This window comes from Eschrichtius robustus, chromosome 6, assembly GCF_028021215.1.
Source record: "Eschrichtius robustus isolate mEscRob2 chromosome 6, mEscRob2.pri, whole genome shotgun sequence".
Classification (NCBI taxonomy): Eukaryota; Metazoa; Chordata; class Mammalia; order Artiodactyla; family Eschrichtiidae; genus Eschrichtius; species Eschrichtius robustus.
This window is the reverse complement of record NC_090829.1, coordinates 27,407,926-27,480,014: the sequence shown is the minus strand read 5'-3', so window position 1 is coordinate 27,480,014 and position 72,089 is coordinate 27,407,926. Positions and strand designations below refer to the sequence as shown.

General features: G+C 37.6%; 1 long non-coding RNA gene and 1 pseudogene across 1 annotated transcript; both read left to right on the top strand.

Annotated features, from left to right (window-relative positions):
* The first annotated feature begins 21,618 nt into the window (after positions 1 to 21,618).
* Positions 21,619 to 27,010, top strand: LOC137766760 (uncharacterized). Its single transcript, XR_011074366.1, has 3 exons — positions 21,619 to 21,784; positions 22,136 to 22,225; positions 26,787 to 27,010. It is a non-coding gene; the product is annotated as an uncharacterized lncRNA (long non-coding RNA).
* Positions 27,011 to 27,704: 694 nt separating this feature from the next.
* LOC137765834 (phospholipid scramblase 4-like) lies at positions 27,705 to 61,017 on the top strand (annotated as a pseudogene).
* The last annotated feature ends 11,072 nt before the right edge of the window (positions 61,018 to 72,089 follow it).

Below are 72,089 nucleotides of genomic sequence, written 5' to 3'. Positions count from 1 at the left end.
ATGAGAGAGCAATACATGTTTTTCTAGGTGGGAAACAAAGTCTACTGACAGTGTTATAGCCTTTCTCTCTTTCTCTTTCTTTCTTTCTTTCTTTTTCTTTCTTTCTTTCCTCTCTTTCTTCCTTCCTTTCTTTCTTCCTCCCTTCCTTCCCTTCTTTTTCTTTTTCCCTTTCTTTTTTCTTTCTTTCTTTTCTTTCTTTCTTTCTTTCTTTCTTTCTTTCTTTCTTTCTTTCTTTCTTTCTTTCTTTCTTTCTTTCTTTTCTCTTTCTTTCTTTCTTTTTCTTTCTCCATCTCTCTCTCCCTCTCTCTTCCCCCCTTCCTCCCTCCCTCTCCCCTCTCCTAGATTTAGCATTTTGAAGATCAATTTGAAAAACTGCCTAAGTATCCCTTCAGTAAACCAGAGGAAGTCGCTTTTATTCTAAGTCCTGTGGTTTGCTAAAAGGTTTGCTCAACGCAAAGGAAGAGGAATTCACTCCCAGAAGCATCAGCATGGGCACAGAGCCATTCAGCAAAAATGAGCACATTTAGGGTTAATGAGTACCATTCTCATAGGAAGAGAAATCTGATATCTGAGAGGTTCAGAAGTTTTATTAATGATGAAAAGAAATGGATCAGTCACAGACCTGTCTAGGAACAATTTTGCTTGTTGATTAGGATAGCTTTTATCACACCTTTAAACACGAAGACTGTTAAAAGAGTTGTTGAGATATCTCCCAAAAGCAGGACCAACATTTTAATTTGCATAAAAATGCAGTGCCACTTGTTCAAATGCCACTAAACTTTCAAGATGGCAATAGCAGCACAAACTAAGCGTGGGGCTCTATATGACTGCACAGTTCCCAGGCCCATGAAGCCAGCCCTGACCAGAGGGCAGTATCACTTTATATATTGAAGCAAGCTAAATCTTTCTCATTTGGTCTAGAATGGAAAATCGTTATCTCTGAACTATAGCAAATACAGGTCTGAATCCTACCTCCATCGCATATTACTGACTGACTGTTGGACAAGTTATGAAATTTTCCATTTCCTCACTGAAATGTGGCCATACAAATTAAAACTTCCATTGCAAGTTCCAATAATGTATATGAATGCACATATGAATTTTCTTCTGGTGAATTTACAAATAATATTGTAAAAAAATTGTGCAAATTAGTGGCTTTACAATATTGCTGTTAGTTTTACAAATATAATTATGTTAAATTGAAACAGTCTTTTAATTTCTTTTTAAAAAATTTCATTTTCCACTGATGACATCCCTCATCTCAGTTGTGAGTTATCAATCACATAAATTCACTATAAAGATCATTTTAAGATCAGATTCTTAGATATTTAAATAAAAGTTATATATTTAGATTTAAGAACATAATATCATGTGCATTATGTATTCCACATATTATGTTCTTCATTGTAATATTTCATCATTACTTTGGGGTATTCATAGATAAATTCATTTAATTTACATTGTGTTTAACAATTTAAAAAATCATTTACTAAAGTGGTTAGCATCTTAGCATAAAAACAGACTCATAAATCAACAGAACAGAATAGAGAGCCCAGAAATAAATCCACATATATATGGTCAATAATTTACAAAGGAGACAAGGATATACAGTGGGGAAAGGACAGTCTCTTCAATAAATGCTATTGGGAAAACTGGGCAGCTACATGCAAGAAACTGGACCACTATCTGAAACCACACACAAAAATTAACTCAAGATGGACTTGAATATAAGGCCTGAAACTGTAAAACTCCTATTAGAAAACATAGGCAATAAGCTCTTTGTCATCAGTCCTGGTGATGATGTTTTGGATTTGACACCAAAAAGCAAAGACAACAAAACCAAAAATCAACAAGTGGGATGATATCAAACTAAAAAGCTTCTGTACAGAAAAAGAAAACATCAACAAAATGAAAATGCAACCTACTGAATGAGAGAAAATATTTGCAAATCATATATCCAATAAGGAGATATGTATATACATAAAGAACTTTATATATATATATATATAGAACTCATACAACTCAGTAGTTAAAAAACAAGCAATCTATTTTAAAAATTGACAGAGGGTCTGAATAGACATTTTTCCAAAGACATACAGATGGCCAACAAGCATATGAAAAGATGCTTAACATCACTTATCATCAGGGAAATATGAATCAAAACCACAATGAGGTATTACCTCACACCTGTTAGGATGGCTATGATTTAAAAAAAAAGACACACACACACAAGAAATAACAAGTGTTGGCAAGGATGTGAAGAAAACAGAACTCTTGTGCACTGTTGGTGGGAACGTAAATTGATGCAGCCACTATGGAAAACAGTATGAAGTTTCCTCAAAAAACTAAAAATAGAACTACCATATGATCCAGCAATTTCATTTCTGGGCATTTATCCAAGGAACAGGAAAACACTAATTTAAAAAGATACAGGCACACCTATGTTCATCACAACATTATTTACCATAGCCAAGATATGGAAACAACCTAAGTGTCCATTGATAGATGAATGGATAAAAAAGATGTCATATATATATGCAAAAGAATACTACTGAGCCATAAGAAGAATGAAATCTTGCCATTTGCAACAACATGGATGGTCTCTGAGGGGATTATACTATGTGAAATAAGTCAGACTGAGAAAGACAAATACTATATGATTTCATTTACATGTGGAATTTAAAAGAAAAAACAAACTAAACGAAAGTAACAGATATAGAGAAGAGATTGAAGAGTGGGTGAAATGGGCAAAGGGGGTCAGAGTTACAAACTTTAGATATAAAATAAATAAGTCACGGGGATGTAATCTACAGCATGGTGACTATAGTCAATAATCCTGTATCGCATGTTTGAAAATTGCTAAGACAGCAGATCTTAGAAGTTCTCACCACAAGAAAAAAAAATTTTGTTACTATGTATGGTGACTGATGCTCACTAGACTGTGGTGATCATTTTGCAATATATACAAATATCCAATTGGTATGCTGTACACCTGAAACTAATATAATGTTATATACCAACTATTCCTTAACTTTTAAAAAAGTAAGAATAAAAATAAATTACTTATATTTTGTATTTCATTCTTATGCAGAAAAGCAGGAGTGCTGGTTCTTGACTGTGGACCTCTCTCTCTGGGTTGCCTGGAAACTTTCTTTTTTGTCTCCAGGTAGGTTTTAGAGAGCTGGTTTTTTCATCACATCATTAAAAACTGGAACCACAGTTTCAATTATCTAACTTCCTGAGTAAGATCACTGTTATGCTCTCCCCATTAAAAAGAGAAAGCAGCAGGGTGCAGAATGCCTCTGTCAACACCCAGCCCCATGGTCCAAGCACATCTCCCTAGGAAATTGCAAAAACAAGAACTCATGCTCCTATTGACACTGCCTGTGAATTCCCACCTACATTATGTGATGTTTGCTGCTGTGTGCCCTGTGCCCCAAGCCTTTGTAAGATAACTCTTATTTAAGTCATTGTGGGATAACAAGGGCAGGAATTACTCATCTTACTAGTGAGAAATATAGTCAGATGAATGAAGTGAAATACCCAAGGTCACAAATCTAATGGTCAGAATTAATGTGGCATTTGACCTTCCTATTCCAGGATAAATCATCGGTGATGTAGGCTTCTCAATAATAATAGTTAACATATTACTTACTCTATACCAGATCCTCTTACAAACACTTTACATTTATTGACATATTTAATCCTACAACAAATCTCTAGGATAGGTACTAATATCACCTCTTTTTACAGTGAAAGAAACTAAGGCAAAAGAAAATTTAGTGTTTTCCTAAAAGTCATTTTTCTACTAGTAAGTTGCAAAGCTGGAGTTCGAATCCAGGTGGTCTGGGTCTAGAGTCCATGTTGTTACTTTCAAGCAGTATTTGGAATGACATGTTGGCTCAGGAGCCCTTTCCCAGTGGTGGGACAGCTGTCCAACTGTGCCTGTTCCTGGGTCACACAACCAGTTTATCCTGAAGAAAGGGAACAGAAGGTCAGGTTGTTATGCAGGGCAACCAAGGATGCCTATATCCCAGGGAGTTTTTGTATTTCTGAGATTCTTTTTGGAATTAGCTGAGAGATAGACTATATACATAAAACAAATATTTCAGCTGTAAAACCGACCATGGCACTCTGAAATCCTTAAATGTTAACACAGCATCTTTTTGGATATATAGAACTGACAGTACAGTAGCATCTCGCAGCCATGGATGCTAGCACAGCCAGAACTCGGAGATATAGGCCTAACAGATCTGAGAGAGGGCAGAAGGATTACACAAGTTTTCTTGATCTGAAAATCATGATGCAACCACCTCTGGCTTCTGAATGTAAGGAGTTTATATTCTAATCTGATGTATTCAAAGTCATGAGGAATACAAAAGATATAGTCTAAAAATTCACATTTTTATGAATTTAATGATAAGATTGTTACAAAATATTTCCTTTAAATAATTATCTATAAATGTTCTTCATTTGCAATTATTTTTGAAGACATATGTTTTATAGCATTAAAATACTTCTCCACTATTTTCTTGCTAGCATGAAGCTCAGTCACCTCGATTTACCCAAACAAATCATTTAAGCCTTGGTCAGACTTTGCAGAATAAAGTAAACATTCAAAAGGAATACAAATACCATGTATCAGATACTGTCAGGTCATGGCTGAGAAACTCAGTCTAATTTTGTGGTAGATGCAATAAAATTTCTCATATTTTTTTCTATGTCCAAGAACATTCATATTCTGTTGAAGCCCCCTTGAAGTTAAATGAAAAGGAACCTTATCTTTGAATGGTTATTGTGGCAATGGAGAGGAAATTACCCCACCAATTGACATAGAAACATTTAACGGAGATATATGCAATGTGTTGTGAGTCTTCAGAATGAATCTTAAACTGTTCTTCATCTTAATATAATTAACACAAAGTGAAAATCAGAGAAATGGAACAAACAATATGTCTTTAGCCCCAGGGCCTGTGCCATTCCATCAGCCCTTCCCTGGGCCTCCAGCCTGCTGGCCTACCACAAAAGTGACATTAAAACAAAAAAGTTTGTTGGACAAAGTTTGTTTGGACAAAGTCCAAACAAAATAGACCAGGATCAGCTTGCTAAATCTAAACATGGTATCTGCTAAACATAAAATATTTAAATAGGACTCAGAGTTGCACACACTTCATTCAGCAACTTAGAGAATTACTATGCAGAAAATCTGCAAGGATGTAGATGATCTGAAGAACACAACCAAAAGGCAGTAATTGACATATAAAGAACACTCTAGCAATCAACAGCAAAATACACGTTCTTTAACCAAGGTAGACCATATCCTTGATCATAAATAAATCTCAACAAATTAAAAAGAGTTGAAATCTTGAAGAATGTGTTTCTGATTATAATGGAAACAAACTAGAAATCAGAAACAGAAAAACAAGAGAAAAACCTCTAAACACTTAGAAAATAAATAACACACTTCTAAATAATCCATGGGTAAGAAGACATAAAAAGGATACATAGAACTGAATGAAAATAAAAATGCAATATATCAAAATGTGGCATGCACCTAAAGCAGTGCTGAGGGGAAATTTTATAGCATTACATTTTTACATTACAAAAGAGGAAAGATCTCAAGTCAATAATATAAATTTCTACCTCAAGAAATCAGATAAAGAGAGGCAAAACAAGCCCAATGCAGAAGGAAGGGTATGAAAAGACAAGCTACCGAAAGGGAGAAAATATTTACAAACTACATATCCAACAAAGAACCATAGAATAGATAAAGAACTCTCAAAACTCAACAGTAAAAAAAAAAAATACAATTAGAAAATGGTAAAAGACATGAACAGATATTTCACAGAAGATATACAGACAGCAAATAAGCTTATGAAAAGATGTTCAGCATCATTAGCCATTAGGGAAATGTAAATTGAAACCACCATGAGATATCACTATCTACCCATCAGAATGGCTAAAATAAAAATGGTTACCACACAAAATGTTGGCAAGAATCCAGAGAAAACACATCACTCATATGCTGCTGGTGGGAATGTAAAATGATGTACTAGACCCTTTGGAAAAGTTTGGCAATTTCTTATAAAACAAAACATGCAACTATCATATAACCCAGAAATTTCCAGCTCAGGCATTTATCCCAAAGAAATAGAAATGTATTTTCACACAAAAGTCATAGCAGCTTTATTCATAACAGCCAAAAACTGAAAAGAGCCTAGCTCCTAGCTGTCCTTTAATTGATGAATAGTTTAACTGTGGTACATTCATAATACGTAATACTACTCAGCAATAAAAAGAACAAACTATTGATACATGTACCTTGTGTGGATCTCCAGAGAATTATACCAAGTGAAAAAAGCCAGTCCCCAAAGGTCATATACTGTATGATTCCATTTATCCAACGTTTTTCAAATTTCAGAAATGGAGGTCAGATTCCTGGTTTCCAGAGTTAGCCCTGGGGGAGAAGATGTACGGAGCAACTGGAGGAAGGTGGGCATGGTTCTGCAAGGGCAGCATTATGGGTCCTTGTGACACGGAATTTTCAGTATCATAACTGTGGTGCTGGATACACAAACCTACAATTGTGATAAAATTACATACAGCTAAACTCCCCACACACACATATGTGTATACACACACATGCATATGTAAAGCTGGAAAAACCTAAGTAAATTCAATTATATCAATGTCAATACCCTGGATGTGATACTATACTAGGTTTACAAAATGTAACTAGGGGGGAACCAGGTAAAGTGTTTAAGGGATTTCTCTGTATTATTTTTAAACAACTGCACGTAAGTCTACAATTATCTCAATAAAATTCAATTAAAAATGATTCATGTAAATATTTCTCCCAGAGACTACACACAGGAACTCTAAGTTCAGATTAGGCATCAGATTGCTGCCAGAGAAATACTGTATAAAAACTCCCCAAGCCCAGTGCTGCCTCCTGACCATATTCACCAACTCATCTGAACTATTAAACAATCTTATGAGAAACTATATCATCACTTATAGATGTAAGAATTGAGATGCAGAAATGTTATGTAACTTTCCCAATGTTGCAGTGATGGAGTGGAAATCTGAACCCAGCACCATCTCAACATAAAGTCTACATTATCAGCTATACAACACTGCACCCCTATAGGGACAGCATTAACATCATTCTGAATTTCATAGGGATAAACACTGTTTGTTATTCTCATATCATTTTCTTAGTTAATTTTAATCTTCGTAGAGGATGACTGTGGGCAAAAATGTGTGCCTGATATTTTAAACAGAAATGCTTCAAATATAGTTAATCCTTCTTAAATAAGGAGATATATGTGTCAGTGGGGTGGTAGTGGTAGTGGTAATTCTCTTAGTTTAACAGTTGCTTAAAATTATGATAATTAGGCCTATGGGTCAAGGTAGCCAGGCTCCCAAAAGGTCTGAGAGCCTTGAAGTTGTCTCTAAATAGCTGCAGTTTTCTAACCAGTATGCACTGCTTGTCATAGCAAAACCCAGTGCTTTTGAGAAGTTGGGACTTGATGGGGAGGGCTAATCTCCTGTGACATGATGACTTCTATTATGAGTCAGCACAGACCAAACTGAGGTCAAAATGAGAAGCTCTTTTCCAACGTTTTTGAAAGAGATACTGACGAAGCCCTCCTTTCTTTTGACAAAGCTTATTACCCAAGTGATAAATGCAGAGATACAGAGGATAAAGCACCTATGGTAGCAAAAACAAAAACAAAAGCAGATTATATTTGTTTGTTTGTTTCCTAACTGGACAATTTTTAGCTTCAGAAGCTTTGAAAAACCAAACGTGAATACATTTTTGATGATGGGGAAAAGGTAGGAAAAGACTAGTTTCAAGAACAGAAGGCAGGAGGGGATTATACATTAAGTCTGAGACACATCAACAATAACAAAAGTGATGAAGTTCTTCCTTAAAGATTAGGAGGTCTAGTCTTAGAGAAGTTCTGTTGCTCTTGTAGAGCTCTACCAGGTAGTTGGAAAAGAAAATCACGTCCCTTCACCATCACCTAACACTTTCACATCTCTTCCCTATCCCTCCACCCCTCACCACCCTCTCCATCAGATAAACTAAGGTTCAGAAACATGACACCTGCCACTGTCAGATACATCTGCAACAGCAGAAGAAAAAAGCCTGTTCAGGAAAACTAATAAACACAGAATTGAGTCATTTTTAAAGAAATATGATGTCATTATTAAAAATTCATGTTACCTATCAAAGTGAAAGTATTTCAATCAAGAATATTCTAAGAAAATGTAGTTAGAGATGTTTTGTTTTGAAATGTCCTATTTCAAATGTCAGCATGGGAAAGAGAGGTTAAAAACCCTAGGTAACCCCTCTATAACTGGACACTATTATATTACCTGCTCTGGGCCCCTTTTTCTGGAAACTGGACATCTGCCATCCATCTACACTTTATTTAGAGGCAACCAAGCTTTTATAAGATGATCACCCACCTCTCTCCATCGTTGCTTGGTTCAAGGACCATTCTCTGCTATGTGAAGTCAGAAGCAGAAAAGGCCAGCCTATAATTAAGAAATGTAATATAGAGAAGCAGAGGAAAATTATGGAGAGAGAAGATATATTTATTGGTTTCACCAAAATACTATAGTTATAAGCAGTACTTAATTTCTGGGCCCTACATCAGAATAATTAAGTCAGGGTCTCTGGGTAGAGTCTGGATTTTAATAAATTTCTCCAGACTAAGGTGCAGACAGGTTTGCAAATCATGGTTCTAGACAGATGCAAGGCTCAAATGTATCTCCCATGTGGAGCTTAGAAGATACTCCAGTATCCACCCAGAAAATTACTGGGTGTACTTATCTAACATAGTTTCTCTACCAGAATTTTAGAACACATCATGAGTGCTGCAGAGAGATAGCAAACAGCAAATATAATGCAATGTTACATTTTTATAAGTTGGTTCAAAAATAAATTTTTCCTATACCTACAGTGTGATTCTTTTGACCAGGGGTTTAAAAAAAAAAAAAAAAAAAAGAGAAAAGAGCTGTAGTCCTATATGAGTACACCAAATCTATATAACTGAATTGGTTTAGTAGGAGTCTGAGTTTCAGGTCAAAGGCATGCTAAACCTCATTCTATAAAAATCTTGCTTGAGTTCAGAATGTAAGTTAATGGCAAAATCCTAACAAAAACGCTTTTTAACTATACTTGGCTATTGTAGCAAGTAAGTAGTTGGGGGGAAGTGTTATATTTTTAGTCTACATTTTATCTGCTTTTTTATTCACTGTCCACATTATCTTAGAGATACTGTTAAATGAGGGGAGAGCGAACCAAGAGGTAAATAAAAGGAGAAAATAAACATTTTCTTTGGTCTTTATTAGTTCAACAGAGGATTCAGCTTCAGATTATTCTGTGAGAAGTCCAAATTTGTCTACGTTCAATATACTTCCAAAATATATTCACATATTATATTTCATCTGATTCAAATGCAAAGTGTTTGTATACCTCTTTGTTTAAACATATTTGGTATATATGGGATCCTTAATCTATTCTTCCTTCTATCCTCCATTCTTTGCATCATCCTTGTCTAGTTGTTATTTTTCAGTTTTGAATATTTTTATTCTCCTTCCTTCAGAACATTCCTGTGCAATTTCAACATAGATGAGAGAATTCAAGACTCTTCCCCCAACAATTTACTTCTACTTTCTCCACAAGTATAAGACAATACAATATTTCCCAGGTTTCTTCCAGAGACCAATGCCAACAGTGCTTATGTGCCCTCTATATGGGAACCACACACACTCTCATAGAGTGCACTCTAGGGGAAAATGAACATCAGAAATTTATTTTTAAATTTACCTTTTTTTTTTTTTAATTATGAAAAAAACCACCTTCCAAGTGTTGATTTTGTTAGATTTGCTTGAAAACTTCTTTTTGCTTCTTTTTTCCCTTTCAAGATTTAGGCCAAATTTAGGCCATTTTTATCTATTTCATTATTTGATGAGCCTTTCACATTTTTCTTCTGGCATTTGCTCTAACTTTGTGATACACGTACACTAGAGGATTTTACCAGTTTTGACACAATTTCTTTTTATCTTATTTTTATAAATTCCTTCTATTTAATTTGTTCCAGAATTCTCTACATCGAAAGTAGAAAGGAATAGTATTGTTTCACCCAGCTTTGTTACCATTCTTCTTCCCCTGCGGAGGAAGGAAGTTATACGTGTGAAGGGCATCTTCACATAGTTCAGATTGTGTCTAGGTCCATCAATTTTCTTGGTCATAAAGATAATCATACTGGTATAGTCCGTCAGTCCAACATTTTCTTAATCCAAACAATTAAAAAAACACCATGCCTCCATTCTTTAATGAGTTTGTTCATTTTTCTCATGTTAACACAGACACCAGGTACTTCTTCAAGGTGCTCTCTGACCTGCATTTGTCCATCTGCATAACTTAACAACTTTCACCACAAACAGGTTATACCTCAAAATCAGTATCACTGTTAACAGTTCTTTCTTGAAATATGGTTGCTGTACATTTTGTTTAGTTGGTTGTTGACAGTATATTTCAATTCTCTTGAATCTGCCATAAAAAAAACAACAAAGGAAATTTGTTCTCTCAGTTCTCAAGATTGTTTAGAACTCAACAGTGGGGTCATGCACCATTTTACTTTTCTCCTGAAATTCTTTAGCATAAACACCTTAGCTTTTTGGTTTTGGTATTATTTTGTTTTATTGCCTCCTTCTAATGCTTTATACCCCAGAATTAATCTCATTTTTCCTCCTCTCTTAGCTCTGACCTGATTTTTTCAGGAGCTGAAATTTCTCTTTTGATGTAATTTTAATGCATCAGAAACTTTATGGGTTTCTGCAAACCTGTATTTGTTTACAATACAATTGTTCTAAGAGCTAGGGAAGTAAGCATTGACGATGAAGAAGTCTTTAGTCTTCTTATAGATGGACAGATTAACTGTTTTCATAGCCTAGAACATGTCCAAAATTTGTAGACAAGAAAGATTTTAATGTACTCTTCCACTGGAGGAAAAATATTGTGTTCAAAAATTTTGCAGAAATTGTTGATTCTATCAGAAATGATGACCAGGTAATCAAAACAAGTAAGACACAGAAATAATGAAGCTGGCAAGCTAGAAAGATCCAAAACACAAGTGTTCTTTCCAATGTTACTTTAAAAAGCTTTCATTTAAATAACTATTCTATTTTGAAATATTCAGCAAGTACTTATTAATCACCTACTATGCTGGACTGTATTAATCCCTGGACACAGATTTGAAGAAGCTGCCCTCATAGGACTTGCAGACTTTGCTCTTTTAATCTTCACAAAGATTGTTTGAAACATGAGGGTTGGCATAATTATGCCAATAGTAGATAAGAATAAAGATTCAGTGTCTTGCCCAGGGTAAAACTGGAACTTAAATCTCTATATTTGGGAGGGGGGCTTTTTCAATATATAAAAATGCAATTTTATTGTCATTAAAAAATACATCAATATCAAGAATAAACCAAGAAAGAAAATAAAAGAAATGAAACAACTTGTTTTGGTTCTTTTTACTTGGATAATTTATACTCTGAATTAATGTGACTTGGTTGTTTATTTTGCAGCAACTTCTTCTCCAAGCAAGATATCCATTACTTCCTACTTGGAGTCATTCTTTCATTCTACAAATAATTTAGAGCCAGATATGTATCATACACTATGTTTCACTTCACTCAAATATCTTCCAAAATAGTGAAAGAACCAGCACAGACTTTCTGGAACCCAACTGGATATTCTTTCCACTAAATCCTTCTTCCCCTGTTTTCATGTCTTGGTGTATCTGACAGTTACATTTCATCCTAACTAGGCTGAATGTCATAAGCTCTGTTGGGTTTACCTTTATGGAGATGTGGTGTTCCTGCTTCTGTGGAATTATCAGACATTAGGTGGTATCTCCATTTTATTTGGCCCAATATAAATACATTATCTCCCCTCCAATGTAAACTAGTTACCCATCAATTCCAACTTTTTTTCATACAATGTAATGAACACATCAAATGCTAACTTGAGACTTGTTTTCATGATATTGAGTTCCATGTTTATATTTTTATGAACTACATTAGATTTTCACTTCCAAGACATTTTAAGATTCATAAAGGACTAGATATCCTCACTAGAATGCTTTCTAAGCACCTACTACATGTCTCTGGGTTCTGTAGACACAAAACAACTATATATTTCCAGATGAAGTTTAATATTTTCAGGCTATCCTTACATTGCTTCTCCATTCTGTGACCTTCCTCCTTTCTTCTCTAACCCCAATGTGTGGCAAGATTGAGGTGTGGTTGAAAAATAGAAGGTAACAATGATCACAATTCTTGTATTTTTCTTTTCATACATCAAAAATATTTCTAACAGCTCAAGACCATATCCCTAGGATGGCCCTAACCACCCCCCCCTTAGAGTGCCTGCCTGAGAAAACTCAAGGCTGTCAAAAAATGGCCTGTTTGTTCCAGCCAACACTTGAAGATGGGGCCCTGACTTCCAGTGTCTGTGGGAGGGTAGGAGCCTAGCTTCAAAAAGCATGGGTTACCAAACCCAGAGAGGTTTCACATGGACCAATCCCCCCTTCCCAGTTTTTGTGATTTTTCTCTTCCCTGACTCTACTGAGTCCCCACTCGCCCCCTTCCTACTCCCTCATACTCCCTTTAAAACACCCAGTCACCTCTATACAAATTAACCTTAAGGTCATGCTGAACTTTTTTCCCTATTGCAATAGTATATTACTAACTAATATCTGATCTTACCATTTTAACTACTGTCTGGCTTTATCTTTAAGAATGGGAACAGGTGGTGGCTATCGGGGAGATGGGCAGCAATTATTCGAATGTTATGCAAGAGAAGATTCACTTAATGCAAAAGAAAACAGTAATGGAGAACAGAGGAACAAAGAAGATGTAAGGCAAACAGAAAACAAAATAAAGTGGCAAAAAATATTCAACTATGTCGATAATAACATTAAATGTGAATGGATTAAACAATCACTCAAAAGGCAGAGGTAGTCACACTCAAAAAACAAGATCCAACCACACACTGTCTAAAGGGGACACTGTAGACTCCAAGATATAAAGCACTGAATGTAAAAATATAGCATAGAAACAACAATAAGAAAGATGGAGTGGCAATAATACTATCAGACAAAATAAACTTTAAAACACAAAATGTTAACAGATAAAGAGGGGAAATTTTATAACGATATAAGTGTCAACCCATCAAGTGGATATAACAGTTACAAACAGTTATGCACCTAACAAGAGACCCAAAATATACAAAGCGAAGTTGAAAGAATCAAAGGGAAATAGAGACATCAACAACAATAACTTATAGCACATGTATCACTTATACCCAGCCCAGAGCCTCCATAACTTGGATCTTCACAGGTGTAAGACAGAGACCACATGCTACTGAGTCAGTTTTTGCTATTCATGTTTTTTTCACAGATTGAGAAAAATATTCTAAGTTTGTGCTTTCAAAAGGAGGCACTGTTTTACTATTCATCCTCACTTTAATGTCTAAGAAATCCAAATATATGGCTCAGAGTAGACACTAAAGATTGATCTCTGGTGAATGAAATTACATCAGAATAGATATTTGATGTGCTTCAATTTCCTTGTTCCATTAGAGCTCTGAAGGCTGAATTTATTAATTTTCCCACTTCTGAGATCTAGCTGACACTTTTAGCTGTGTAAATTCAGCTCTGAGCCTTCTACAACTTTGTTAGTTTTCTAGTTCTAGATTCTTCCTCTTTGCAAAATACCATGCACACTCAGTTGAAACAACTGTTATCTTGTTCCCTCCTGTACAGTAACATGTTTATATTTTATGCAGTGTATTTCTGAGCACACATAGATGAAATAACAATGTGTATGAAATAAAGCATTCCAGGCTCTATTTAAAATCTAAATATAAAGACCATATTTAGAAACACAATCTGCAGAACAGAATATCATTTTAGGAATATCTAAGCCTATGCTTTATTCTGAGAGTAAACACTAGATTAGGAGAGGGCTAGCCGGGAAGTTGTCTGGGGAAAGCCTATACATGGAATGGATTTGTCAAACTTAGGGTAAGGTGGTGTAAAAGTTGACCACAATTATAGTGAAATATAGCATTTCCTTTTGCTGACTTATCATCAATAAATTTCTATTATTAGATATAGTTATGGTCTAGCTGAAATACAAAACCAAATAAGACATGGTGCACACTTTAAAAGGAGTAAGTGATTTACTATATCATTCAAGTTGTAAAACTTCTAACACGACTCTGAAGAAAATTTCTGGTTCAAGAAACGGAAAGGAAAATAACAATTATGAAGCAGTGAAAAAAATGTTTCTATAATTTTCTTCAAACTAGACTTAGTTTTAACAAACTGTTCAGAAGGTAAGTTAGAAGTGATTTAAGGGCTTCCCTGGTGGCGCAGCGGTTGGGCATCTGCCTGCCAATGCGGGGGACACGGGTTCGAGCCCTGGTCTGGGAAGATCCCACATGCCGCGGAGCAACTGGGCCCGTGAGCCACAATTACTGAGCCTGCGCATCTGGAGCCTGTGCTCCGCAACAAGAGAGGCCGCGATGGTGAGAGGCCTGCGCACCGCGATGAAGAGCGGCCCCCACTTGCCGCAACTAGAGAAAGCCCTCCCACAAAAACGAAGACCCAACACAGCCATAAATAAATAAATAAATAAATAAATAAATAAAAATTTCTAAAAAAAAAAAATATAAAAAAAAAAAGAAGTGATTTAAAATCAGTTTCTACCCAAGCCCACTAAAAAGTGCTGGAAAATATTTGAAGCATATTACTTTGAAGAAAGGTCAAATTTTTGCCTGCTCAGGGCAACTTATTGGGCTGTCTTCATTTCTGCCCCTAGAGGAATAAGTAATGATAAAACTGTCTTAAGCTAATAGAGATAGGTGTTGAAACTCACTTCTGATATATGTAGTTGTCATTATGTGCATATATGAATGAATAAAAGATGAAATGAATTAAATTATAAGTCAATACAATTTCATTTCACTCAACTTATCCTACATATCAGAAACTTATCCCATAAATATTTTATTAGTCAGGGTTCTCTAGAAAAAGAACCAACAGTATGTGTGTTCAGTATGTGAAAGAGAGAGAGAAATAGAGACTGACTTATTATGAGTCACATGATTATGGAAGCTGAGAAATCCCACGATTTTCTGTGTGCAAGGTAAAGACACAGGGAAAGCTGGGAGTGTAATTTAGTCTGAGCCCAAAGGCTTGAGAACCAGGGAGACGATGCTATAAAACCTAGTCTAAGGGCAGGACAAGATGAGACATCCTTGCTTAAGTAGTGAGGCAGGAAAGAAAGGGCACATTCTTCCTTCCTCCATCTTTTATTCTATTCAGGCCCTCAATGGATTAGATGATGCCCATCCACACTGAAGAGGGCAATTTATTTTGCTGAGTTCATCAATTCAAGTGCTAATCTCATCTGGAAACACTCTCACAAAACACACCCAGAAATAATGTTTAATCTGGGCACCCCATTGCCAATCAAGATGACACATAAAATTAACCATTACACTTAGACTCACACATTTGATAAAAGGTATGTGTATCTAAATACTCATTGCAGCATTCAGCTTTTAATATTTAAAAGCTTGTAAACTTCCATATATTAGCAATTTACTCATTGATTATTGACTTAAAAATATAATTACAAAAGCCATCACACTATTTGGGTTTCAATAGTATTTTTTTGAAAGATAATACATGCAAGTGGTAGAAAAAAATTAAGTCCATGAATTTATGAATGAATAAATAAATGTGATATAGGCATACAGTGGAATATTTGACAATAAAAAGAAATGAAGTACTGAACATGACCTTGAAATCATATTAAGTGAAAGAAGCCAGTCACAAAGGACCACATACTGTTTGATCCCATTTATATAAAAAGTCCAGACTAGGCAAATCCATAGAGACAGAAAGTAGATTAGCAGTTGCCTAGGAGTGGGGGAGTGGAGGAAGGGGGGAATGGTTGTGGGGTGAAAGGTAAGGAGTGTAGAGTTTCTTTTGAGGGTAATGAAATGTTATAAAATTGCTTGTGGTGATGGGTTGTACAACACTGCAGATGTATTAAAAGCAATTGAATTGTTCACTTTAAATGAATGAGTTATATCTAAATAAAGCTGTTAAAAATACATAAGGATGTGTGTTAAGAAAAGATAGTTTTTTAGTGAGGGCTGAAGTCTGAAGCATTTCTAGTCTGGAAACCGTGTGTGTGTGTGTGTGTGTGTGTGTGTGTTTGGCTGGCTGTGGTGTTACAAGTTGATTTCTGCAATTAAAGTCCTTCTGTAGAAGGTGTGGTCATTTAAAAATACTAATGTATACTGTCATTCTGTAGCCTTTCCTATTTCCCAACATTTACTGAACACAGTAAACAGCCAAGCATTCTATTTATTAGAGGCTAGCGGTAGGGCAGGCGACACAAAGATGAATCACATAATCTCTCAAGGAGTGTCTAGCCTAAAAGAATTGTATTGCTAGACAGTTTGAAGCATGTAATCCCAGGCAAACTGACTGAGGCACAGTGCCATCACCCTAGGAGTTAATAGGCTCCTTATCTGGTTTCTCTTTTTTGTCTAACAAAGTCTTTTTCTGGCATATGTGGTGATCCTTAGTCTCTTAATCATTGTTACTTGACAAGATTCTTAGATCTGGAGAGACTGGGTGCAGTGCCTTATAAGGAAAATGCATTCATTTGAAATCATATTCAGGGATATAAGGTCAGGTACGAATTTTTACCCACCTGTAAAATGTAAGGCAGATTCCCAATCTGCCTTAAAAGTTTTTAAATTAAAAACCTTAAAGTCTTCCTGTAAAATTTTTACCTACCTGTAAAAATGTAAGGCAGATTCCTAATTTGTCATAAAACGGCTCCCATCTTCCCCTAGAGTTTTGGAAAGCTGCAATTTTAGGCAGCATGGACCAACTGGATTTTCTTTCTCCTTTGAGCACAGGTTTTGTAGCTTTTGTTAGTTTGTCAGAACATTCTTTGGCTTGTGTGTACTAGAGAAATTATCAAATTTTGGTGAGAACAAATCTTCCTGATAAAGTTGAGAGCTGTACATTTAAGAAGAAACTTGAGTATTTATGCTTGGTTCTATGTCTCTCCCCTTTTCTCTTCATTGCTCCCATTGATAAAACTAAATACATAGAAACAAATGTTGACAGCCACACAAATACTTAGGTTAAGTACTTTTAAACTGATGGTACAGTATGAAAGAAACTTCCTGTCAAATTTCTGTTGCAGAGAATTAATTAGGACTGGCCTGAAAGGTGGTTGGATTTATATCCAACCACCTTTCAAAATCCCTTTTCCTCCTCTTGCCCACACTCCTAGCACAATGTATGGAACACAGTAGACTCTTAATAAATGCTTGTTGAATGCTGCATTCTGCATCTTCCTGAAATAACAGAACTGTCAATAGTTACTTAATAGTTAAATGTTTTGAAAACTTATTTGGAAATTAAAATGTAAGAGACTACTGAACCAAAAGCAAATCTCATCTCTTAATTGCTTAAAATTTCTTATTTCAAATAATCTTCTTTAATTGAAACTATTCTGAAGGCTGGAGTTTTAAATTATACCCTTTGTTCAAACCAGCCTCTGAGAACAAGAACATTTAAGGCAATTAAGATAGCATTAAATTTTTGATGAAAAGTTGGCATTTTCTGTATATTAAGATTAGATATTAGCTACTGAAGTTTCTGGGGGTAGGACTTAACTAAAGCTTCCAACATTAATGATACAAAACTGTTATGAATTTGCAATATAATTTTCTTGGACATTTTTTTCATTGAGGTGAAAAAGGCCACGTAGCCATGCCTCAAGCCAGTTTACTCACCTAGTACCTCCTTAATAATCCACTGGTAGTTGTGAAGCAGTTTAACATTTAAGTTTAATTTTTTTCACTAGTTTTCTGATTTATAAATACTAATTTCTTGGAAAATTTGAAAATTTCCAAAAAGTAAAAAATTCAGTATCTTGTTATCCCACTATACAGAGATAACTGCAGTTAAATATTTGGTGCATTTTCTTCCAGTCTTTTTTATTCAATGTATAAATATTAAAAGTATTTCATAGTTGAGATCATACTGAAAAAAAAATACATAAGGACATAGAGTGAAAATTATCTCTCTATTCCCAGTGATCTCCTTAGAATCAATCACCTATTTTATTGTACTATGTTCTGGTAAATGTTTCAGTGCATAGATAAGTATTTATTGATCTATCAATTATCTATGTACCTATCTATCTACTTTCCCTATTCCTTTTCTCTGCCTCCTGGTTTTCTTCCCTTTTATTTGGTGGGGGGGCGGGGTGGAGGGTGTTGGCAGCAAGAGGGAAGGTACTTAAAATTGTTCCATAACAGTACATATAAACTTTCTTTAGTGCCAAACAGTATTTCATCATGCAGATGAGTCAATTATACCTCATAAGTTACAGGAAATTATGACCGTTTGTCTAAAAAAATAAAAAGAATCCATAGAAATAGACTCAAGATGAATCAGATATAGAATAAACAGATAAGGATTGTACAAGTTTTCATAAATGTTCGAGAACTTAAAAAGATGGCTGTAATGAAGAAACATATGGGGAATCTCAACAGAGCCACAGAAGATGCAATAAAGAACCAAACAGAAAGAACAGAACTGAAAAGTGTAACACCTGAAATGGAAAAATCACTGGAGAGGCTTAACAGAAGATTGAAATACAGGTCAAAGCTTGAAGAGAGATTCAAAGAAAATATTCAGTTCTAAGAAAAGAATAAAAGAAAGAAAATACAAACAAATCCTCAGTGATCTGTGGGACACTATCTAGAGTTCTGGCATATATTCAGTTGGATTCCTGGAAATAAGGGAAAGAATGGAACAGAGAAGAAGTTTAAAAGAAAACTGGCTGAAATGTAACCATATTTTGGGGAAAAAATCAGCTGACATAGCCACAAAGCTCAGAGAACCCCAAGCAGGAAAGGCACAAAGAAAACCACATATTTTAGACTAACTGCAAGAAAGCCAAAGATATAAAGATGTCTTAAAAACAATGACAGCCTACTCCACATCAGATAAAAACGGAAATCAGAGGGATACTATCTTTAAAATGTGCGGAAATAAAATAAAACACTGTCAATCCACAATTCTATATTTAGTAAAGATGAATCTCAAAAATGAAAGCAAAATAAATATATTTTCAGATTAATAAAAGCTGAGAGAATTTACTGCAAGCAGATCTGCACTTTAAGATATCCAAAAGGAAATTCTTTAGCCCAAGGAGAGGTGACCCTATATAAAAACTCCAACGTCTAAGAAAGAATAAAATGCACATGATCTTGTGTATATGTGGGTAAGTATAAGATCTATCTTCTTTTTTCCCTTCTCTTAATACCTATAAAAGAGAACTGACTTTATGCCAAAGTTATAACAATGTACATGAAATTTATATCATATGTCCACGTAAAATATGTGACAACAATGACATAAAGGATTGAGAAACTGAAACATACTGTTGCAAATTTTTAAATTTTGTACGAAGTGACATAATATTAACTCTAAGTGGACCGTGACAACATAAGAGCAACTGGTTAAAAATAACAACACACAACACAAAAAGATGCAGCTAAAAACATCAAGAGGGAAGAGATATGGGAACATATGTATATGTATAACTGATTCACTTTGTTATAAAGCAGAAACTAACACACCATTGTAAAGCAATTATACTCCAATAAAGATGTTAAAAAAATAAAATAAAATAAATGAACATAAAAAAAGAAATCAAGACAAGTGGAAACAAATACTTAAAAAAAAAAAGATGCAGTTGTTACCACGTGACTTATTCAAGTTGGAACATCATTAGATCCTGACTTTGAGAAAGACTTGAATTTAACTGGTCATAGTTTTGGTGCCTGTTTCTTTGTTTTATATTTTAACACACTATTTCTACATTTGAAAAACGTCCTGTTCAATAAAAAAAATTTTTTTAAAGAAAAAGGAAAATGTCCTGTGCAATTTCTAAGGAAAAATACAGTATGATTTTTAAAATTTATTCTCACACACATACTGACAAATAGCATGCATACAAAGGAAGATGGAAAATTGCAGAACTCCACTCCCATATGCTTTCCCCTATCCAGACTTCTCCCATACTGGGGCACTGCGAAGTACTCTTCAGAGCTTCATCTATTTTTGTCCAGTTTTGACTGCTTAATCTAGAGGTCTGGGACCTCTAGAGTCTCCCAGTTCCTGTCCTGGTCCTTCCAGTGAGTAACCAAGCCGGACTCTATGGGGCCTTCCTGGGACAGACCTCCCCCACCCAAAGTTCTCCACCTGACTCTTGTCTGTAGAAAAACTTTAGCCTCCTAGGTCTTCACTGAGTTCCAAAGAATAAATTTAATCAGAGAAGTGAGAAAATGCAGAAAGAAAGGAAAACAGTCAAGCAAGACAAAATAATCCTATAATAGTTTAGCCATTAAACAAAGTCAAGGACCTTTAGTTCCTCCTCAAGGGCCATACATAATATTCTGAGCCATATCCTTTGAGCTGTGTTTGCAGATACTGAAGCCGCCACCAGGGGGAAGAAATTAACTGTATGCTGCCCACAAACACTCAGGCCCCAGACTGATGGTAAGCAGAAGGTTGATGATGTTGACTCCCGATTACCTCACAACCAACCAATCAGAAGAATGTCCACCAGCTGATGGCTCAGGCCACAACCTGCCTCCTTCACCCTGGCTTCAAAAACCTTTGCCTGAAAGCCATCAGGGAGTTCAGGTCTTTTAAGCACTAGCTGCCTAGACTGCTTGCTTGGCGCCCGGCAATAAACACTGCACCTTCCTTCACCACGACCCCAGATCGGTAGATAGGCTTTACTACACTCAGGGCACGCTGACCCAACAGCGACAAGTGAATTATGTTCCTCCCCACGGACCACAAACCTGAACCTCAGTAGTCTGAAAACAATACTTGTGCCTAACAACAGTAATTAACACATGGCATTTTTCTCCCAATGCCAGAAAACATAGGCAACCCAGCTCCCCCACTCCTCTTTCCTGGCACCCCTTCCTCCCTCCCTCCAACATCAAACTGACCTCCTCCAATCCTGTGGAAAGGAAAATAAATGCCCAGGGCCCCGCGCCCCAGTGTTTCCAGCCAACATTGCATCGCCAAGGCCAATTCTCCAAGCCAAGGGTCTGAGGGACTGACAGGTGCAAATTAACAGGGCTCTTACGAAAAGTGTCTTCTTCTTTTCCTTTCTGGGCTCTTTAATCTCTGCCACGAAGCCCTGCCTCACAGGCTCTAGAAAGTGCCTTTAGGATTAGAGGGAACCGTCGACTTGCTCTTATCTTTTTCTTCACCTCACATGTGAGCGGTGACAACTAGCTTTCCCTCTTTTCCTGTCCGCTGTGTTTTTTACTTGAAAGCCGGCTTCAGCGGCGGCCCGCGCTTCCAGAGGGCAGCTGACCCGCGGCGGCGGAGCACCCAGCGCGGGGGCGGGGCAGGGCGGGGCGGGGCCACGCCCGCGTGGCCACGACCCCCGACCCCCGACCCCCGGCCCCCGGCCCCCGGCCGGCGGGGCTCTATTTGGTTTTAATTTGAAAATCCTCCTCTTCCTTCTCCCTTTCCCGGCACCGTCCCTTTCTCTTTCCTCCCTGGATAAATTCAGACCCCCCACTCCTGGCGTCGCGGGTGCCGAGCGGACGGCGGGCCGGGAGGTGAGTAGGGCCGGGCGGGCGGAGAGCTGGGTCACGGGAGCCGCGAGGAGAGGCCGAGGCCGGAGGCCGCCCCGCGCCACATCCTCAGGTGGTTCTCGAAGTTTCGGGGCTCCCGGGAGGGAGCGGTCTCTGGCGCTGAGTAGGGGTCGGGGTCCCTTGGATTTGAAGTCGGCGGCCGTGATCCCCAGATGGAGTCTGTGTTGGGGAGACCGTTGTGCCCGCGCAGAAGCGCGCCTCGGAGAGCGGGCTGCGCTGCCTGGCCGTGCTGCGCCCCTTTCTCGCGTCTCCTGGCGCGCCTCCCGCCGCCCGGGGCCGCCCGCCACCCGCCTCCCGCGCGTTTCTGTTCCGCAGGCCGGGTCTCGCCGGATGCGACTCAGCTGGGGTCTCTGGCGGGTGCTCCCTCCGCGTAGCTCTGGGGAACCGGGTCAGGTCGACGCGCAGGTAAAAGGGTTTGTAATCACTTCTTGACGGGCCTGACGGGCGGGGGTTACAGGAAGAACCCATCTATTACTTTAGCATTCAGGCAAACTGGAGAGATGTAATTATATCGGGATGCACTTACATGTAAAATGAAACATATTTCTAAACTTAGGTTTTCTCTTAATTTTATATTCTCTCCCTTTGTTTACCTTTACTGAGAACCTGCATTGAGTTTTAAATTTTATATCACATATTTAAAATTGGAGCCACCTAAACAGGTCCAGGTGAAGAAAGTATGTGTGTACTAGGTTCATTTCTCACCTACTTAAAGGGTTTTAAATCATTATTTTAAGTTGCACGTCTCTCTGATAGGAACATACAGATAATCTGTTGTTCTGACATCATGTTTAATGGTAAAACACTACTATCATCTCCATCAAATTTGAAAAGGACAAGAATGTTCACCATCACACAATCAATGTGATAATATTGTGAATTGTACTGCCAAGCAAATTAGGTAGAACACGTTACTCTGATTGGAAAAAGAAGATGCAAATGACCTTCTTTATGCATAATATGGTTGTATTCCTTGAATATCCAAAGGAAACAACTGAAAAGCTATTTGAAAAACTAAGAAAATTTAGTAAACTGGATAACTACCTTTAATCTTAATCTACAGAAAACATTACATTTCCTGTATATAAACACCTAGAAAATAAAAAAAAAAACTTTTCAGGTTATCAACAAGGAACACAAAATATACAGGACCTATTTTCAAAAGATATAAAACTATAAGGGAAAATACTCTTAGGGATATTTATAAAAATACATGATGTTTATATACAGATATATCTATGAAAGTATGTAGCTTTTTTCCTCCCAAAGAAATGTATAAGTTAAATATAATCTTAGAATTTTTTTGGTTTGTTTTTCTAATTCCATTGTTTAGTTCATGTGGAAAAACAAATACTTGAGAATAGCCAGGATATTTTCAAAAATGAATCTATAAATAGCATTACACAGCTATAGTGATTAAAAGACAGTGGCATAAATTAGTCAACGTATTGGAACCCTTTAGAAGGAGAAGATATTTGTCTCAGAGTTACTGCTGGTAGGATTTAAACTTAGAGTTGCTGAATGCCACTTTTATTACCACATGTGTGGAGAGTCTGCATGAAAGTGAATCCTAGAGGGAAGGGAGACAAACCGAAGGATGGAGGGAGGCAGAATCCTGATAGCATCATCTGAGTCTTGGAATCTAGCCATGCTTGGGCTTTTCAGTTATGTGTATCAGTCAGTACTAATCCTTTTTCTTGATACATTATTAGTTCTTGATTATTATTTTCATTATTATATATCATTATTAATTCTTAATAAATAACAGTTGTTCTTCAGCCTATTTTTTTAGGGTTTTTTTGAGTTTTCTAATTAAAGTATAGTTGCTCTACAATGTTGTGTTGGCTTCAGGTGTACAGCAAAGTGATATATACATGTTATTACAAAATATTGAGTATAGTTCCCTGTGCTACATTATAGGTCCGTGTTAGTTATCTATTTTATGTGTAGTAGTGTGTATATGTTCCAGCCTATTTGAATTGAGTTGTAATTAATGACTGAAGAAGTCTGACTAGAACTTGTTTGCAGAGCAGAGGTAGAGTCACAGATGTGGAGGGCAAACTTGTGGTTGCTGGCGAGGGGGGTGGGGGGGGCTGTCGGAGGGGATGGGTTGGGAGATTGGGATTGACATATACATACTGCTATGTGTAAGGGTAGATGACTGGTAGGGACCTGCTGTGTAGCTCGGGGAGCTCTTCTCAGTACTCTAGAATGACCTGTGTGGGAGGGGAATGTAAAAAAGAGTGGATATATATGTATGTGTGGCCAATTCACTTCTCTGTACAGTAGAAACTAACACAACATTGTAGATGAACTATACTCCAATAAAAATTTTTTAAAAAAATAAAAAAAAAGAAGCCTGACTAATACAATGGCATATAAAGTCATCAATTCTAGAACTTGGAATTTCAGGTCATTCTGATCTTACCCCAGTGTCTTTCCAAACTGAATATTGGCTAAGACTGGGCCATACTAATGAATAACACTTTCTCTTTATCCAGAAGTGAGCTGTAACAACCAGTGCAATTGTGCTGTTCCATCCACATGCATGCTTATCCCACAGTTCCCGCACAATATTTTTTTTTCCAAAGACGTGGAGAATGTTGTAGTGTAATAGAGGAAATAAACAGAGCATTCTCAAGTGACCAGTTTATTCATTTTAGGAGAGAGTATGTATAATGAAATGCACTTTTGCTCAGAAATGAAAAGGGTCCTCTCTTCTATTGTCAAACTTGTTTTTATAAACTCCTATTTTATATTTTATTTTGGTACATCAGTCTTGAGTACTTTATTGTCAGGTCTTCATTGGTAAACCCCTTCCCTATGACAGTACAGTGTGTACTCAATTTTAGAGCATGGAAAATACATGTACTTGTTTTGTACCTGTAGTTTAGATATATAATTGACATCTTTGTGCTTTGGTGTTCCAAAAATGTTAAGGCTGTAATGAGTCACATTTACAATCATCAGTGTATTCTCTACAATGAATATGCTCCCTTAATTAAATCATGATGCTGGAAAAACACACACACACACACACACACACGCACACACACACAAAAAGACAATGGCATAGACCCAGGACCAGACAGGTTAATGAAAGAATAAAAGGGAAGCTGGCATTTTAAATCAGAGAGTGGCGATAAGGAGGAACATTTAATAGATCATACTTGGACAACAAGATACTTATTTGGGAAAATTAATAATAAAGCTGGAATTTTTCTTCAATCTTAACTCCCAAATATAGTCTACGTGACTTACTGATTTAAATCTAACCAGAAGTACTAGAAGAAAACCTGGGTGAATATGTGTACACAAGGGAATTAGGAAGGTGTTTATAAGCATGATATAAAAGCTAGAGCCCATTAAGTAAATACATGTTTGTTTTTAAACCTTTGCATGTGGGAGGAAAAACAGATACAAATGGGATGAAGAAAATTGCTAATATACCTACAAATTCATAAATGATTTTCAAAATCAACAACCCAGTTTGAGAATAAAGAGTGTGAATGCACAGCAAGAAAAATGCAAATGATAAGCCAAATAAAGATGCTAACCACACTAATTATCAGAGAAATTCAAATTAAAATAGGACATTTTATCTGTTGTTCTAATTTTGAAAGTCTGATGATACTAGGTGGTATTGATGATGTGACCAAGAAAATATATCCTTACACATTCTAAGTGGAAATAAGAATTGGTAACATGATTTTATGATAATGTGTATTAACATTTTTTCTAGTTTTGAGATATAATTGATATACAGCATCGTATAAGTTTAATGTGTGCAGCATAATGATTTGATTTACATACATCATGAAATGATGACCACAGTAAATTTAGTGAACATCCATCATCTCATATAGATACAAAACTGAAGAAATAGAAAAAAAATGTTTTTTACTTGTGATAAGAACTCAAGATTTATTCTTAGCAACTTTCCTATATGATGTACAGCAGTGTTAATTATGTTTGTCATGCTGTACGTTATATCTCTAGTACTTATTGTTTTATAAGTGGAAGTTTGTACCTTTTTATTTCCTTCATCCAATTCCCCCTCTTCTTACTCCCCACCCTCCCCACGTGTGGTGATCACAAGTCTGATCTTTCTCTGAGTTTGTTTGCTTGTTTTTGAAGTATAATTGACCTACAAGACTTAAGTTAGTTCCTCGTACACAACATAGTGATTCGATATTTCTATACATTTCAAAATGATCACCATGATAAGTCTAGTTACTATCTATTGACATTTTTAAATGTTCACTTTTTTATTGGAATTTATCCTACAAAACATGCTTCCAAGCGGGCAAAAAAAAATCTGTGTTCCAAGTTGTTCACAGTAGGATTTTTTGTAATATTAAAAAATTGGAAACAATTTTATATCCATTGAATAGGATTTGGTCACATAATATGTGGTATATCCACACATGAAATATTATGCAGTTAAAACTATTAGGTAGCTCTAAATGTTTTAACATAGACATGTCCAAAGTACATTATAAATTAAAACTAAAACAAATAAAAATATCAATTTTTACTTTGCTTCAATTTGTTCTTTTGTTTCCACTCTCTACTGTATGGTATATACAGTTTTTGTATATATAGGACATATCATTTGTGTTTCAGTAATATATGTTATAGGATACCATTTTTATAAATAACAACCATAAATACTAATATATACAAAGATAAGGCTCTATCTTTATGTATTATATATAAATTTTATTTTTATTATTTTTTATGAGTATTTGTATTCTTTTACATGTTTCTATAATGTATGCATGTTTATAAAGAAAAAAATGTTTCTGTTGTAATTGGAAAAACTAAAAGATCATGAGAGTTTTTGGTCACTATTTTGTACAAAATGATTTCTTCCTGGATATTTTAGTCATCATTCTCTATTAAGAAAGTATATTCTGGGGCTTCCCTGGTGGCGCAGTGGTTAAGAATCTGCCTGCCAATGCAGGGGACACGGGTTTGAGCCCTGGTCCAGGAAGATCCCACATGCTGCGAAGCAGCTAAGCCCGTACGCCACAACTACTGAGCCTCCGCTCTAGAGCCCGTGCTCTGCAAGAACAGAAGCCACCGCAATGAGAAGCCTGCACACCACAATAAGAAGAGTAGACCCCGCTCGCTGCAGCCAGAGAAGGCCCACGCGCAGCAACGAAGACGCAACGGAGCCAAAAATAAAAAACAAACAAATAAATTTATTTTAAAAAAAAGTATATTCTCTTACATAAGGCTTTCCTTTTACTGCCTATACAGTCATTGCTCGGTGGGGGGTGCGGGCTGCAGGATGGTTCCACAACACCCCACAGATAGAAAAACCCTGCATGCTCAGGTCCCTTATATAAAAGGTTATAGTACAATCGGCCCTCTCTATCTCTGGGTTTCTTATATGGAGGGCCAACTGTATACACACACACCCAACACATTTTCTGTTAAATATTTATCTTCTTCTGGCTTCTTCTTAAACATAATATTTCCCAGTTTGAACTTTTGATTCCTGCCCTCCCCAGTCCCCAACATTTTCCCACCATCTTCCTCTCTAGTTCAGCTAATGGCATCACCATCAGCTCCGGTACCCTGGCTTAAAAAGTGAGACTCATCCTTGACTCCTCTCTATACTTCGTCCATCAGCAACTCCTGTGGGTTCTGCTTCCAAATGTTGTTAAGCATCTGACCACATCTGACCCTCTCTCGTGTCACCTCCCCAGTCTAAGCCAGCATCAGCTCCCACCTGGATTACTGCTGCTACTCCTCCTCCACTGCTTCTACTTCCGCCCCCTCAAGACAAAGTTTAAATCAGATTTGATCACTCCACTGATTAAAGCCCCCCGAAGACTCTCCAGCTGCAATTACAACAGATTCCAAACATTTTGCCATGAATTTCAGGTATGATCAGACCTCTGTCTCCACCTCTGACCTTGGTTCTCTTCTTTCCTTGTGTCCCAGTCACACGTGACCTTTTTCTCTCCTTTGAGAATCCCAAGCTCATTGCCATCTCAGGGCCTTTGCACTTACTTTCCTGTCTTTCTGGAACTCGCTTCCCACATTTTTAGTGTAATGCTTCCTTTCACAGTTCAGGTAGCTGAAAGGTCACCCGTAAGAGAGGCTTTCCTTTACCCTCCTGGAGCTCCCCATCCATGTTTTTCTTAAACCTTTTATTCTGTTTCCTTCATAACTGTTCTATCTAAATTTAATCTTAAATATTTGTTGACATGTTTTTTAATCTCACTCCACTAGAATATGCTCTCCAGCAGAGTGTCCATCTGGTTTACTGCTGTATTTTCAACACCTGTAGTAGTGCCTGGTACATAATAGGTAATCAGTAAATATTTGTTGAATTAATGAAGGAATGACTGAAAAGTAACTGGGGACAAAAAAATCATAGAACTTGTTACATATGTTACTAAGTAATAATATATATGTTTGTGTAAACATAGTAAACTATTAAAACACTTTATTTTTCAGTATTAGAATTCTTCAAAAATGTCAGCAGTTGGGTCTTTTGTGAACAAATTTTATTATGCTTTATTTCAAATGTGAATTATGTGATTGTTTTCTTAGTACAGGAATACCTTGAGTTCATTTCATTTTGAAATTGATTTTATGGTTTAACATTTGGATACTATGTCTATTCATTTACAAATATGAACATTACTATCTTCCTGTATTTGGTACAGAAAGGGTTAAAGGAGATTTATATTGGTCATATCTAAAGAAATATACATAAAACACATGAGGAAAACAAAGTAAAGAAAAATAAGAATAGGAAAGTAAGCCTGACAGAAGAGTTGATAGTAATAAAAAGCTCACCTTGATAGAGGAGGTCTGAAATGTGGGCCCTGAGTGTTCTAGCAACAGATATAAGGAGAGAAACACATTCATGGGACTTGGGTTTTCTATGAGATAAAAGTCAACCAGTTCTTTCAGAAATGCTGAGTTATTCCTGATACTGAGGCCAGGAGAAAATGTCTGCAATCTCAGTGAAAGGACAGGGTGTAACATGAAATGTGACCTCAACACCTTCCTTTCAGTAATTATAGTGACCTATGTTGTTTTAGGAAGAATAAGTCAAAATAGAGTCGCTAGTAAATTAAATCACCTCTAAGTGAATTATGTTAAGTATTTCTGTTGCTTTGTTTTGAACTTACTTAGAGCCACTTTCCAAAAAGGATATGGGGGAAAAAAAATCAGATTCACATCATATATGCCATGTTCTCCATACTGCATAATAGGACAAAGAATTTTCACTATCTTGGAAGGAATTTATCTATGTAAATAAGAGCGGTATCAGGTCAGCTGAACCACCAGCCTGAGAACTCAGTGCTTAAATCACAAGCACAGTATCATTGCTCAGTTTTATTTTTTTCATCTATGTTCAGGCTAAGAACTTACCATATGTATAGATTGATGCCTAGTATGTCATACATTATGTATCATGTGTTATAGTAAATATAGTTTTGTATTTTGTAGTGATTACATGCACTGATGTTTTAGCATACCAAAAAATTCAGTTATCAAATTATTTTATTTCTCCATTGTGGTCCACCTCTCCCTCTAAGGCCTAGTACCCACAAACTTGATCAACCTATAGATGAAATTGAAGATAAAACAGAGTCCCTGGATTTAATACCTGATGCTCCTCCTGACTACAACTGCCACTTAAATTCATCAGATACAAATCCTGATGCCCCTCCAGAATACAATTCCTGTTTTGTACTTGGTAAGTTAAATAATCACCCCAACAGAAAGTGACACTGAGAGTTAAGGTTGCTCTTTTAATTAACTAATTCATTTCTTGATTCAATAAATAAATATTGAGCACCTACTGGATGCCAAGTAGTTTATTAGATGTCAAGTGGAACAGATTCCTGCCCTTAAAGAATTTACAGTCTCCTGGGGAAGGAAGTTGTAAAAACATTGATGGCATTCTCCACATTGTTAGGGAACTATGAAGCGAATATTGTAGGGGCACAGAAGACAGAGTAACTGATTGCCAGAGATGAGGAAAGCCCTGAGGAAGTAAAGTTCTGTTGGCACCATAAGGATTTTCTCAATCAAAAAATAAAGGTGGGAGAGGACCAAACCTGAGAGAAAGAAAAACATGTCCAAAAGCACAAGGTCATGAAGACCTGATGGTCTCTTGGGGACATGAGGAAGGCCTGTTTGGGTCAAATGGCAGAACCACAGAGAAATGGAGGTGAAGGGTCTTGAGTGCAGATAAGGAGCTGGCATCTTATCCTAGAGACCATGGAGAGCCTGCAGATGCTAATTAACAGGCCATCAAGACTGTAAAGTATATATTTGAGTTTGTTTTCTCATCACCTCTCCAGCTTCTGGCACAGGGTTCAATGCATAATGGGTGCTCAATGAATGTTCAGTGAACAGCTGGTTGATAGCTAATAAGACGGCTCTAGGGACCAGTGTGAAGGGATCACTGGAACAAAGAAAACAAGAAAAGGGAGACTAGTTAACAAGAGTCCCAACTGGATGAGGCTTAGTAACAGTATCAAGAAGAGAGGCAAAAACTTACAGTTTGAAAAAAAATCCTCTATGAGACGATGCAAAGATATTATGTCTTTCTAGAAATAAGATCCTGTAGCTCAGGCAGCCTTTGCTTCTGCAGTGTTTTCTGAAAACGGCAGAGCTTCCTTTTCCCCATTGCCTCGTGTATGTATGTTGTCTGGATCTGATCCAGTATAACCCCAAATTATTGGGTCAACACCTAAATCCAAGGTCTCGACAATCTGACATTATATAGTCAATATCATTTCTCAATACCTCAGTGTCTTTCAACATGATTTATCTTTCTTTTTTTAATGAAGATATAGTTCACATACATAAAATTCACCATTTGAAAGTATGCAAGCCAGTGGTTTTTAGTATGTTCACAAGGTTGTACAACCATCACCACTGTTTAAATCCAGAACATTTTCATCACCTCCCATTAACAGTCACTCCACATTTTGTCCTTCCCCTGGCAACCAATGATCTACTTGTATCTGTATAGTTTTGCCTATTCTGGATATTTCATATAGGTGGAATCATAACACAGGTGGCCTTTTATGCCTGCTTCTTTCAGCATATTTTTGTCAAGGTTTATCCATGTTGCAGCATGTGTCTGTACATTATTCCTTTTTATGTTGAATTGTATTCCATTGCATAAATACCTTGATTCTTCATTGATCATTTCATGAACATTTGGGTTCTTTCCACTTTTTGGCTACTATGAATAATGTTGCTATGGCCATTCACTTTTAATGGCAGATTATATTTTAAGTTTTAGGAAAAAAATTCTAATTGTTTTTTAAAGTGTAGTTTAATACTAAGTGCATCAAAATAGTGTGAATTTCATTTGATAATATAAAAATGTAGATTTCTGGCCATCTATTTAATCAGAATCTCCAAGGCAGATCTTACAAAAGAAAAACATCCTATCTTGTTGATTCTTATCAACAGCTAAATTTGAGAAACACTGTTCTAACATCGTGTTTCCCAACCTATACATCCATGAGTAGATGGTGAAACTAATTTAGTAATTTTCAATCAATAATTTCTTGAAACAAAAAATGGTGAGCATATTCAAAGTTAGTAAAAAAACACAAATGTCATCAAGGCTTCAGCCAGTTTTATAGGTCAGATCTCAGCTAGAATCTCCTGCTAACTTGGAGTTTGTTTTATTTACTTTTAGCTAAAATAGATCTGTAATAAAATCTGAGAATGAAATATTCATCCTTGTTTCATTTATTTTGTTTTCAACTATGATACTTTTTAAAAAACATCTCTGTTAAAATTTTTTTTAAAAAAATTAAAAAACTTTACTTGTCCACAAGCCCCCATTTACAAAAATAAATAAAAATTAGAAAACATCTCTGTTGGCTGGGATTGAGAGGAGAGGATGTTTTTTGTCGTGGATCTGCCTTTCTTTTACATTTTGTTCTGGCCTTTCCTAGAAGGTCAGAGAAAGGCAACTGTGGTTCTCCCTCTCCCAGAGCTTCAGGTAAGGCTCTGCAATGTTAGGAATAACTTAGAGTTTATTAAGTACCCCTTTGTAGTCGACCAGAGCCCAGTTACCTACGTAAATAAGCCAATTATTTTAAATCCAAGAAAGTAAATCAAATTTCGAGATAAAAGTATTCAGATCTTATTTTTTAAGAACTATAGATACTTCCCAGCAGTATGGATAGTCTCATGTCTAAATGCTGGTAATTCTTCAAATTTTAAGCAGCCCTTATGAAATGTTTGTAGAGAATTACCCATTCTTCTCCAGTAAGTGTCCAGGGATCCTGCTTCTTGACAAGGCTTCCTCTCACACGGAGGGGGTAAAATGTTCCTTGTTATTGCTGGCAGGAGTTCAAGGCTCCTTACTAGGCCTGCACGGATACCATCCTGGCTGGGAGAGGGGAGAGCAGAAAGGAGATGGCATCACTGCTGCTTTTTAGAGACATTTAATAAAAGAAAAACAAAATCTGAAGTTATACATTAGCGGTACCCTCATACTAATTCATGATTTTGAGTGCTTGTCTTAAGCGTTGTGTCTGTTTCAGGAAAACTGGTTTCCTTGACTGTGATCTTTCTTATATTGACAAAGTTAAAATTTAGCTAATCCCTGGTTGGAGGAGAGCTGTGTGAGAACCAGACGATGAGGGTATAAACAAGTGACTGAGTCAGAGACGGTACAGCATAGTCTGTAAATCATCACTTTGAAGTTAAAATGTGACTTCAAATCCCAGTGTTACCACTTAATATCTATGTGAACTTGAACAATAATGATAGAGGATATAAAAATAGAAATTTGCATAGTGCTAATTTTATGCCAGACCCTGTGCTAACCCTGCAGCAGCTTTATTTGATAGGCACAGAGAGGCTAACAAGTTACTTAATCTCCTTAACCTTAGTTTTTGCACTTATGAAATGGGCATAATTATCTCACAAGGTTTAAGAAGATTAAATGAGTTAATAATCTGGAAATCCTCCAACTACATTTTTGGTACACAGCCCTTCGCTTGGAAAATGGAACTTCTTGTTATTTTTAAGAACCTGTCATGTGACCCGTGTAATCTCCACATAAAAATTCATGCTAAGTTTCAGTGTATTATAGTTTTAACCATATATAATTCTTTCATTTGTTTTTGACTGCAGGGCCCCCAGACCAGCTGTCCCTCCACCTGCATGCTACCCAGGAGGCTTGCCAGCTGGTGGCACCCATCCTATACAGTACCAGCCTGGCAGGTATCCTTCACCAATCAGTCTGCTCCAACAACGTGGAGCCAGCTCCTATGCCAAACTGCCCTTCTGGTCTGGTCTGGAATACTTAGGTACTCCACACAAATCCAAATTGTTTTCTTATGAAATATGACCTTAGGGATCCAGCAAGAAGAAATAAAAAGCTGAAGAGAGTGGATAAAGGTGATGGGTCAGTGATGACAGGTGTCTAGTTTCTGAGACTGTAAAAGTGGTGGTACTAATTTCAGAAATGTAAAGGAGGATAGGGATATTTTAGTGGGAAGAGTGTGGATTTCGTAAAGAATGCAGGTTGAGTTGTAAGATATTCAAGATGTCTTCTTGAAGGAAATTAGAAAAATAGGAGTAGGAATAGAAAAATGCTATGGTAGGTGCTAGTTGGGGTGTCATTTACCAGGAAGTAAGAGTGAACATGAAGAAAGGTGACATGAAAGAAACAGAACACTTAGTGGCCAAACCATCAAGTGCCTTGGCCCCTTGCTTTCCCTCACCACCCATAATTTCATTAGCCACTCCAGCCCCCACAAATACCTGATACCTTAGGAAAAATGAGGTGACTACCAAGCACATGTAGCTTCAAGCCAAGTCCATGAGACCCCCTCCCACAAAGTGGTGATCCCCTAAATCCCTTCTATATAAAAATTACAGAACCACCCTGAAACCTTGGTCAGAAACTTGGGGGATAGGCAGGTTTGGTGAACAAAATGGTATAAATTCAAAAACTGTACCCTAAGATAAAGCTATTATTGGAAACTCCTGTGTAATCTTGACCCCTTTGGTTTTGGAAACAGGAGGTTTTGAAGTTCACTGTGAGCAAGAGACTCTAATTCAATACTTGTCTCCCAATATAGTCAATAAAATATTCCTTGAGGTTGACAAGTTCCTCTTTGCAATTCAATATATTATTAATCTTGTGCATTACAAACTATTGATACTATAGAAATGATGTGTGAAATGGAATACAGTTGGATCAGGAAATTGGAATTTCCAGAAGGCAAAAATTTTATTAAACTATCTCTTTGTTAAATAACTATAAAATACACATAAAAGTCATTAAATTGCTGGAGTAAACCCCTTTATTACATCAGAAGCTTATAGAATATTTATAGTAAATACGTTTTAGAAAATCTTTTTTATACGTGCACAATGATACAGGAATTTGTCCTTGCAAGCCTAGGGTCTCCTAGACCATTTCCCTTGTTTCTTAAAATTGTATAACTTTAAATTTGTTTATTTAAGTTAAAAAAAAAAGTTGTTTAACTTTTTCTATTACCCTGACAGAGGTTAAATGATAGATATGATGGGTTCACTTTTCCCTTTCAGAAATGGTTTGAGTTAAAAAAAAACAAAACCAGAAATAAACAGAAGATAAAACAGGCTTTGGAGCCAGACAATATGGTTTTTAATTCTGACTTTATCCCCTACTAGTTCTGCAATCTTGAACACATTTCTTAACCTATTGGTACTTCAATTTCTTCATTTATAAAATAGTATCAGTACTAACTATCCCTACCCTGTTAGGCATTATGAGAATTGTTGACATGTAATATAATTCCTGGCACATAGGAACCACTGAATGGATGAGAACTGTATTGATGCTGTTTAGGTAAAATGCTTCCTTGAGTGTGAATGGAAGGCACACACCCAATCATTTTTCTCGATCTTCCCTAGACTTCTGAGATCTCATATGGAGGATATGTAGAGCCTTATCAGGACCCGTGAGTGGAATTCTGTCCAACATAGCAGGATTATGTGGTTTCTGAGGCTTGAGTTTGTCAGGGACTCCATTACCTCCTCAAATAACTACTCCTTAAATAGCCACAGTTTGTTATGGGGTAAATTCCTTCCATATTGAAGAGCTTCATATCTTTAGGATATTTTGCCCAGCAGTGGACATTTTACCAAGTCTGAATATGTTTTATCTTTCAATCCTAGATTTTAAGATCCTAGAATATTTTTAAAGAGATGATAAACCATTTTAGTGGCCACTTTTGAAAAATTATAAGGCATGTTCAGACCCCCCCTCCCATCTGGTTGTGTTTTCATAGAGGAAAAAGTCTTGAATTAAGCATGGATTGTGTTCTCTCTACCTTCCTGTAATCAACGACATGACTAAACATTCATGCTCAGTTAAGTCACTTTCAATTTTATTCACTTCAAAACCTATTCATTAAGTTATTCACCAAATTCATTAACTTGTTCATTAACTTATACAACAGATATTTAAGGAAATATGGCATTTCAGTCAATATTCTGTGTTCACAAATTAGAAACGATGTAAAATTGTATAAGGTATGATCAGTCTGTCCTCAAGGAGATTTCTTTCCTTTTGCTAGAAGGACTCAAGTGTAATAGATAATGGGCCTGTCAAATGTCCCTCTTGGGAGTAATTCGGAAGTAAAACTAAGATAAAAAGTTTATTTAATGGTATTCCCAACCTCTCTTTCCTCTCTTGTGCCCTAATCCTAGTCGTGTTTCCTGCCCTCTCCAACCTTTTCCTAATTAAAGTGTGCGCTAAGGGAAGATGTTGGTGTTTAGTAACTCAAGTGAATGGCAATCATTATGTTACTCTACCAGCAGTACCTGTGAAATGATATAAAATTGGACATTCCTATATAAGGTCCACTAGCTGATTCACTCTCCCAAAGCCACTGAGAAAATTGGCTTCTCTTTGGCTGGTCCATGTTAAACTGTCCTGAACTTCCTGACAAGTCCAGTCTGTGGAAGACATGTCAAAGGTATCAGTGAGTATGGACTGAGGAGACTGAGCTAGGAGCAATCTATGTCAACACAGCTTCTTCTCAATGCGGTTACTGTAGCAGGAAGGTGATTTTCTGATATTTTAGATAAATGTTTCAATCTTTTACTGTAGAACTGGAGGAAAGTGTTTTTCCTATCTGGACGGCTCTGCTAATAACCATCTGATCAGGTGCAGATAGGCTGATTTCACTTGAAAAAATATATATTTAATTAACTCTATTCATATTAAAGATACTTTAAAAATCAGTTAACATGCTGTAATACATCTATCTTCAATTTCTTTTCTAATGCTAACTTGTTTTAATTCTATTATTTCTCTCTCTCCTAATTGCTTTTTTCTGTCCCAATAGTTGGACAGCATACACGTTCTTCAGCGTTTTGAGCCTCTGGAGAGTATGTATAATCCAGTAATGTTCAGCAATATTTGAATCAGGTTTGAATCAGCAACATTTGAATCAGAATTATCTAATATCCACTTTCTTCTTTAGATTAATCAATTTTTAGTGGTTCAAAGAGGAAAGATTGTCCTTTAGAAACTAAGGGAATTATTTTGTATAATTTTATTTATTTGTAAATCAGGTAATCATCAGATCTTATATATTATTTGGTCCTACACTTAGCCCTTCTCTCTACCCCCATCATTCACCTTTTATAGATGAGGGGGAAAAAAGAACAGAAAAACTAAATGACTTAGCAAGAGAAAAGCAGAATCTAGATTTACTGAATTCCAGTCCATGGTCCTTGCTTTGGAAGTAGGAGAAATGAGGACAGTCAACATGAAGCCTGTCCTTTATCAGTAAAGCATTCCTGACCCTTAAAGCAACAACTCTACACATTAGTTGGGCTACAGCATAAAGCTTTTAACTCTTCTTGGTCCTTTTTCTATTTGCAAGTTGCAATGATATTGATCATCTTACTGCAGTTCACAAGCTGACTATTTCATGATGCAAAGTAAAATCTCATTAAAATATTTTTATAAGTTTTCTGAATACAGGTATTATATAAAACATAATCAGTCTTATTCAATATGGTTCCCATCTTTGTTGTTATGTGAAAAAAACATTTTTAAACCATTTTGCCCTGAGCTTAAAATAAATGTTTTAAATTCTAAAGGACTTATATACTTATAAGGGTTATAAAATATTTTGATGTTTGAATCAATTGTGTATGTTTCAAATAAAAATTTTAAAAAGCTGTTTTTCTTTATACCCTAAGAAATGCTGCACAAATACTTCTTGAGGACAATTTTCACTACTAATTTAAGATGGCTCTCTCATTTTGTTTTTTAATGACAGCAGGTTTTGAAACTAATTATAGATGCCATGCTAAAAACAACCTGGAAGAGATAGTTTACATTGTAACTTACATTGTAGGACAGTCACAGCCAGCTTTATTCAGAATGCTGCTGAGACACTGAGGCCCTCGGGTCATTGACTGTATGGACCCAGAAGTCATGACAATGCAAGAGACCTTTCAGATGCACCAACTTCAGTTGTCCCTGCCCCAGGCAAGAAGTCAGAGAATGGAAGTCTAATCCATTGTTTCTTCCTGATCCAACTCTTCATTGCATGGCTATGCTCCTTCCAAAACTACAGAGGAGGGGATTTCCGCTGGCTCTGCCAGTCAGAATGGAAGATTGGTGGGGAGGGGGAAACCAAATTATTTCACCTAAGAAAAATCACAAAGGGCTTTTTCTTATGGGTTCATGCTCTTCAGTGGTAATTGGTGGGTCAAGCACAGATTAGAGTTGTTTAGTCAGTGACCACAATTCTATCAGTTGTGTCTACTGAATTAGAAATGTACCTATCACCTAGAACAGTAGTCACATTTATCTAAATGTCTCTTTGGATCCCTGGATAAGGTGTTGCTAAGCATACACTTATGCTTTTAGAATTAGAAGAGATTTTAGATAACTTTACCCATCACAACCCAATGTCTTGCTACAGATTAAAGAGTGTATCAGAAAGATTTAAGTGCCTGATGATGCTGTTACGTTCGGCAGGTGGCAGTGCTGGAACCAGAAAGCAGATGTTCTGGGTTACAGTTTGTTAGTCTTCTACAACCTGTGCAGCTCTAGGAAGATTGTTTGCTGCAAGGAGAAGAAAAGCAGCTTTAAATAGCGACCAACCAGAATTTTGAATTCTACGTATGTTACCTACTTAAATGTGTACAGTTTACTTAACGTCTTTGGGCCTCAGTGTTCTTATACATAAAATACATACAATAATACCCCCACGGAATTACTTTTAAAAGACATATTATGTTAAGTATGAGCGTTTACTAAATATTAATGTATTAATGTAAGTAAATTAATATTAATTTATACATTTACATTAATATATTTAAATTAATACATTAACATTTAGTAAATGCTGATAATAATTATGGGTTTTAAAAACTTTATTTATTTATTTATTTTTGGCTCTGTTGGGTCTTCGTTGCTGTGCGCAGGCTTTCTCTAGTTGCAGAGAGAGGGGGCTACTCTTCTTAAGGTGTGCAGGCTTCTCATTGCAGTGGCTTCTCTTGTGGCAGAGCACGGGCTCTAGGCACGTGGGCTTCAGTAATTGTGGCACACGGGCTCTAGAGCGCAGGCTCAGTAGTTGTGGTGCACGGGCTGAGTTGCTCCACAGCATGTGGGATTTTCCCGGACCAGGGCTCGAACCCATGTCCCCTGCATTGGCAGGTGGATTCTTAACCACTGCACCACCAGGGAAGCCCAATAATTATGTGTTTTGGTTTTCTATAAAATGGAGATAATAATAGTACATATCACCTGGATTTTTTTGAAGATTAAATAGTAAATAAATGTTAACTGCTCAGAACAGCACCTGGCACATAGAACAGTGCTCAAAAAATGTTAGTTGTTGTTTCCAGGTATCATACTTTATCATTACTGTTTTTGTAATAATAACCTTGTATTTAGGATGAATCTTCACTTCTAATCCTTGATTCTTTTGGATATTCTAGGAATATCCAAAAGATATTTGCTTCACATTCATGGCTTGGTTTTCTTCTTATATCCTGTAAGTGCAGCCTTCTAAGATTAAAGTAAGCCATGATGTAGTAAAGCTAATCAAAATGACAAGCTTACTCAATTTATGGAACATTTATCCCATGATAGATTTTTTTCTGATTTCCCTAGTTTTACTTTTATCCGTGGTGTGTTTGTGTGTGTGTGTGTGAAGTTGTATCACTTGTGTAGATTCCGGTATCCACCACCACAGTACAGATACCCAACAGTTCAGCACTACAAAAATTCCCTTTTATAACCACACCCACAATAAAATTAGAAAGGGAACTGGCTATTTTATAGCAGGTGGTAATCAAGCTTTCTCTGTGTCCTAAAGGAAAATGTGGCCCCATCCTTCAAAGTTCCTCCCTGCAAAGACATTCTTGAAGAGTAGGAGTGAAGTGCCAGAGATCCATGGAGGACTATCTCTCCCAACAACAATTTCCCTAGTTCTTGAGTGAGTTAAGAAACACATCTAGGTGGTGTGTATGTGTGCACGTATAAATGTAGCATCTTTGCCTCTGTCACTGCTTCATTTGCAGCTGGAGGTGCAGTGTCCTCCTGGCATCACCACTGGCTTTGTCGTGGAACACTGGAACCTGTGAAGGGTGGTGTACAGCATCCAAAAAGAGAAGAAAGAAAATGTGAGTGCATGGGCTGTGCTCCACCTACAGCTGTGGTTCGGATTCTGTTTTTGAGGTAACCTAATGTTAACATAATGTATTTAGAATTTTCTGTACGTGGGGTAACCAACTTCAGAATGATATTGTTTCAGTCCACTTTCTCATGTTAAATGAATTGAGGTTTATAATATCACTTATAAAATGAGTATAGTAGTATGGTTAAAGAGTTAATTAACCATCTGACATCAAAACATTTTCAAATATTGCTACTGGATTGCATGGTATTTTTCCAAAATGTGAGCCCTTTTTTTATGATTTCAGCAGTTGGTAAAGGTAAAAAGAGTAATAACTCATTAAAAACCTTATGAGAGAAATAGCCTGACCTAATCTATTTTTTTAGTACAGGTAAAACTCATAATAGGTCATATTATAGCATTTTTTCAGTAAAAAAACCCCCAACATTGCCTTTATTTCAGTGGCTACAAATAATTCCTTATGGTCTAACAAATTTGACAAAAGAAATTCATAGAAATATTTCCTGGATTTTTTTAAAGATTCCTTTCTGAATGCCTTATAATCCAGCTAAGTTCATCATGTACATCCAGTAAACTTTTTGAGTTCCCATTTTATTTCACCGTATCATCAAGCATTGCTTATGTGATAAAAAAGGCCATTATAGCAAAAAGAAAATGTGGATAAACTGAAGTGTGGGGAGAAAATAGTGTGTTATTCCCATGACCAAGTGACATTAGCATATTTACCCTATAACAAGTGCCAGGGTCCCCCTTTTAGAAGCAGAGTCCTTTTGGTGTTCTAGGATACCTTAAAGAAGACAGTGAATTTAGCCTACAGAAGCTTGTGTGATTATATGGATTGTGTGAAGTGCACAGCACCATACATACCTCCTTGCTTTTTCATGTGGCTTCCTGAACTGGAGGACATTTCCTCCCAATCCCCAGTCCTAATCCTTAGCTATGTTGAAAAGAATTTAGGGGGGCTTCCCTGGTGGCGCAGTGGTTGAGAACCTGCCTGCCAATGTAGGGGACACGGGTTCGAGCCCCGGTCTGGGAGGATCCCACATGCCGCGGAGTGACTGGGCCCGTGAGCCACAACTACTGAGCCTGCGCGTCTGGAGCCTGTGCTCCTCTACAAGAGAGGCCGCGAGAGTGAGAGGCCCGCGCACCGCGATGAGGAGTGGCCCCCGCTCGCCACAACTAGAGAAAGCCCTTGCACAGAAACGAAGACCCAACACAGCCAAAAATAAATAAATTAATTAATTAATTTAAAAAAAAATGTTTAAAAAAAAAAAAAAAGAATTTAGGAATTAGTTCACATCATACCTCTTGACACGAGTTCCCCCTAATGCTTCATTTAAGGATGAAGAAAGAGCATTGGCCTGATAATTTTAAGATGTAGTCCAGCTTAGCTCTTAACTAGTTGCATAGTACCTAACCTTTCCTAACCCTTAACCCTTTCTTCATTTGAAATTACATAACTTCTATGTCCTTTTCATGCACTGTTTTTATGCTATCTCAATATAAACTGCTTCTAATTAGAAGATTAAAACATGTATTTTAACACTTTTCAATCATCACAAAGTCTCATTCTTGTCTTTCTAGGTCAAATCACTCAATGGTGTATCCAACGTGGGCAGTATTACTTGGAAGTGGAATGGTTTGTTATCTGCAATGAGCGATGCTGACCACTTTGAAGTTCCCTTCCCATTAGACCTGGATGTGACGAAGAAAGCCATCTTTTCTGGAGCTTGCTTCCTCATGGTAAGTCTGTCACTTTTGAGTTATCTTGAAAATGTTATCCTTTCTCATGAGAAGTAGTACAGGGTGCTGGGAAGGGAATAAATGTGACAACTAGGACATCTCCTGACTCCGCCACTCACTAGGTACATGACTTGTGACAAGATTCAATTGAAAAGGTCAGTCAGTAAATTTTAGTTATTTATTAACCTACACCGAAGCCAAGGGCAGTGTCTAGTACATCTGAAATGCTCAATGAATGTTGAATAAATGAATGACTGAATGAATAAAAGTCCTGTTGTTTGTAAGACATTGCTAGGTATTTAAGGAGACTCAAAGATGAACAGAATAGTACTCTATCCCTCAGCAAGTGTAAAGCAAGAATATATAATTAAAGTATGAAGCTCACCAAGAGTTATTGATATAAAATAATTAATCAGTTTGTACATGTGTGTCATATGATTCTCAAAACTACATCATGAGACAGGTATCAGTTAATCGTACTTTTTAGAGACAAAGCTGAAATTTCATTAGGAGTTCATAGTAGGCAGATGGGGTGCTGAGGAATCTCTTCCCTCAGATGTAATTGTAATGAAGGGAGTTGGAAAGAAAGGGAAAAACATGAAAGGTCCTGGAAGAGAGGATGCAGAACAGGTAGAATTTAGCTGATACAAGAGCTGTTGAGCTCATGAGTCTCAAAGTTCCAACAGAAACTTGGTGAGGCAGCCTGCTGTCTTAACCCTGTTTGCCCAGTCCCCTGATAGGCTGGTGGTCATTGTCACTGGTGTGTGTGGCAGAGCAGGGGGAGGTGCTAGGGCTGGGATGACTGTGGCTCATCCATTCTTGAGGTTAAAGCTGTATTCCGTTTACTCAGCCTTGTGTGTATCTTAGAGCGTCTATCCATGTAACATTTTCTGGATTCTACGGAACCAAAATATGTGTGCCCTAACATAACACATTATAAGGCAAATGATTTATGCTGGAAACCTATATATAAGTGTAGCTTTAAAAAAAAATAGTAAGTTCTAAATGCATTATATAATTAGATAGCTTAATAGTTGCCCATTAAATTTTCCTGTGGTTCTTAGTTCTGCTGCTTCTCAACAAAGACCAGTCATGTGAAATCACATAATTTTTCTATATATAGTTGTTAGGTTTACCTTAAAATTTAATTGCAGGCCAGATGGATATGCATCTGGGTAAATATGGAGGAAAAAAATCCTAATGATGAAATAGGTGGGATAATGTAACCGATTACCTATAACAACAGTGATGCTAATGATGATAAGAGCAGCTAGCCCTTTTTAGTGCTTGCTATGTTCTAGGCATGGTTCTGGTTCTAACTACTTTCCATATAGTAATTCATTTAATTCTTATATGTTAGATAAAGTACTATAATAATTCTCATTTTAAAGATGAGAAAACTGAGGTTAGGAATCTTGTTCAAAGTCATCCAGTTAGCTAAATGTCCGAAAGCCACTATCGAAGGTGGCTCCAGAGGCTACACCCTGAACCACTGTGCCATGTGCCTCTTTCATCTCTGTGTGATATTTGGTTTCTTTCTGTGTTAACACAGGAAGAGAAATAGAGTAAAATGGTGGCATGTTGCCTCTAGAAGCCTGTGAGTCTCCAAGGAGGTCTTGTCTGAGGTTACGCTCTCTATGAGCAGTTTGCTTTCCCTTCTGCTGGTGTCCCAGTGGTGCAGCCAAATGAAGACCACTTTTTATGTTATTCTGTCAGTTTGGTGCTTCCCAAGTTCTGTATGTGTTTTAAATATGAACCCCTAAACAATAAGTGCAAATCTTGATTATGAATTCTCAGTGGACAGTTTTTTCCCTACCTCTGGCACAGGCCAGTGCAGTCAAACTTTTTATTAATCCTCATTTGCCAATGGGTGCAACTAAGCCCGTGCGCCACAACTACTGAGCCTGCACTCTAGAGCCCGCGAGCCACAGCTACTGAGCCCACATGCCACGACTACTGAAGCCCGCCCTCCTAGAGCCCGTGCTCTGCAACAGGAGAAGCCACCACAGTGAGAAGCCTGTGCACCACAGCAAAGAGTAGCCCCCGCTCGCCACAACTGGAGAAAGCCCGCACACAACAATGAAGACCCAATGCAGCCAAAATTTAATTAATTAATTAATTTAAAAAAGAGAAAAAAGAAAACACACTAACCTCTTCCCTAGAAGAGAAAGTCCTTGAGTGATGTTAACTCTTCTCCTGATATCCAGTAACTTAAATACTATGATATAAAATTAATACATAAATACTAATAAGTCAATATATCTTATGTTACATGATAAGGGAATAGGAGAGGAAAACAAAGATATTTGCTATACATACAACATATAACAAAGTAAGGAATACTCAGTTGTAATTCTCAATTCTGTAACAGGTCACATGGTCATAGCTGGCATTTATAATTGCCTTCTCCCTCTACTTATTACCTTTGCCTTCAGACAGCACTTCAGCTGGTTGTGGTTTTCTACCTGGTGGAGTTACCCAAACCTTCATTCCTAAAGGTCATGGGACATTAGTAGTCCTGTCTGGATTGGGTGATTGTAGTTTTCCATTGACATTAACACAGGGCATAGTAATACCAAGAGATGCCCTAAAGGATCTCCTGTATTCCAGAATATTCTTCCTTACCTCCATTGTTAAGTAGCTGTCCAATATCCCCTTGGTAATCAGGATCAGTCACCTCATCCAGTATAGTTACACCCTTCTTTGCCTGTTGACTCAAAGGCATGAAGAGTCCAAAGTGCCAGGGTGACTGTCTTCACTTTCAGAATAAAGGAATCATTGTTTTGCCTCCTAGTGTAAGCATTCCTCACTCTGGTACTAAGGCTTCTAGGCCAGCAGAGCATAAGGTCACAGGAACAGGAAACGTAAGTTTTGCTAATGGGTCACTATGTGTGATAGTGGTGCTGCTCCCATTTCCACCCCTAGATTCCTGGATTCATGAATACTGGCTATCGAAGAAACAGCACTGTACTTTGGATGCTGATTCAGAGCATATGTAGCCTCCTGGAGAACCTTGCCCCAGCCTTGCAAGGCATTGCCACTTACTTGGTACTGTAGCCAAATCTTCAAATCTTCTGTTTCACCATTATATCAATCCAGCTTCTTCAGGATGGTGAGGAACATGGTAACACCAGTGAATTCCATGAGCATAGGCCCATTGCCACACTTCTTTTGCTGTAATGTGTGTTCCTCAGTCAGAAGCAATGCTGTGTGAAATATCATGTTATGGTGAATAAGGCATTCTGTAAGTCCACAGATGGTAGTTTTGGCAGAAGCCTTGCATGCAAGGAAGGCAAATCCATATCAGAGTAAGCGTCTATTCCAATAAGAACAAAACGCTGCCCTTCCATGATGTAAGAGTCCAATGCAGTCAACCTACCACCAGATAGCTGGCTGATCACCTCATGGAGTGATACCATACCGGGGACTCATTGTTAGTCTCTGCTGCTCGTAAGTTGGCTACTCAGCCATGGACATAGCCCAGTCATCCTTGGGGAGGGGAAGTTCTTGTTGCTGAGCCCATGTTGACCTCTATCCCTCCCACCATGGCCACTTTTTTCATGAATCCAATGGGATATGATGTGTGGCTGGGAAAGGAGTTGGCTGGTAGAGCAGAATGTCTCATCCTAGTTGCATGATTATTAAAATCCTCCTCTGCTAAGGTCACCCTTTGATGAGCATTCACATGGGACACAAATAACGGCATGTTTTTTGTCCATTCAGAGAAGTCTACCCACATACCTCTTCCTCAAATTTCCTTGTCACCAATTTTCCAACCGTGTTCATTCCAAGTCTCTAACCATCCAGCCAAATGGTCATCCAGCCATTGACCGTAGCCCATGAATCAGTATCATGCATCCGGCTTTTTATCCTTGCAAGCAAAGTGAACAACCAGGTGTCCTGCCCAAAGCTCTGCTAACCGGGAGGATTTTCTTGACCACTGTCCTTCAGGGCTGTCCCAGAAAGGGGCTGTAGTGTTGCAGCTGTCCATGTCCAGGTGGTGCCTGCATATCATGGGGAACCATCTGTAAATCAAGCCTGAGTCTTCTCCTCCTCTGTGAGCTGATGGTAGGTGCATTCTGAGAGAGAGAGAGAGAGAGAGAGGGAGAGAGAGAGAGAAGGCAATGTGGCAGGAGTGGGGACCATGGACATTTGGGCCATTTCTTCATGTAATTTATGCCCTCTGGGCCTGCTCAGGCCCAATCACATATATACCATTTGACGATGGAGTGCTGCAGTGCACACCCAACTTTAGGGCTTGCTGGGTCAGATAACACTCAGTTCATGACTGGTAGCTTAGGTCCCATGGTAATTTGGTGGCCAGTGCTTAAGAGTTTGGTCTCTGCTAAGCCCCATAGCAGGCCAAGAGCTATTTCTCAAAAGGAAAGTAGTTCTCTGCAGAGGATGTCAGGATTTTGCTCCAAAATCCTAAAGGCCTGTCAAAGACTCCAAACAGCATCTCTGTATGTTACTGACATTTTAAACACCATTGGATCTGCTGGGTAACATGGCAGAGCAGCTTACATAGCAGACCAGACCTGTTGCAGAGCCTTCTCTTGTTCTGGCCCAACTCAAAACTATCAGCTATTCAGGATACTTGGTAAAAGAGCTGGAGTAACACACCCAAATGAAGAATATGTTGCCTCCAAAATCCAAAGAGTACCATGAGACACTGTGCCTCTTTTTTTTTTCTTTTTTTTGTTTTTGGTCATAGGAGGGGCCAGATGCACCAAGTTATCCTTCACCTAAGAAGAGATACCTCAACATGCCCTATACCATGGAACTGCTATAAATTTCACTGAGGTAGAAGGCCCCTGAATTTTTGCTGGATTGTTTTCTACCTTCTGATATGCAAATATCTTACAGATAAGTCTAGAGTAGTTTCTGCTTCTTGTTCACTAGGTCCACTCAACATAATGTCATCAGTACAGTGGACCAGTATGATATCTTGTGGAAGAGAAAGGTAATCAAGATCCCTGTGAACTAAATTATGACATGGGACTGGAGAGCTGATATGCCTGTGAGGTAGGACAGTGAAGGTATATTGCTGGTGTTGCCAGCTGAAAGCAAACAGCTTCTGGTGGACCTTAGGGACAGAGATGGAGAAAAAGGCATTTGCCATATCAATAGCTACATAGCAGGTACCAGGGGACGTGTTAATTTGCTCAGAGCAATGAAACCACATCTGCTACAGCAACTGCAATTGGAATCACCACCTGTTCAAGTTTACGATAATCCGCTGTCATTCTCCAAAATCCTTCTGTCTTCTTCACAGGCCAAATAGACAAATTGAATGGGTATGTGGTGGGAATCACCACCTTTGCATCTTTCAAGTCCTTGATGATGGCACTAATTTCTGTGATACCTCCAGGTATACAGTATTGATTTTGGTTTACTATTTTGCTAGGTAAAAGTGACTCTAATTGGCTTTTCCTTGGCCTTTTCCACCATAATAGGCTTCACTCCACAGGTCAGGGAACCAATGTAGGGATTCTGCCAGCTACTGAGTATTTCTTCCAGTTACGCATTCTGAACTGGGGAAATAACAACAGGGCGGTTTCAGGGACCCATTATTTCCTTTTCTTCAATGCACAGTTACCCTAGTAAAAGGCCATAGGTTCCATAGGCAAGGCTTAGGGAAATATTAATAGTATAAATTTTTGGTAATGTCTCAGGGTCCTTCCTCCAGGGGACCCGGCCTCCTCTTTATTCAAGGACTTTTGAATCTATAAACTGACTCAAGTCCGGGAGTTGATTGAGTGTTAGTAACCCTCTGTTTTTATGATTCAGTTTTGACTGTTGTTCACTTGACCTAGAACTCTTCTACTGCAAGTGTAAGACATCAGGGAGTGAAGGAAGGTAGGGGAACTGACAGTGCAGCCCAGTCTAATGTCTCTCAAATTAAAACACAAACAAGCAAACTACAGTGCTGACCAGATCCCAACATGTGGACTGGCCTGATTAGGGCCAAAAGACTCCATATGCATCAATCTAGCAAGAGTATTTTCACACCTATGCACTACTTTTAAGAAATAAATGGTTTATAAATAAAAATTAGGTACTTAATTTATCATAAGCAGCAGTATTTCCTTATGATTAAAATAAGGACTATGGAAATAAATATCCAATTAGAGTTAGCGTCCCAGCTCTACCACTTGTTACTCCGTGCCTCACTTTCCTCTTAGATCCATGCTTGGGGGAGTCATATTAACCTCTCTATGCCCTAGTTTTCCCCTGTGTAAGATAGGAAGAATAATAGTACTTACCTACATGAGTTGATTTGACGATTAAATATGTTATTATATATAAAGTGCTTAGGACCATGCCTGGCACACAGTAAGCACTACAAAAGTAGTAGCTATTATTATGTTACTAACTTTTCCTTTTTAAAGTGAAGGTCTGTTATTAACTTGATATATGAGATTGCTATGACACCTGCCATAGTTCAGTTTTTTAGAAAGCATTTAATTGCATTCCTTTATAAAAAATACTTGAAAGTATTGTTTCTAGTTTGATTTTGGATCAACAGAAATAGAACAAATGTATCCCCTACAGCTAACCCTTAAGCTAAGGATTTCTTAGAGCAGAGGTTCTCAAACTTAATTGTACATCAGAATCACCTGGAGCGTTTGTTAAAGTACAGATTTCTGGGCCCATCTCCAGAGTTCCTCATTCAGTACATTTAGGGAACAACCTGAGGTTTTGCATTTCTAAGTATTTCCAGTATAATGCTGATCCTGCTGGGCTGGGGATGACTCTTGAGAGCTGTTGTCTTAGTGAACAAAATTCAATGTTTGTTAAGGAAAGAATTTTGAAAATTTAGTAAGTTTTTCTCTCTGTGTATATTATGTCTATATACATATACATATATATAGTAATTACTTGAAAGATGTATGAAATTGTTACTATGTCATTTACTATATAGTTGAAAAGGTAACTCTTACCAAATAAAATAAGTACATATACTTAGAAAGTTTAACATTCATGTAACATTTCTAATTAAGTTGCCAAATATTCCAAAGGAATATGTTCTTTTATTTTATAACCATGGCATTCTTCTTGCCAAGAATTCATTTTTTTTTCAAAACAACTAGTTACTCATTCTTATATTGTCTGACAGGTAATCCATATGATTACTACTCATTTAAGGGAGGAGGATTTCTTGGGTGTTCTTCTTTATGTCACCAACCTCAAGGGAAAGCTCTGCTAAAAAATAAGCAAACAAATCTCTTCTTGCTTCTGATTTGTGTGTGTGTGTATGCCATTACTTTTAATGAGGTCTAATCATTTTTATGATAAAGTATAATTGTGAAGTATTTTAAGCTATGTGATATCAAATTTTTAATAAGTATTAGTTGCACAGTAATAGTAAATAATTTAAAGAAGGGGAAGGCCAATCAAAACAAAAGTGAACTTGTATTTTGTAAATAAGTTTTTCTAAGTTTTCTAAGTGCATAAAGTAAAAAGCAGGACAACTTTTACCAGATTCCTTTGTTCTTCCCTCTGTTGTAAAATCATATATCTAGGTTCTGACTCTCCAGTTTTATCATATGTGGTATTTTTATGACACACTGTTTAAGAATGTGGGAAGCCTTTTCCATTTTTTTGTGAGTGTATATGTATATGCTTCTGGGTGAGATTTTGTCTGTATAGCTCTGCTTTATAATAGCTTTATTTTACTTCACTATATTATAGCCTCCTTCTTTCTTTCTTTCTATTTTTTCTCCCTTTTACTCTGAGCCGTGTGGACGAAAGGTTCTTGGTGCTCCAGCCAGGCATCAGGGCCGTGCCTCTGAGGTGGGAGAGCCAACTTCAGGACACTGGTCCACAAGAGACCTCCCAGCTCCACGTAATACCAAACGGCGAAAATCTCTCAGAGATCTCCATCTCAACATCAAGACCCAGCTTCACTCAACGAACAGCAAGCTACAGTGCTGGACACCCTATGCCAAACAACTAGCAAGACAGGAACACAGCCCCATCCATTAGCAGAGAGGCTGCCTAAAATCATAATAAGGCCACAGACACCCCAAAATACACCACCAGACGTGGACGTGCCCACCAGAAAGACAAGATCCAGCCTCATCCACCAGAACTCAGGCACTAGTTCCCTCCACCAGGAAGCCTACACAACCCACTGAACCAACCTTAGCCACTGGGGACAGATACCAAAAACAACGGGAACTACGAACCTGCAGCCTGTGAAAAGGAGACCCCAAACACAGTAAGATAAGCAAAATGAGATGACAGAAAAACACACAGCAGATGAAGGAGCAGGGTCAAAACACTCCAGATTTAACAAATGAAGAGGAAATAGGTAGTCTACCTGAAAAAGAATTCAGAATACTGATAGTAAGGATGATCCAAAATCTTGGAAATAGAATAGACAAAATGCAAGAAACATTTAACAAGGACGTAGAAGAACTAAAGAGGAACGAAGCAATGATGAAAAACACAATAAATGAAATTAAAAATACTCTAGATGGGATCAATAGCAGAATAACTGAGGCAGAAGAAAGGATAAGTGACCTGGAAGATAAAATGGTGGAAATAACTACTGCAGAGCAGGATAAAGAAAAAAGAATGAAAAGAACTGAGGACAGTCTCAGAGACCTCTGGGACAACATTAAATGCACCAACATTCGAATTATAGGGGTCCCAGTAGAAGAAGAGAAAAAGAAAGGGACTGAGAAAATATTTGAAGAGATTATAGTTGAAAACTTCCCTAATATGGGAAAGGAAATAGTTAATCAAGTCCTGGAAGCACAGAGAGTCCCATACAGGATAAACCCAAGGAGAAACACGCCAAGACACATGTTAATCAAACTGTCAAAAATTAAATATAAGGAAAAATATTAAAGGCAGCAAAGGAAAAACAGCAAATAACACACAAGGGAATCCCCATGAGGTTAACATCTGATCTTTCAGCAGAAACTCTGCAAGCCAGAAGGGAGTGGCAGGATATACTTAAAGTGATGAAGGAGAAAAACCTACAACCAAGATTACTCTACCCAGCAAGGATCTCATTCAGATGTGATGGAGAAATTAAAACCTTTACAGACAAGCAAAAGCTGAGAGAGTTCAGCACCACCAAACCAGCTTTACAACAAATGCTAAGGGAACTTCTCTAGGCAAGAAACACAAGAGAAGGAAAACACCTACAATAACAAACCCAAAACATTTAAGAAAATGGGAATAGGAACATACATATCGATAATTACCTTGAATGTAAATGGATTAAATGCTCCCACCAAAAGACACAGGCTGGCTGAATGGATACAAAAACAAGACCCATATATATGCTGTCTACAAGAGACCCACTTCAGACCTAGAGACACATATAGACTGAAAGTGAGGGGATGGAAAAAGATATTCCATGCAAATGGAAATCAAAAGAAAGCTGGAGTAGCAATTCTCATATCAGACAAAATAGACTTTAAAATAAAGACTATTACAAGAGACAAAGAAGGACACTATATAATGATCAAGTGATCGATCCAAGAGGAAGGTATAACAATTGTAAATATTTATGCACCCAACATAGGAGCACCTCAATACATAAGGCAAATACTAACAGCCATAAAAGGGGAAATCGACAGCAACACAATCATAGTAAGGGACTTTAACACCCCACTTTCACCAATGGACAGATCATCCAAAATGAAAATAAATAAAGAAACACAAACTTTAAATGATATATTAAACAAGATGGACTTAATTGATATTTATAGGACATTCCACCCAAAAACAACAGAATACACATTTTTCTCAAGTGCTCATGGAACATTCTCCAGGATAGATCATATCTTGGGTCACAAATCAAGCCTTGGTAAATTTAAGAAAATTGAAATCGTATCAAGTATCTTTTCCGACCACAACGCTATGAGACTAGATATCAATTACAGGTAGAGATCTGTAAAAAATACAAACACATGGAGGCTACACAATACACTGCTTAATAACGAAGTGATCACTGAAGAAATCAAAGGGAAAATCAAAAAATACCTAGAAACAAATGACAATGGAGATACGACGACCCAAAACCTATGGGACGCAGCAAAAGCAGTGCTAAGAGGGAAGTTTATAGCAATACAAGCCTACCTCAAGAAACATCTCGAATAAACAACCTAACCTTGCACCTAAAGCAATTAGAGAAAGAAGAACAAAAAAACCCCAAAGCCAGCAGAAGGAAAGAAATCATAAAGATTAGGTCAGAAATAAATGAAAAAGAAATGAAGGAAACAATAGCAAAAATCAATGAAACTAAAAGCTGGTTCTTTGAGAAGATAAACAAAATTGATAAACCATTAGCCAGACTCATCAAGAGAAAAAGGGAGAAGACTCAAATCAATAGAATTAGAAATGAAAAAGGAGAAGTAACCACTGACACTGCAGAAATACAAAAGATCATGAGAGATTACTACAAGCAACTCTATGCCAATAAAATGGACAACCTGGAAGAAATGGACAGATTCTTAGAAATGCACAAACTGCCAAGACTGAACCAGGAAGAAATAGAAAATATGAACAGACCAATCACAAGCACTGAAATTGAAACTGTGATTAAAAACCTTCCAACAAACAAAAGCCCAGGACCAGATGGCTTCACAGGTGAATTCTATCAAACATTAAGAGAAGAGCTAACACCTATCCTTCTCAAACTCTTCCAAAATATTGCAGAGGGAGGAACACTCCCCAACTCATTCTACGAGGCCACCATCACCCTGATACCAAAACCAGACAAAGATGTCACAAAGAAAGAACACTACAGGCCAATATCACTGATGAACATAGATGCAAAAATCCTCAACAAAATACTAGCAAACTGAATCCAACAGCACATTAAAAGGATCATACACCATGATCAAGTGGGGTTTATCCCAGGAATGCAAGGATTCTTCAATATACGCTAATCAATCAATGTGATACACCATATTAACAAATTGAAGGAGAAAAACCATATGATCATCTCAATAGATGCAGAGAAAGCTTTCGACAGAATTCAACACCCATTTATGATAAAAGCCCTGCAGAAAGTAGGCATAGAGGGAACTTTCCTCAACATAGTAAAGGCCATATATGACAAACCCACAGCCAACATTGCCCTCAATGGTGAAAAACTGAAACCATTTCCACTAAGATCAGGAACAAGACAAGGTTGCCCACTCTCACCACTATTATTCAACATAGTTTTGGAAGTGTTAGCCACAGCAATCAGAGAAGACAAAGAAATAAAAGGAATCCAAATCGGAAAAGAAGAAGTAAAGCTGTCACTATTTGCAGATGACATGATACTATACATAGAGAATCCTAAAGATGCTACCAGAAAACTCCTAGAGCTAATCAATGAATTTGGTAAAGTAGCAGGATACAAAATTAATGCACAGAAATCTCTTGCATTACTATACACTAATGACGAAAAATCTGAAAGTGAAATTAAGAAAACACTCCCGTTTACCATTGCAACAAAAAGAATAAAATATCTAGGAATAAACCTACCTAAGGAGACAAAAGACCTGTATGCAGAAAATTATAAGACACTGATGAAAGAAATTAAAGATGATACAAATAGATGGAGAGATATACCATGTTCCTGGATTGGAAGAATCAACATTGTGAAAATGACTCTACTACCCAAAGCAATCTACAGATTCAATGCAATCCCTATCAAACTACCACTGGCATTTTTCACAGAACTAGAACAAAAAATTTCACAATTTGTATGGAAACACAAAAGACCCCGAATAGCCAAAGCAATCTTGAGAACGAAAAATGGAGCTGGGGGAATCAGGCTCCCTGACTTCAGACTATATTACAAAGGTACAGTAATCAAGACAGTTTGGTACTGGCACAAAAACAGAAATATAGATCAATGGAACAGGATAGAAAGCCCAGAGATAAACCCACACACATATGGTCACCTTATCTTTGATAAAGGAGGCAAGCATATACAGTGGAGAAAAGACAGCCTCTTCAATAAGTGGTGCTGGGAAAATTGGACAGGTACATGTAAAAGTATGAAATTAGAACACTCCCTGACAGCATGCACAAAAATAAACTCAAAATGGATTAAAGACCTAAATGTAAGGCCAGACACTATGAAACTCTTAGAGGAAAACATAGGCAGAACACTCTATGACATACATCACAGCAAGATTCTTTTTGACCCAGCTCCCAGAGAAATGGAAATAAGAACACAAATAAACAAATGGGACCTAATGAAACTTAAAAGCTTTTGCACAGCAAAGGAAACCATAAACAAGACCAAAAGACAACCCTCAGAATGGGAGAAAATATTTGCAAATGAAGCAACTGACAAAGGATTAATCTCCAAGATTTACAAGCAGCTAATGCAGCTCAATAACAAAAAAACGAACAACCCAATCCAAAAATGGGCGGAAGACCTAAATAGACATTTCTCCAAAGAAGATATACAGATTGCCAACAGACACATGAAAGAATGCTCAACATCATTAATCATTAGAGAAATGCAAATCAAAACTACAATGAGATATCATCTCACACCGATCAGAATGGCCATCATCAAAAAATCTAGAAACAATAAATGCTGGAGAGGGTGTGGAGGAAAGGGAACACTCTTGCACTGTTGGTGGGAATGTAAATTGATACAGCCACTATGGAGAACAGTATGGAGGTTCCTGAAAAAACTACAAATAGAACTACCATACGACCCAGCAATCCCACTACTGGGCATATACCCTGAGAAAACCATAGTTCAAAAAGAGTCATGTACCAAAATGTTCATTGCAGCTCTATTTACAATAGCCAGGACATGGAAGCAACCTAAATGTCCATCGACAGATGAATGGATAAAGAAGATGTGGCACATATATACAATGGAATATTACTCAGCCATAAAAAGAAATGAAATGGAGGTATTTGTAATGAGGTGGATGGAGTTAGAGTCTGTCATACAGAGTGAAGTAAGTCAGAAAGAGAAAAACAAATACAGTATGCTAACACATATATACGGAATCTAAGGAAAAAAAAAAAAAAGCCATGAAGAACCTAGTGGCAAGATGGGAATAAAGACACAGACCTACTAGAGAATGGACTTGAGGATATGGGGAGGGGGTGGGGTGAGATGTGACAGGGTAAGAGAGTGTCATGGACATATATACACTACCAAACGTAAAATAGATAGCTAGTGGGAAGCAGCCACATAGCACAGGGAGATCAGCTCGGTGCTTTGTGACCACCTAGAGGGGTGGGATGGGGAGGGTGGAAGGGAGGGAGATGCAAGAGGGAAGAGATATGGGAACATATTGTATGTGTATAACTGATTCACTTTGTTATAAAGCAGAAGCTAACACACCATTGCAAGGCAATTATACTTCAATAAAGATGTTTAAAAAATAAATAAATAAATAAATAAATAAATAAATAAATAAATAAATAAATATAAGGGAAAAAAAAAAAAAGAATGTGGGAAGGAAATAGGTTTTGAAGGGTAAAAAACTGGGAGCAACAGAAATACAAAATTGAACCAGTAATTATTTTATTACATTTTCTTTTCTTACTGAAAATATGGATGTGTGTTATTTAAGCAATCACTTCCTTAAGAGAAAGGATTGATTTATCACTCTTTGTTAATTTATATAGTGTCCCAGGATATAAAATAATGTAGAGCTTCTCATTTGGTCAAATTGTGGAACAAAACTTGGAATTCTGCCAAATGATCAGGCAGATAGTATTCCAGATCAGGTGGGACACCAGGCTTCTGACACCATGAGACCACAGTGTCACTGGCTTTAAAAAACACATCTGTGCAGCCCATTTAACTAATGGTAGTCATTTTTGTTTCCTTCTTAGTTTTTGGCACTGTCTTATTTTACTGTACAGGTCGTAGACCTCCACATCTGGAACTGATCTAGTTTTTTTTTTTAATTGAAATAGTGCTAAGTTCATATCCATGCCTCAGAGTTTCATGGGAGTTGGTATTTTGAGGATTATTAGCCAAACCACTCTTCTAATAGCGTTTTGATTTCATCCATCCTTAGGGAATTATGCATAAGTGCTAAATAATTAAATTCAGTCATATTATCAGATATAAAAAATATATAAAATTATGTCATTTTTGCTTCAGAAATCCAAATATGACCAGGGTTTGTTTTCCTGTCTCTGTCCTTTTTGGACAAAATCCTCGATGAAGCCTGTGTAAGCCTTGATAAGTAAGGGTAATAATTCCCTCTTTTTAGGATTTTTGTTATGATTAAATAAGCATGTTTTACCATTATTATTTTATTTATATTATTAATACAGCCTTGATTCTCACCTATAAATATTTTTATGGCTTTCAGATGATGTGTAAGTACTCAAAGTGGAAGATAAATTTCTTAGAAAATTAATGAGAAAGTAAAGTTTTACTAATTCTAAATATTGGATATATCTAATCTAGCATTTTCCACACTGAGGAAATAGATGCTCTCCTACAATACTGGTGTATATTTGTAACATATTTTTGATTTTTGATACTCAATTCTAATAACAACTATAATTATTTACATGTGTATTTATGTAAATAAGCCTCACATTTTCTAGATTAGTTTTCCAACAATATTTTCCAAATTTTAGTTTTTGTGAAGACTTGTTGAAGACTTGTTCTAAGTTGAGAATCCATAATTCAGTTTAACTTTTACCTCTCAAAATATGTGATGACTTTCCTTCAGAGTACAGCAAGGAGAATTCGAGAGCATTTATACAACCATGGGATTTATAACTAGAAGAAACTTTAGTATTCTTTAATAGGTAAAATATTGTTTTACAGAGAGTATTATTTTATACATAAGAAAACTGAGGCTCCAGTATTAGTTAATTAATATTCACTGACACTGTGGACAGGTGTGAGGTATTACTTTTATACCCACAGTCTTTCACAGGATTTCCAATTCTCTTCCCTTTGTTCAAGGGGATGTAAAAGTGTCCAGGACAATTGTGTTGTCCATAGGTCCATGCATGAAGTGAGCGGAGGGGGTCATGCACAAGGGCAGCTCATCCATAACATCCCTAACACTACACTTCTAGGTCTCACGTGTTCACAATTTCTCTCTCTTTTTTATTTTTAATATCGTTTTCACTCCTGTTTAGAATTAGCATGGTCTTCCTTTTTCTTTTACTGGACCTTGTACAGAATAGAGTATTCTGATTCACATTACGTGTAGTGTGTCTCTCTCTCTTTCATACATATGCTTGAGGGTGATGCTTCTCAATACCGTGCTGTCACACAAGTTTCCAAAAAGTAACCCAGTACAACAGACAACAGCTTACAATGCTCTGGAACCATTTTATGGGCCACAGTGTAATTTGTTCAGAATTTAAAAGTGATACCAATGAAAGATTTTTCTTATTCCCTCTAATTCACATTTACAGGACATAAGAAGCTAATACAATACTGAAATACTAAGTGGTACAAAGGAACTACAAGAATACTATAAAGCTCAAGCCACTGTCTGTATCTCTGTCATTTAGCAGTTAATATAGCAAAACTATAAATAAATTGTATGCACACCATACAATTTTTTTTAAAATAAATATATTTTATTCTTTGCCAGGAGACTCCATGGAAAAAGGTAAACAGTATATGAACATAGAAAGCATTGTTAAACAATTTCAATGTACAAACAGAGCCAGTGAAAGTACATCACAGACTTGCTAATACATCAAAAAAAAAATTTTTTTTTCTACTAGTGCTTAAATGAGAACTAAGAAACTGACACTTGGATCTGTTAACCACTCCACCCCGGCCTCCACTCTGTTCATAGTGATTGATTGAACCAGGCCAGAGGACGCAGATTCTCTGCTGGTGACTTTGGGAGGCAACGCAAAACCCCCCAGTATCAAGCAGGAATCAGGAAGGATACAGAGTTACACGGTGCATACAATTATCTTATACTTAATCTTATCTTACCATTAACTTAGATAATTATATAACTTTACTGAATAAGTGCTTTTTAAATGAAATATAGTTGATTTACAATATTGTGTTAGTTTCAGATGTACAACGAAGTGATTCAGTTATATATATATATTTTTTTCAGATTATTTTCCAATATAGGTTATAACAAGATATTGGATATTGTTCCCTGTGTTACACAGTAAGTCCTTGTTGCTTAGCTATTTTATATAGAGTTGTGTATCTGTTAATCCCATATTCCTAATTTATTCCTCCCCACCTTCCCTTCCTCTTAGGTAAAAATAAGTTTGTTTTCTAGGTCTGTGAGTCTGTTTCTGTTTTGTAAATATATTCCCTTATATTATTCCTTAGACTTCACATATAAATGATATCATAAAATATTTGTCTCTGTCTGACTTACTTCACTCAGTATGATAATTTCCAGGTCCATCCATGTTGCTGCAAGTGGCCATATTTCATTCTTTTTTATGGCTGAGTAATATTCCACTGGCCATCTGTATGTCTTCTGTGGAGAAATGTCAGTTTAGGTCTTCTGCCTGTTTTTTTTTTTTTTTTAAGATTTATTTATTGATTGATTGATTGATTGTTATGTTGGGTCTTCGTTTCTGTGCTAGGGCTTTCTCTAGTTGCGGCAAGTGGGGGCCACTCTTCATCGCGGTGCGCGGGCCTCTCACTATCGTGGCCTCTCTTGTTGCGGAGCACAGGCTCCAGACGCGCAGGCTCAGCAGTTGTGGCTCACGGGCCCAGTTGCTCCGCGGCATGTGGGATCTTCCCAGACCAGGGCTCGAACCCGTGTCCCCTGCATTGGCAGGCAGATTCTCAACCACTGCGCCACCAGGGAAGCCCTTCTGCCTGTTTTTTGATTGAGTTTTTTGTTGTTGTTTTATTGAGTTGTATGAGCTGTCTGTATATTTTGGATATTAACCCCTTGTCAGTCGCATCATATGCAAATAGTTTCCACCATTCTATAGGTTGTCTTTTCATCTTGTTGATGGTTTCCTTTGCGGTGCAAAAGATTTTAAGTTTGATTAGGTCCCATTTGTTTATTTTTGCTTTTATTTATTTTGCATTGGGAGACTGATCTAAGAAAGTATTGCTACCATTTATGTCAGAGAATGTTTTGACTTTCTGTCTGATGTTCTGGTTGGATGATTTCCATTATTCTATCTTCCACATCCCTTATTTGTTCTTCTGCATTATTTAGTCTGCTACTCATTGCTTTTAGCTTGGTTTTTATTTTGGCAATTGAGTTGTCTAATTTTGATTGGTTCCTCTTTATAGTTTCTACTTCCTTTTTACAGTGATCTGCATTTCTATTGATAATCTTTCTTAATTCCTTTAACATTTTTATTACCTCCTTTTTGAATGGGGTCTAGTAGACTGGAGAGATCTGTTTCATTGTTTGTTCTTTCAGGGGATTTCTCTTGTTCCTTTAATTGGGAGTAGTTCCTCTGCTTTTTCATTTTACTCAAGTTTCTCTGCCTCTGTGTATTTAGGAGAAACAGTTATATACTGTGGTCATGAAGGGCTGTTTTTATGTGGGAGAGTCACTGTGTAGACTGTGTGAGTCCATTATTTTTGGTGCCAGGGCTGTTTTGGGTATGGATGCCTGCCACAACTTTCCTCAGAGTGTGCTGGCTATTATTGCCTTGACAGGGGGTGTGTTTGGTTTTGTAGTGATAAGATCCTGCACTGGAAGTTGGGTGGGGCCTCCTCTTTGATCTGTGGCTGTCACAACCCTGTCAGGGGCAGGTCTGCTCCCCAGTTGTTGGAGTAGAAGCCCTGAGATTTGGGTTCAATAAAACTCTGTTGCCCTTAGTGTGTGCTCTGTGCCTAAAGAGGTGAGTGCTGAAGCAAGTGAGGCCTGTGTGGTCACAGTGAACCTGTGTGCCACCCGTGCTGGTGTCCTTGGTTTTTCTCAGAAGTAGCCCAAGGTCACATCCCTTTCTCCATTGTGTTCATCCCAGACCTAGTGTTAGGCTGGTGCAGGGGGCAGGAGTGCTGTGGCTGCAGGAATCAAAGTGGTTGTACCACTGCCTAGAACCTGACCTGCCTCTGTGGTAGGCCTCTCGTAGGGCCTGTCCGCCCCAGATCCAGCTCCAAGATGCAGTGTGATATAGGTGGGAATGGAATGCTCCTGCTGGGAAAGGAACCATTCCATACTCCTCCCCAGGGGCTGTCCTCCAGGGACATGCTATTCTGTGATGCCACCCACCACCTGATGTGCAGGCTAACAAACTCTGCTGCTGCTGGGCCTACCCCCTGGACACACCCCTGCTGTGGGAGAGTTAATAATCACTCTGCCCCTGCCCTCAAGCTCACAAAGCTTGCAGCCTCTGGAGCCACACCCCACCATGGCATGCTGACAATGGGGCTCCCATGGCATACCCACACCCTGCCCTGCACATGCTAATATTGGAACTCCTATGGCATACCCGCACCCCGCCCTGCATGCACTTTGGCAGCCCAGACCACACACCAGGCCCTTCAGGCTGTCTGTGTGCAGCTAGACTTAGTCCTCTACCAGGGTCCATCCACTGAAGCCCTAGTTTCAGTGCCTAGGCACTGCACGTACTAGCAGCCCCACCTGGCGCACATTTCGGGCTGGGAAGGGCAGGGATGTGAAAGCCATCAGCTCCTGTCTCTCTCTGCCCTGATTGCTAGGCAGGCAGATACCATGCCCCTTCAACTCTCTGTCTGTCCTAGTGAACCTCCCAGCCAGCAAAGGGGGTTCCCAGGGCAAGGGAAACTTTCCTGTTTCACAGCTCCCTCCCAGGAGCACCAGTCCCATCCCAATGCCTTTTTTTTTTTTTCCATCTTGCCCAGTTACATGGGGCTCTTTCTTGCAGCTTTGATTATATAAGAGGTCTTCTGCCAGTTTTCAGTTGGTTTTTTGTGAGAATTGTTCCACATGTACAAACATGATGTGTTAGTAAAGGGAGGTGAGCTCCACATCCTTCTACTCCACCATCTTGATCTCCGCCTTTAACAGTTTTTTCCTACTGAATAATTTCTTGCACATTGAAATTACATCCATTTATGACAGCACTTATCGCAGCTTGAACGTAGGCAGGGCCTATGACTTGCTTCTAAAATAATAGAATATGAAAATGAGATGGGATATCTCTTCCTTGATTATGTTAGTTATATGAAAAAAGTCATAAGATGTCACTCTTAGCTGACTAGAGAGAGACTTTTCTCTATTGCTGGCTCGAGGAAGAAAGCTGCCAGTTTGTTTGTGAGCCCAGGGAAAGGTCCAGGTGGCAAGGAACTGCAGATGGCCTTCAGCTGACAGCCAGCAATAAAACAGACATTTCAGTCACACAGCAGCAAAGAAGTGAGTTATGTCAACAAACTGAAAGAGCTTGGGATCAGATTCAGCCACTCAAGGGTCCAGATGATAATTCAGCCTAGATAACATCTTAATTGATACCTTGTGAGACCCTGAGCAGAGGACCCAGCTAAACTATGCCTAGACTCCTTACAGAAATTGTGAGATAGTAAATGTATGTTGTTTTAAGCTGCTAAGTTTGTGGTAATTAATTACAGAGCAACAGAAAAGTAATACAATCAGCAAAGTCAAATTGCTATCATTTGAGCTTGCTTTACCATTTTCTAAAGTGCTGTCTCATAAACAGTCGCAATTGGATTTGTGATTTTTTTAATTAATAAAAATATTTTATTTTTCTGGATTTGAGGTCTTTGTGGTATTTATCAATTTTCTTAAATTTTAAATTTGTTAAATGTGTATTTCTTTTATAAGTCTTAAGCAGTATTCACTTTCATACCTAATTTTGTACTGTTTTTCTTAAGGAAGGCTTGCAAAATCCTACCTGCTTTGACCCTTCAAAACCTGGATTCACCCTGAGCACTGATCATACTCTCTAGTCCTCGGACAATCTTGCACACCGACTGCAAGCTCCTTAAGCTGGCACAGATAGACTAATTCCTCTCCCTGGCTGATCAGGAGTCCTGCCTACATCACTAGGCAAAACTGGCTGAACCAACAAAGGGACAGATTGGAAAGCCTTACTGACTTTAAATAGCCAGAGGAAGTGCCCTTCTCCCTGCCAGGGCTGAGACTCAGCTCACTTTCCCAGAGACACCACATAGTAGGGGACGCTAGCTAGGGGGATCCCACCACAAGTACCTGGCCCATGAGGTTCTCTTCTCCCCCACAGGGCACAAGACTTCTCCCTAGCCCAGAAACACCATTCTGCTGGCAGCACTGGCAGACGGCATCATGCCAAGATAAATACACAATCTAGGAGATGTTCTTTGTCCCATGCACCTTAGAGGTGTGAGATCACTCAGCCTAGGGAAGCTCCTTCATCTCCCTCAAATTGCATTAGCTGAGACCAGTGGCAGCCTCAGGTTACAAGCTAAGAGAAGCAGCAGACAGCAAAATAGCACTGCATAGACTTTGAAAATTAGATTGTCATTGGAACCACAGCTCACAGAATTAGGCCAAAGATAAACAGAGGACTGATGCTAAAACAAAATATTAATAGGACCCAGGGCTTCCTTAAAAAATAGCCAAAATGCCCAGGATACAGTAAAAAAAATACTCACCCATTATACAGAGGATGGAGAATTAACATGAATGAGAATAGAAAATTAGCTGACACCAACACCAAGATGAGTCAGATATTGGATGATCTGACAAAGATTTTAAAGCAGCCATCATAAAAATGACTTTTACAAGCAATTACAAATTCTCTGAAACAGATGGAAAAATAGAAGATCTCAGCATAGAGATAGAAGTTACTTAAAGGAACCAAATGGAAAGGATAGAGCTGAAAAATACAGTAAAAAATTCTTTTAAACTCACTAGATGACAGAGTATAGAATCAGTGAACCTGATATAATTGACCTAATCTGAACAAAAAGAAAAAAATAGACTGAAAAAAAGAAAATGAACAGGACTTCAAGGACCTGTGGGACAGTAACAAAGAACCCAACCTTTGTATTGTCAGAAAAGACAAAGAGAGAGGGGCTGAAAGGGTATTAAAAAATAATGGGAGTGTTTCCATAATTTCTCTTTCAGATTTTTCATCATTAGTGTATAGGAATGCAAGAGATTTCTGTGCATTAATTTTGTATCCTGCAACTTTACCAAATTCATTGACTAGATCTAGTAGTTTTCTGGTGGCATTTTTAGGATTCTCTATGTATAGTATCATGTCATCTGCAAACAGTGACAGTTTTACTTCTTCTTTTCCAATTTGTATTCCTTTTATTTCTTTTTCTTCTCTGATTGCCATGGCTAGGACTTTCAAAACTATGTTGAATAATAGTGGTGAGAGTGGACATCCTTGTCTCGTTCCTGATCTTAGAGGAAATGCTTTCAGTTTTTCCCCATTGAGAATGATGTTTGCTGTGGGTTTCTCATATATGGCCTTTATTATGTTGAGGTAGGTTCCCTCTATGCCCACTTTCTGGAGAGTTTTTATCATAAATGGGTGTTGAATTTTGTCAAAAGCTTTTTCTGCATCTATTGAGATGATCATATGGTTTTTATTCTTCAATTTGTTAATATGGTGTATCACATTGATTGATTTGCGTATATTGAAGAATCCTTGCATCCCTGGGATAAATCCCACTTGATCGTGGTGTATGATCCTTTTAATGTGTTGTTGGATTCTGTTTGCTAGTATTTTGTTGAGGATTTTTGCATCTATATTCATGAGTGATATTGGTCTGTAATTTTCTTTTTTTGTAGTATCTTTGTCTGGTTTTGGTATCAGGGTGATGGTGGCCTCATAGAATGAGTTCGGGAGTGTTCCTTCCTCTGCAATTTTTTGGAAGAGTTTGAGAAGGATGGGTGTTAGCTCTTCTCTAAATGTTTGATAGAATTCACCTGTGAAGCCATCTGGTCCTGGACTTTTGTTTGTTGGAAGATTTTTAATCACAGTTTCAATTTCGTTACTTGTGATTGGTCTGTTCATATTTTCTGTTTCTTCCTGGTTCAGTCTTGGAAGGTTATACCTTTCTAAGAATTTGTCCATTTCTTCCAGGTTGTCCATTTTATTGGCATAGAGTTGCTTGTAGTAGTCTCTTAGGATGCTTTGTATTTCTGCGGTGTCTGTTGTAACTTCTCCTTTTTCATTTCTGATTTTATTGATTTGAGTCCTCTCCCTCTTTTTCTTGATGAGTCGGGCTAATGGCTTATCAATTTTCTTTATCTTCCCAAAGAACCAGCTTTTAGTTTTATTGATCTTTGCTATTGTTTTCTTTGTTTCTATTTCATTTATTTCTGCTCTGATCTTTATTTTTTCTTTCCTTCTGCTAACTTTGGGTTTTGTTTGCTCTTCTTTCTCTAGTTCCTTTAGGTGTAAGGTTAGATTGTTTATTTGAGGTTTTTCTTGTTTCTTGAGGTAGGCTTGTATTGCTATAAACTTCCCTCTTAGAACTGCTTTTGCTGCATCCCATAGGTTTTGGATTGTCGTGTTTTCGTTGTAATTTGTCTCTAGGTAGTTTTTGATTTCCTCTTTGATTTTTTCAGTGATCTCTTGGTTATTTAGTAACGTATTGTTTAGCCGCCATGTGTTTGTATTTTTTACAGATTTTTTCCTGTAATTGATATCTAGTCTCATAGCATTGTGGTCAGAAAAGATACTTGATAGGATTTCAATTTACTTGAATTTACCAAGGCTTGATTTGTGACCCAAGATGTGATCTATCCTGGAGAAAGATCCATGCGCATTTGAGAAGAAAGTGTAATCTGCTGTGTTTGGATGGAATGTCCTATAAATATCAATTAAATCTGTGTGGTCTATTGTGTCATTTAAAGCTTGTGTTTCCTTCTTTATTTTCTGTTTGGAGGATCTGTCCATTGGAGTAAGTGAGGTGTTAAAGTCCCTCACTATTATCGTGTTACTGTCGATTTCCTCTTTTATAGCTGTTAGCAGTTGCTTTATGTATTGAGGTGCTCCTATGTTGGGTGCATAAATATTTACAATTGTTATATCTTCTTCTTGGATTGATCCCTTGATCATCATGTAGTGTCCTTCTTTGTCTCTTGTAATAGTCTTTGTTTTAAAGTCTATTTTGTCTAATATGAGAATTGCTACTCCAGCTTTCTTTTGATTTCCATTTGCATGGAATATCTGTTTCCATCCCCTCACTTTCAGTCTGTATGTGTCCCTAGGTCTGAAGTGGGTCTCTTGTAGACACCATATATACGGGTCTTGTTTTTGTATCCATTCAGCCACTCTATGTCTTTTGGTTGGAGCATTTAATCCATTTACATTTAAGGTAATTATCGATATGTATGTTCCTATTACCATTTTCTTAATTGTTTTGGGTTTGTTTTTGTAGGTCCTTTTCTTCTCTTGTGTTTCCCACTTAGAGAAGTTCCTTTAGCATTTGATGTAGAGCTGGTTTGGTGGTGCTGATTTCTCTTAGGTTTTGCTTGTCTGTAAAGCTTTTGATTTCTCCATCGAATCTGAATGAGATTCTTGCCAGGTAGAGTAATCTTGGTTGTAGGTTCTTCCCTTTCATCACTTTAAGTATATCATGCCACTGCCTTCTGGCTTGTAGAGTTTCTACTGAGAAATCAGCTGTTAACCTTATGGGAGTTCCCTTGTAATTTGTCATTTTTCCCTTGCTGCTTTCAATAATTTTTCTTTGTCTTTAATTTTTGCCAATTTGATTACTATGTGTCTCGGCGTGCTTCTCCTTGGGTTTATCCTGTATGGGACTCACTGTGCTTCCTGGACTTGGGTGGCTATTTCCTTTCCCATGTTAGGGAAGTTTTCAACTATAATCTCTTCAAATATTTTCTCGGGTCCTTTCTCTCTCTCTTCTCCTTCTGGAACCCCTATAATGCAAATGTTGTTGTGTTTAATGTTGTCCCAGAGGTCTCTTAGGCTGTCTTTTTCTTTATTCTCTTCCACAGCAGTGAATTCCACCATTCTGTCTTCCAGGTCACTTATCCGTTCTTCTGCCTCAGTTATTCTGCTATTGATTCCTTCTAGTGTAGTTTTCATTTCAATTATTGTATTGTTCATCTCTGTTTGTTTGTTCTTTAATTCTTCTAGGTCTTTGTTAAACATTTCTCGCATCTTCTCGATCTTTGCCTCCATTCTTTTTCCGAGGTCCTGGATCATCTTCACTATCGTTATTCTGAATTCTTTTTCTAGAAGGTTGCCTATCTCCACTTCATGTAGTTGTTTTTCTGGGGTTTTATCTTGTTCCTTCCTCTGGTACATAGCCCTCTGCCTTTTCATCTTGTCTATCTTTGTGAATGTGTTTTTTGTTCCACAGGCTGCAGGATTGTAGTTCTCTAGATTTTTTGATGATGGCCATTCTGACTGTTGTGAGGTGATACCTCATTGTGGTCTTGATTTGCATTTCTCTAATAATTAGTGATGTTGAGCGTCTTTTCATGTGTTTGTTGGCCATCTGTATGTCTTCTTTGGTGAAATGTCCATTTAGGTGTTCTGCCCATTTTTTAATTGGGTTTTTTGCTTTTTGATATTGAGCTTCGTGAACTGGTTGCATATTTTGGACATTAATCCTTTGTCTGTTGTTTCATCTGCACATATTTTCTCCCTTTCTGAGGATTGTCTTTTCATTTTGTTTATGGTTTCCTTTGTTGTGCAAAAGCTTTTAAGTTTAAATGGGCCCCATTTGTTTATTTTTGGTTTTATTTCCATTACTCTAGGAGGGGGGTCAAAAAAGATCTTGCTGTGGTTTATGTCAAAGAGTGTTTTTCCTATGTTTTCCTCTAAGAGTTTTATAGTATCTGGTCTTACATTTAGGTCTTTAATCCTTTTGGAGTTTATTTTTGTGTATGGTGTTAGGGAATGTTCTAATTTCCTCCTTTTACATGTAGCTGTCCAGTTTTCCCAGCACCACTTATTGAAGAGGCTGTCTTTTTTCCATTGTATGTTCTTGCCTCCTTTGTCCTAATTTAGGTGACCATATGTGCGTGGGTTTATCCTGGGCTTTCTATCCTGTACCATTGATCTATGTTTCTGTTTTTGTGCCAGTACCATAGTGTCTTGATTACTGTAGCCTTGTAGTGTAGTTTGAAGTCAGGGAGTCTGATTCCTCCAGCTCCGTTTTTTCCCCTCAAGACTGCTCTGACTATTCGGGGTCTTTTCCATTTCCATAAAAATTGTGAAATTTTTTGTTCTAATTCTGTGAAGAATGCCATTGGTAATTTGATCAGGATTGCACTGAATCTGTAGGTTGCTTTGGGTAGTATAGTCATTTTCACAATATTTATTCTTCCAATCCAAGAACATGGTATATTTCTCCATCTTTTTATGTCATCTTTGATTTCTTTCATCAGTGTTTTATAGTTTTCTGAGTACAAGTCTTTCACCTCCTTAGGTAGGTTTATTCCTAGGTATTTTATTCTTTTTGTTGCGATGGTAAATGGGATTGTTTCCTCAATTTCCCTTTCTGATTTTTTGTTGTTACTGTATAGGAACGCAAGAGATTTCTGTCCATTAATTTTGTATCCTGAAACCTTACCAAATTCATTGATTAATTCTAGTAGTTTTCTGGTGGCATCTTTAGGATTTTCTATATATAGTATTATGTCATCTGCAAACAGTGACAGTTTTACTACTTCTTTTCCAGTTTGTATTCCTTTTATTTCTTTTTCTTCTCTGATTGCATGGCTAAGACTTCCAAAATTATGTTGATTAATAGTGGCGAGAGTGGACATCCTTGTCTTGCTCCTTATCTGAGTGGAAATGATTTCAGTTTTTCAACTTTGAGTATGATGTTTGCTGTGGGCTTGTCATATATGGCCTTTATTTTGTTGAGTTAATTTCCCTTTATGCCCATATTCTAGAGAGTTTTTATCGTAAATCGGTGTTGAATTTTATCAAAAGCTTCTTCTGCATCTACTGAGATGATCATATGGTTTTTACTCCTTAATTTGTTAATATGGTGTATCACATTGATTGATTTGTGTAAATTGAAGAATCCTTGCATCCCTGGGGTAAATCCCACTTGATCATGATGTATGATCCTTTTAGTATGTTGTTGGATTCTGTTTGCTAGTATTTTGTTCAGGATTGCATCTATGTCCATCAGTGATATTGGTCTATAATTTTCTTTCTTTATGATATCTTTTTCTTCTTTTTGTATCAGGGTGATGGTGGCCTCATAGAATGAATTTGGAAGTGTTCGTCCCTCTGCAATTTTTTGGAAGAATTTGAGAAGGATAGGTGTTAGCTCTTCTCTAAATGTTTAATAGAATTCGCCTCTGAAACCATCTGGTCCTGGACTTCTGTTTGCTGGAAAATTTTTAATTACAGTTTCAATTTCATAGGTTGATAGGTCTGTTTATATTTTCTAATTCTTCCTGGTTCAGGCTTGGAAAATTGTATCTTTTCAAGAATTTGTCCATTTCTTTGTGGTTGTCCATTTTATTGGCATACAGTTGTTTGTCTCTGTTTGTATTTCTGCAGTGTTTGTATTATAGTTGTTGTAGTCTCTGTTTGTACTTCTGCAGTGTCAGTTGTGATTTCTTATTTTCATTTCTAATTTTATTGATTTGCGTCCTCTCCCTTTTTTTCTTGATGAGTCTGGCTAATGGTTTATCAATTTTGTTTATCTTCTCAAAGAACCAGCTTTTAGTTTTATTGTTCTTTGCTATTGTTTTCTTTGTTTCTGTTTTATTTATTTCTGCTCTGATCTTTATGATTTCTTTCCTTCTACTGACTTTGGGTTTTCTTTGTTCTTCTCTAGTCCCTCTAGGTATAGGGTTAGATTGTTTATTTGAGATTTTTCTTGTTTCTTGAGGTGAGATTGAATTGCTCTAATCTTCTCTCTTAGAACTGCTTTTGTTGTGTCCCATAGGTTTGGGTTGTTGTATTTTCATTGTCATTTGTTTCTGTGTATTTTTTAATTTCTCCTTTGATTTCTTCAGTGATCTCTTGGTTGTTTAGTAGCGCACTGCTTAGGCTCCATGTATTTGTGGGTTTTACAGTTTTTTTTCCTGTAATTGATTTCCAATCTCATAGAGTTGTGGTCACAAAAGATACTTGATATGATGTCAATTTTCTTCTATTTTCCGAGGCTTGATTTGTGACCCAAGATGTGATCTATCCTGGAGAATGTTCCTTGTGCACTTGAGAAGAAAATGTATTCTGCTACTTTCGGGTGGAATGTTCTATAAATATCAGTTAAATCTATCTGGTCTATTGTGTCATTTAAAGCTTGTGTTTCCTTCTTTATTTTCTGTTTGGAGGATCTGTCCATTGGAGTAAGTGAGGTGTTAAAGTCCCCCACTATTATTGTGTTACTGTCGATTTCCTCTTTTATAGCTGTTAGCAGTTGTCTTATGTTTTGAGGTGCTCCTCTGTTGGGTGCATAAATATTTATAATTGTTATATCTTCTTCTTGGATTGATCCCTTGATCATTATGTAGCATTTTTCCTTTATCTCTTGTGACAGTCTTTATTTTAAAGTCTATTTTATCTGATATGAGAATTGCTACTCCAGGTTTGTTTTGATTTCCATTTGCATGGAATATCTTTTTCCATCCCTTCACTTCCACTCCGTATGTGTCCCTAGGTCTGAACTGGGTCTCTTGTAGACAGCATATATATGGGTCTTGTTTTTGTATCCATTCAGCCAGTCTGTGTCTTTTGTTTGGGGCATTTAATCTATTTCCATTCAAGGTTATTATCGATATGTATGTTCCTATTACCATTTTCTTAATTGTTTTGGATTTGTTTTTATGAGCCTTTTTCTTCTCTTGTGTTTCCTGCCTAGAGAAGTTTCTTTAGCATTTGTTGTAAAGCTGGTTTGGTGGTGCTGAATTGTCTTAGCTTTGCTTATCTGAAAAGCTTTTGATTTCTCCATCAAATGTGAATGAGGTCCTTGCTGGGTAGAGTAATCTTGGTTGTAGGTTTTTCTCTTTCATCGCTTTAAGTATATCCTGCCACTCCTTTCTGGCCTGCAGAATTTCTGCTGAAAAATCAGCTGATAATCTTATGGGGATTCCTTTGTATGTTATTTTTTGTTTTTCCCTTGCTGCTTTAATATTTTTCCTTGAATTTAATTTTTGTTAGTTTGATTAACATGTGTCTTGGTGTGTGTTTCTCCTAGGGTTTTTCCTATATGAGACTCTCTGGTCTTCCTAGACTTGGGTGACTATTTCCTTTTCCATCTTAGGGAAGTTTTCCACTATAATCTTTTCAAATATTTTCTCAGACCCTTTCTTTTTCTCTTCTTCTTCTGGGTCCCCTATAATTTGAATGTTGGTGTGTTTCGTGTTGTCCCAGAGGTCTCCGAGATTGTCTTCAATTCTTTTCATTCTTTTTTCTTTATTCTACTTCTCGACAGTTATTTAGTTCTTCTAGGTGTTTGTTAAACACTTCTTGTATCTTCTCAGTCGTGCCTCCATTCTATTCCCAAGATTCTGGATCATCTTTACTATCATTACTCTGAACTCTTTTTTAGGTAGATTGTCTATTTCCTCTTCATTTATTTGGTCTTGTAGGTTTTTACCTTGCTCCTTCATCTGTGACATATTTTTTTGCCATCTCATTTTATTTTCCTTTTTTTTGTGAGTGGGATTGTATTCCTGTTTTACTGGTTGTTTGGTGTGAGACTTCCAACACTGGAGTTTATAGGCTGTTGGGTAGAGCTGGGTCTTGGTGCTGAGATGAGGACCTCTGGGAGATCTCACTCCAATGAATGTTCCCTCGGGTCTGAGGTTCTCTGTTAGTCCACTGGTTTGGACTCAGAGCTCCCACCTCAGGAGCTTTGGCTGGACCTCTTGCTTGTGAACCAAGATCCCACAAGCTGTGTGGGGTGGCAAAAAGAAAAAAAAAGAACTATAATGAAGTAAAAAATAAAATTAGACTAGGAAACTAACGGCTATGTTAGAAAAAATATAAAAATAAAAATATAGATAAAACAACAACCAGAAGGTAAAACAGAACCAGAATAGTAAAAAGAGGAGAGAAAAAGAAAAAGTGGAAAAGGCTTTGGCTGTGGAGAGCAGGGCCTAAGCAGGGGCAAGGTTTGGATGGTGGCCGGGGCCTATGCTTAGGGCCCATGGGGCTGGAAATGACTCTGGGGGTGTGGGGATGGGGCTTAGGCTCAACAGAACAGAAGGGGCCCAGGCATGCCTCCCACCTCTGATCTCAGAGGGTGGGGGACCCCACCTGGGTGCCCAGCAGAGTCCCTGGGCTCGAGTGGGTGGGGTATACAGCCTCCTGCTCCTCTCCTGCTCCTCTGGTCCTGGGGGTCTCCTCCAACCTGTCTCTCCTGATCTCCCTGGCCTCCCTCCTATGCCCCCAGGAACCACGTGGCCTGGAGTGGGCTTTGGAGGGTGGGGGATTAGCCTGGGAGCTTATCAGGCTTCCCGGGCCCGAGCAAGTGGGGCAAATGCCCTCTGCTCCTCTCTGGCTCCTCTGGTCCCAGAGGGCCCCTCCTGCCTGCTTCTCCTGTTCTCTCCCGGCCTCCCTCCTATGCTCCTAGGACCAACCCAGCCCAGAGGAGACCTCTGAGGGCATAGGACCCAGCCCAAGAGCTGGGCAGACTTCCCCGGCTAATTGGGCAGGGGAAACTCTGGCCATGCTGCCCCCTGATCCAAGCTCCTGAGGGTCCCTCCAGGAATGGGAACCCCTCCCCTCTTTCAGCCACCCCTCAGGGGTGCCAGTCCTGTCTGGCCTCCACTTCTCTTCCTCCCTCAGTCCCCCCATGTCCTACCAGTTCGCTTGGGGGTTCTTCCCATCTCCTTAAGCGTCAGGGTCCCCCACCAGCATCCGGCAGGCACCCTAGTTGTGGGGAGATGTGAAGTCCGCATCTTCCCACACCACCATCTTGACTCTGTCCCCAGTCCTACCATTTCTACTGAACTTTGTACTGGAGCTGTAAGCTGATTGCAGTAAGGCAATGAAAATACTTAAAAGGCCTAAAGTTCAAAAATAAACAAAACTGTCTCTATTGGTAGATGACATAATTTTTAACATAGTAAAACCTAAGGAAACTATAATAAAGATACTAAAAATAATAAATGAGCTAGCAAGCTCACAGATTACAATTAAAAATCAATTGTATTTTCATACACTAACAGGAAAAAAATTTGGTAAATGAAATTACAGAAATAATTCCATTTATAATGGCATCAAAAAACAAAATATTTGGAAATTTAACAAAGGCGATGGAAGACATTCACACTGGAAACTACAATACATTGATGAAAAGTAATAAAGGAGACCTAAATAAATGGAATCAATTTACTGGGGTTTATTGGTTTGAAGACCTGAAATTGTTAAGGCATGAATTCACTCCACAGTGATCTATAGATTTAGGGCAATCCCAACACAATCACGATAAATGTGGAACTAGTCTAGGACTGATAAACAGATTACAGAATAGAGAGTAACAGAATAGAGAGTTCAGAAATACAATCACATATTTTTGGTAGTTTTGACAAAGATGCCCCTGAACTCCAAAAGGAATAGGAATGTCTTCAACAAATGATCTGGAAAAGGTAGATATCCATATGGGAATAATTAATTTCAAACACTATCTAATGCCATACAGAAAAGTTAACTCAAGCTATAACATAAACTAAAATATATTAGCTAAATCTGTAAAGCTTTAGAAAAATAAGCATAGCATAATATCTTTGAAATGTGGATTTAAGCAAAAGTTTTGTAGACAAAACTAAGAAAGCAATAACTATAGTAGAAAAAAATGTTAGACTTTATGAAAAGTAAAAACGTCTGTCATCAAAAGACATTAAAAAAATTAATAGGTAACCCAAAGACAGGGAAGAAACTTTACAAACATATCTGACAAAAGACTGCTATGTACGATACATATTTTTTTAAAAAACCCTATAACTCAATAATTAACAGACAAAAGAAAATCTATTAAATATGAGCAAAATATTTCAACAGAAATTTGACAAAAGAGGAGATATAAA